This window comes from Rhagoletis pomonella, unplaced genomic scaffold (genome assembly GCF_013731165.1).
Source record: "Rhagoletis pomonella isolate Grant_MI unplaced genomic scaffold, Rhpom_1.0 Rhpom_scaffold_00004, whole genome shotgun sequence".
NCBI lineage: Eukaryota > Metazoa > Arthropoda > Insecta > Diptera > Tephritidae > Rhagoletis > Rhagoletis pomonella.
This window is the reverse complement of record NW_023458558.1, coordinates 67,285,850-67,357,938: the sequence shown is the minus strand read 5'-3', so window position 1 is coordinate 67,357,938 and position 72,089 is coordinate 67,285,850. Positions and strand designations below refer to the sequence as shown.

General features: G+C 35.2%; 5 protein-coding genes across 6 annotated transcripts; 3 read left to right on the top strand and 2 right to left on the bottom strand.

The window, feature by feature from the left end:
* Positions 1–1,690: 1,690 nt before the first annotated feature.
* Positions 1,691–11,467, bottom strand: LOC118738020 (putative glucosylceramidase 4). The gene is made up of 10 exons (XM_036468892.1): positions 11,235–11,467; positions 11,031–11,164; positions 10,761–10,923; positions 10,514–10,670; positions 10,115–10,435; positions 7,794–7,923; positions 6,676–6,789; positions 5,064–5,406; positions 4,828–4,993; positions 1,691–2,343 (listed from the first exon to the last, which is right to left on the bottom strand). The coding sequence occupies exons 1-10, from the start codon at positions 11,290–11,292 to the stop codon at positions 2,244–2,246; spliced, it is 1,686 nt and encodes a 561-aa protein (XP_036324785.1). The 5' UTR covers positions 11,293–11,467; the 3' UTR covers positions 1,691–2,243.
* Positions 11,468–13,883: 2,416 nt separating this feature from the next.
* On the top strand, positions 13,884–21,675 carry LOC118738555. Of its 2 annotated transcripts, none has more exons than XM_036469497.1 (2): positions 13,884–14,132; positions 20,921–21,675. In XM_036469497.1, the coding sequence occupies exon 2, from the start codon at positions 20,941–20,943 to the stop codon at positions 21,598–21,600; it is 660 nt and encodes a 219-aa protein (XP_036325390.1). In that variant the 5' UTR covers positions 13,884–14,132; positions 20,921–20,940; the 3' UTR covers positions 21,601–21,675. The 2 variants fall into 2 exon arrangements, with proteins under 2 accessions (XP_036325390.1, XP_036325389.1); XM_036469496.1 differs by having other exon boundaries at positions 20,849–21,675.
* Positions 21,676–27,070: 5,395 nt separating this feature from the next.
* LOC118738018 (lysosomal acid glucosylceramidase-like) lies at positions 27,071–56,377 on the bottom strand. Its single transcript, XM_036468889.1, has 9 exons — positions 56,298–56,377; positions 37,265–37,410; positions 33,448–33,574; positions 29,516–29,654; positions 28,993–29,443; positions 28,811–28,921; positions 28,366–28,708; positions 27,620–27,785; positions 27,071–27,556 (listed from the first exon to the last, which is right to left on the bottom strand). Exons 1-9 carry the CDS (start codon positions 56,308–56,310, stop codon positions 27,457–27,459), a joined length of 1,596 nt encoding a protein of 531 aa, XP_036324782.1. The 5' UTR covers positions 56,311–56,377; the 3' UTR covers positions 27,071–27,456.
* Positions 51,507–65,551, top strand: LOC118738017 (synaptic vesicular amine transporter). The gene is made up of 9 exons (XM_036468888.1): positions 51,507–52,181; positions 56,042–56,713; positions 56,803–56,906; positions 59,448–59,610; positions 61,135–61,175; positions 62,891–63,193; positions 64,399–64,630; positions 65,082–65,206; positions 65,275–65,551. The coding sequence occupies exons 1-9, from the start codon at positions 51,986–51,988 to the stop codon at positions 65,365–65,367; spliced, it is 1,929 nt and encodes a 642-aa protein (XP_036324781.1). The 5' UTR covers positions 51,507–51,985; the 3' UTR covers positions 65,368–65,551.
* A 1,334-nt stretch (positions 65,552–66,885) lies between these two features.
* LOC118738019 (outer dense fiber protein 3-like protein 2) lies at positions 66,886–67,811 on the top strand. The gene is made up of 4 exons (XM_036468891.1): positions 66,886–66,904; positions 66,968–67,186; positions 67,255–67,441; positions 67,533–67,811. Exons 1-4 carry the CDS (start codon positions 66,886–66,888, stop codon positions 67,795–67,797), a joined length of 690 nt encoding a protein of 229 aa, XP_036324784.1. The 3' UTR covers positions 67,798–67,811.
* The last annotated feature ends 4,278 nt before the right edge of the window (positions 67,812–72,089 follow it).

Genomic DNA, 72,089 nt, shown 5'->3' with positions numbered 1-72,089 from the left:
AGTGAGGAGAACATCTATGGGGAACTGTCCGCTGCAAAAACAGAAAATGTTTTTATATAAGTGTGTTGTACATATACATACATACATATGCCAAAAATTTATACCGACCCCTGTGGGATAGTTTCGATAGTCGATAGTCACAACCATCGATACTATCGAAAATGTCGAAACTATAGATAGTACTGTCGATAGTACTATCGATAGTTTTGATTTAAAAAGTCTAAAAATTAAACATAACCACTTTTATTGAAAATGACATCAAATTATGTCCCTAATTTTGCTAAGAAACAAAAGTTTATCCGCGATTTTTGGTTTCAAGCAGCATCTGCGCTCTGAAATTATTTGCTGTGCGTTACTAAATGTCCCTTCCGACTCATAAGATGAAACAGGTACCGCCGGCTTTTACTCTTACTGAATAATGTATGCATAAGTGAAAACTATCGATAGTTTTCCTGCTCTATTCTACACCCAACAACGCCCCACCTGGTAAAATATTGCAGCTGAAATCCCAATAGGTCGCTAAAAATTGACTGTATATTTTACCGTATGCTACGATGCTTACGATCTTGTGAGCGAAAATTTTGGAATTCCCAACCAAAGGAGTTGGAAAGTAGTAAAAAATTAATGTTTTTAACTGTTATTTTATGGTCTCATAAAAATTGTGTATATGAGTATTTCCAAACTGGTGTTACGTGGCACTGTTACAAAAAAAAATATATATATTGAAAAAGTCAAAATTTGAAAAGGGTTTATCTAGATTTGCATATCAATTAAATTACCTCTTATTCCGAAAACAAAAATATTGATGATAGTATCGATTTGAGGATATTAGTAAACATATGCGCTGGAGTGACGTTACAAAAAACAGAAGTGGATTTTGACTTCGGTTACAAAATTGCAAAACTCTGCGAATAGGGCAGGACTGTTTGTATAAAATTTTCTGTAGTATATTGGTAATGTTCAAGGTTAATTTTCCAAGTTTTTAATATAGAACTATTTTCTGCTTTATGTTTAATCAGCTGAATTACCTGAGGTGACGGTACTTGGCGTTACGTTGCTAAAATTTCCATTGAAAAAGTTGTGTTAATATTGTTCTTCAAAGAATTTTTAACAGGAAGAAAATATGCATTTTATGTCGAACGTACTTTTTATTTTGACATCAGCACGACCAGCGGCTCCTTTTTTTTGCAAATCTATATCTTATCACGTTTCAACTAAACATGCCAAATGTGAAAGAAATCAGAGCATAAATACCGAGGCATATTCAACAAGGTAGAAGTGGCAATTCAGTCGAGCACTCTCATAGCTGACTGTGATGTCAAAAAATGTAAACAAAGAAATTAACACTTTGTTATGCATTTACCATATTTGATAATACCCTATTTGTAAATATGAAAATATTTAAAATCGCATTAGAATCAGATTCATTTTAGTTATTGGATTTTCGTTTTAATTTAAATGCGGAAATGCATACTTACACAAAATTACACACTAAATGAAACACACTCATTTACAAAACCGTTTTGACAATTTTCTCGCTTTTACTATTCCAATGTTTTTGAGCATTTATTTTTTTATTCAAATACTTAATTCTAAAGTACATATATCTGACATTAAAAAATGTTGATTCTACTAAATTTACATCAGAACTTAACTTCAATAATATAGCAATTAAATTTTTGCAATTCGAAATTTCCATTCCTTTAGATTTATTAAAAATTACTAGCAGTTTTTTATGTCAACAAGGAATTCTGGGTTAGGTTTTATCAGACCACCATTTGAAATTTGGTCTATCCATGTATATGAGTGGGAGATTTTCTTTTCATATTCGGTATGATAAATCCTGCACCTGGGAGCAAAGGGTGCGTTCCCATAAAAGCCTCGTAAACTTACGAGTTTTACACAGTTTAAGACTTTACGAGTTTAAGGGAATCCCTTAAATATTATATCAAAGAAATACCGCAAGCAAAATAAAACAAAACCTCTTACAATAATAAAAACAGCTTGGTGGTTTATTATTTGGATCGTATAATGCTGTTTCTGATTTTTTCGTTTTTATCACAATAAAAAAAAAAAATAATTAAAAAGGGGGGACAGAAAAATAGCACTTTGTTTGGAATTGACCCTTATACGCATACATATGTACATACGATTTGTACTATATTTGAATATTTTGTATGCCAAAATCTAAGCTGGCCGATCACCCTACCATGCACATCCAACTTAATACAAAATGTGCAAATTTAATTATAGACAATAGTGTGCCACGATTGTGCTGGTATATTGATGACTATCTCGCCGCGTACACTGTCAATGAGGAGCACATCCATGGGGATCCGTCCGCTGCAAAACACAAATGTTTTATTAAAGGTATTTATATACATAGATACATATGTATGTATGTTAAAAACATAAAATACATATCGTCGATGTTTTTGCAAAGCGGCCTGAATCAATGTTGTGGCAAAAATAAGATTTGGTAACCCTGAACTCCAGGCATCGATATTTATGCATAAAAATCATAAAATCATTATTAAAACAACAGAGTTGTAAAATAATACATAGATAAAGAAAATACCGCCTACCATGGCAATGCCTTCAAAGTAAAAACGTTTTTTCGGTCTGTAAAATTTGAGTGTCGTAAGATAGGCGGTTTTGCAAACAAAACATCGACGATATGTACATATGTGTGTATCGAAGTGACCAAAGTTTTAAGAGTAATGATCTGATTATGGTAACATAACGTAACTTGCAGGCTCTCACTTATAATTGAACAGCCGAAATTTAACGTAACTTAATGCCACGTCGAATCTGTTTAATTTTGATTTTCTAAGTTACGTTAAGCTAAGTTGGCATAATCAGGCTTTAAGTAGGTAAAAGTGAGTAGGTCATCATACATATGTACATTTTTATTATGCTAAGTACGAATGTATGTACAAATCTATGTACATAGAAATGTGTACTCGCGTGTAGCCAGAAAATATTCTGTGCACATTACCTACTTTTACATTTTCGGAGCAGATGTTTGTGAAGTGGCACAAAGTGCAAACGAAGAATGGAAATATCCGACTCGCTGGCAATGTGTCTTATAAAGCAATTAAGACACGTCTAGCCTACAAGAAGTATCAATTAAACACTTTCACCGCCGCATAACTAAACAAAAAAAAAGACATATGTATGTACATTAAAGTGGTCCAATTTTTATGTGCGGTAAAAAATTTCATCCTAGAAAACGAGGCCCCTTTTAATTTTTTGCTTTTAGTATTTGTAATATCTATGCCTACTTTCAGTTTTCTACAGCTACCAATACAGGGTGCTCAATGACTTTGAAATTCGCTACTGGATCGCTGGGAAACTGGCTAAAATATTTCTGAATTTTATAAAAAGTTATCTACTGTTGCCATGACAACTGAAGCTTGTGATATAATTTTTTTTTTATGATTTAAATTTGAATTTTTTTTTTTTTAATTTAGGTTACTTAACCAATTGCTTGATTAATACATATATGTACGCAATACTCCTAGAGTAAAATATGAGCATCATGAGCATTATCTAAATTTATACTTAGAAACGTAAGGTTTGGTACCAGCACCTCTTTCGGCAAGAGGAAAAATTTTGGAAGGTGCCCCAAACACTATCTTGAAAAATTTTTTTTTGTACCACTCTAATGTGCATATGTACATACATACATTTTATTAAACAAAGTTTTAAGGGAATATCGGGCAATGAAAATAAATAGATGGTACTTATAATTGAAAGCAGTAAGTGAACACCTGAAAAGCCTTAAAGTACATTAATTTGCAACTATATGTATCTACATTAGGGTGGTCCAAATGTACACCGAAGGAACTAAATTTTGGAATTTTCTTGAATTATAGAAAATGGAAAAGAAAAATCCATATACACATGTATTTAATGGTGCCGCCGGACAGTAGTCTGAAATCAAATTCTTCACCGATTTTATTTTTTTAGTGAAAGCTGAAGAAATTTGCCGAGTTTTCTTTTTACATTTTTATTTGTTTATATACAAATTTTAAGTGAAAAATGCAGAGAAAGTAGGAATTTCGATTTCCCTGTTTCTGCTAATGAATGCAAAAATAATTTCGCCAAAATTATTTTATTTTTTTTTTTTAATTTGGGGAAAATTGAAGTAAGCAACATTTTTATGACAAGTCTAAATCCCGTCAGTTCGGTCAGGCTCTACGCTATTTTGCACCCTACATTTTGAATCTACATCACTGTGCACCAGGGTTTCGATGTTTTCCATGTATTTCACGTCAGATTGGAAATGCCTATATCGAGAATTTTTCCCAAATTAAAAAAAAAAATATTTTGGAGAATACCTTTTCTCATAAAGCTGTTATTAAATCGTTAAAAGTTAATATTTTTTCATTGAGTAAGAACATTTTCTTTCAGAAACTAACCCAAAATAAAATTATGATGCATTATTTTTGAACCACCCTAATTTTCATACATATGTATGACGATTTTCCTACAAACAAGCGGTATCTATTATGCCCTTATGAACCATTCATGAAGCGTGTTATACATATGTATATATGTATGTATGTAGGTATGTAGTTGCAAGAAAATGTAAATTTTGGGTGCGTTAAATGCACTTTAATGAAGTTATCATAAAAATGTCTTAATGACAGCGCAAAGGCGCTAAGTTAGCACTCAATATGCAAAGCGCACGCGCAAGCAAGATCTCAAGGCGCGTGGCAAACACGCATCCGCTTTTAAATTCATTCTGGCAAACACACACCCACAAACATATGCAAATCTATGTATCATTTACATACATATATACATATGGTTCATACATACCTATTAAGCAGCACCACAGCAATACGCTCATCGGGTCTCTTGAACGCCACAGCCTCCACTGAAGCACTCAGTATTTTTGCATCAATACGCACCGAACCTTCAGGTACGAATTTTGAAAAGTGTCCCATGGCATAGAATATTGGTTGCTTGTAGATCTCAGCGCGGTCTGAAAAAATAAAGGTTCGATTAAAAAAAAAGTTGTTTCAATAAAATACCTTAATGACAATCAAACTCACTTGTGGCATTCACAATAACTGGTGCATCCACATAGTTATTAGCATAGTTTGGTCCACCTTGTTCATCCAAAATAATATTCCAATCGATCCAGCCATTGTAGGAATGTTGAAAATTATGTAAAAAACTACTCGCATACATTTCACCACGCTCCCACGAGCCAAGCTCGGGACCATGTGTTTGCCATGGTTTGTCTCCTATACAGGATTCGGTATTTAACACAATTTTACCAGGCAAAATCTGAGCCGTCAAATCGATTAGAGTCGGCGCAAACATTTCATCCCAATACCAATGTACTGCCAAGCCGTCAAGATAATCAAGCACACCGAGGCGGGTTCGATTCATCTGAAAATTGGGGTCTTCATAATGAATAGAGAAAATAGTAGCTTACATCAAGCTGGGATAAATAGTTTAACCAATTCGAATAAAGGTTTCGAAAAGATTCAAGCATTTTTTATGCTATCAAATGCTCCAGCGATCTTCGTTTTCTAATTCTTGGGTCTTTTACTACTTAGAGCTTAAAATCTGAATTTTAGTCGGATCGATTTTATTTTAGGTGACCTATGGTGAGTTGAAAAACTGATTTATGCTTGTTATTAAAACACCTAAAAGTTGTTTTTATTGCTTGTAATGCTGTGTGCAAAAGGTATTTGTAAATAAATCCCCTGTCCGACACTACAAACAATTCCCTGGTGGGCAAGAAGGCTCAGATAATAATAGGATCATCTCTAAGGATCTGGAAAACCATCCGCAATTCTTTTAGATCTGGCAAGGAATGTAATTAGAGGCTGAGGGTTGTTGCTGCGGATTTATGGGGCATCCAATTGAACGAGGCCACCCTGAAAAAAGTACAATGACGCCGGGGGCAATCGCAAAGGGATATGCTACTCATATAACTCTTGATCCCTTTATATGGAGTGAAGTATTACCTTTTACTCTAGGTTGTCGTATGAAGAGACTAATTGTTCCCCTTTATACCTGAATGAGTAAGAAAAACGAGGAGTAGATAAAAAAAAAATAAATAAAAAAATTTGCGCCAGCTGAGGTTCGAACCGGGGATCTCAGATTTTCTAAGCGAGTGCTATGTATACTACTATGTCTACATGCCAACGCCGCATATGAAATTTCAGTGATTAAAAGTACACATATTATTGAATCGTTAATTGCACCCGTTTGAGATCAGTCGGGGGCTAATTGATCTGCAATTATTACCGGAAAGGATGATTCAAGACTAATTGATCTTCAATAGTACCCAGATGTGACTAATAACGACTAATTAATGCCCAATTATACCCCATTAAGATTAATCTCGCATTAGTCGCACAATATTTTGCCGGGAAATTAAAGAGCCAATTAAATCTCCCAGGAGTAAGCGTAATAGAATGAATAAGGATCCTGAGAACCGTTGAAACTTTGCCCAGATGTAATGATTCCTCCCGTCCACCTATTCCTGTATCTTTTCATTTCTTTCTTTCTCCATCAAATACAATCCAATCGAGCCAATGCCTAAGCTGGGCAGCAAAAAAAAAAGAAGATTGTTCATATATCACAGTTTAATATAGGAACTTTTTGACTATTTTAGGGAGTACTTAATCTTTAAGCCCTTTAACTTACGTCTTTAAACCAAGCTGGGAAAGAATAACGTTGATCGTCATTTCCAAATATTAAAATGTCTTTGAATTTCGATTTCCGAATAGTAGGTCCAAGGAAATCATTCAACCAAACCGCCTGGAAATATATTTTTCAGCACATTTTGTTTTTAATATTTGTGTGTAAAAGTGCAAGTATATAGAAACCCAATAAAAATTGTGGCGAACGTTCGAAAATTACCTTCGATATCCAATATGCACATCGAACTGAAAACTAACTCATAACCGACCTTAATTTTCTAATGCTCATATTATATTGGAAATACACTCGATATAGGTTCAAAAAAAATGGAACAATAGAGAAAGTGAAATCCAGCTCATTCTCGAAGGGAAATATGAGACAATCACTCTCTCTCATTAAAATTTCAACTCGATAATGGGCTGGATTTCAAATTCATAGCGAAGGTAAAATACCTTGGATAACGACATACGTTATCGAAGGTGAGACTCGAAAAAAATACTCGTTTTCCAATCATTTTCGAACTGTTAACCAAGCCCAATGTTTATTGGATATATATAAATACGTACATACATATGCATTAGGGTTGTCCTTAAAAGTAGGAAGCAAATTTTTACATCAGATTTCCTAAGCCTCAACACCTACATCGATGCTACTTAAGTCGAAGATATCAAATATAAATTTTGATCCCGAGGAGGCGTGTTGCACAAGGGGTAAAGTTCAGATTCCTCTATGAAGACGTCTTAACCGACTCCAAACGGGACCAAAATTTACATCTGATATCTTCGACTTTAGTAGTATCGATTTTGGGCATTAAATGAAAAAAATATTTCATTGAATTGAGTCTCCATAGAGCATGTGGTCTTGAATCCCTTTGCGCCACGCCTTAAAAGACTACAATCAGGCACAAAATTTATATGTGATATCTTCGACTATAGGAGTATCGATTTTGGGTATTAGATGAAAAAAACTTAATTTAATGTGATATATTGACCGTGGTATTACCGATTGAGGGGTTAAGACTGCAAAAAATTGTTCATTTGATTTTTAAAAACCACCCTAATATACATGCATAAATCACCAACTACTAAAAATACTTGAGAGAGTACGCAGTAAATACATACCTGATTCCTTGGTACCCATCCAAGACTCATAAAGTGAACGAAGAAGAAAAACGCAATACCGTTAAGTGGCTCATTGCCAGTTGATATTGCCCAGATCGGCATATTTTTAGCATCCATTAGTTCGATGAATCTGTAAATGAAAAGAGAAACATGAATCAATTTTTAGGTAAATTTATAAATAGATTAATCTATATTCTATCGTTTTGGTCTATATAGATGACATAAGTAAGTACGTATTTATACCTGTATGAGGTATTATTTTTGTATTGAAAACTTGGCTAGGAAGTTTTACTGAAATAATACCCCACGTCCAATCGGATTAAAACGGCAGCGCCTCAATTATTTTGCCGTGCTTGAGAAGACAGTTAAGACGCAAGATACAATTGCTGCTTAAGTGTCTGTCACTTCTGAGATTTCGAAAAAGGATACATCACTTAAGAAACTACAATAGGGGTATTCATACTAGAGCTCTCGATTTTGTTCGAACATTTTCAAACAGCCCGGGTATATGAGCAGCGAGTACTCGCACACTTGTTCAATGTTCATTACTCGAAAATTTTCGAGCATGAGCTCGAGCAATTCGAGTTTTTTCGAGTAATTTGAGCAATGTTTTTTTTTATTGTATGACATTTTTGGTAGCAACTTTTTAAATTTTTCAAATTATTGATATATAATGCAAGGATTGTTTCACTGCTATTTAATAATATAATTTATTTAACATGAATTAGAAAGCAGCTGCTGACAAATACAATTTATTCAATTTTCTTTTGTTTATGAAATTGTTCAAAAACTCGAAAATTTGTAACAAACATTTGAGCAGTTGAGCAATGAACGAGCTTCGAGCGAGTATCGAGCTACTCGCATTGCTCGATACCCGAGTATCTAGAGCTCTAATTCATACCCATTTCTTCATTTTCGCAGATTGGTAGTTGGCAGTTCGGCAAGAGTATTTCTCTATGAACAAGCTTTTTAACTTGTTTCTCTTGGTCTGCCAAAAAGTATTTTGCCACCACTACATATGGTTTTGAAGTAAAACCTCTTTGCGCTAGGTTGGCCATAAAACGAAAAACAGAAACGATTGATAAAGCTTCTTTTACCGCCTAAGCCTTAAAAATATTCAATAATCGCAAACAATAAAAATGTCCTTACATATAAACAGTTGTGGTCAAGAATACACAACGCCCACAATTTTCAATATTCACATTGTTTTACTCACACATTTTTCCGTACATTTTTTATAAAAATTTAACATAAACTACATATGTTTAAACCTTTATGCGAAATTCTACAAATTTCCATTGTCATCAAAATTTTAATATTTCTCAGAATTTTTGAAAAAAGTATTTTGGGCATGCAATTTTTAGCCTACTCAATACATATAAAGAGGATTCTTTACATTAGCCTGGTCAAGTTAGACATTGAAGGTAGCAATATCTCGCTTAAAGCTTGGTACGTACGTTGGGAATACGTTAGAAATGAAATGTGAAAAGATCCATCGATTCCCCATCTGCAAAAGAAAGCAATATTCAAGTTGAAAGGTCACATTCATTTTTTTTTGTATTTCTCAGCGAAAAGCTAGGGTTTATCATAAAAAAACATTAGACAAAAGAAAATCTAGACCAAAGATGGGCGTTTTTGAATGAATTATTATTCAAGTAAAAAATTAAATTTTATCCATAAATTTTCTAATTTTGAATGACGAATAAATTTTTATTATTCATTCAAGCACTTTCGGATGATGAATAAATTTTTATTAACGATAATCTGCAATTTTTATATGAGAATTGAAGTCGGTTTTGTTTTTTGCTTAAAAATTATTTGTTGCAATCTTAACTTGTTTTTTAAAGGTAGCATTTTCTTTTTTGTAATTCAATAAGTTCTGGCGCGAAATGTTGCGTTTAAATTGTGCAGAGTTGCTTTTTGTATATGATACATATATATACATATACGCCATATTAAAACACACCCCGTGGGTCCGCCACTGACTGACACGTAGTTTAACCCCCGAAACACTCCTCGCTCACGCTACAAATCGGAGGAAAAGCTCGGCCAAACACTAACTTATGTGTAAGATCAATTCGCATTATTTAAATTGTATCGTTGGTTCTGTTTTTGTAAAGGTGTGGTTATCAATGGGAATAGGCTGGTGACAATGGGATAGTGGTCGCTACTATATAAAGAGATTTCTATTTCCCATTTTGCTTCAATTGCTATTGAGGGGGAACAGAACGTTAAATCAAAGTAGGACAAAACTGTGATTGTTCAATAAACTTGGATGAAATATTCCCTCTTTTTTATTATTTTTTTGAGTATTTATTTACCTTAAATGGTAGTCAGCCCAGGCTTGATAGTATTCGGTCTTCAGTAATCCTAAGCCAGTCCATTTTCCATTTGATTTCATCCAAGTGGGTGAACTCCATGTCGCAGCCATAATTTTTAAACTCTCTAAGCTAGAAACTTGTTTCAATCGCTGTAATTGTTTTACTTTGACTTCATCGCGAGGATCTAATTTCGTAAAATTCGATAGTGCTGGATCATTCTGAGGTTCTTCGTTATAAGCCCAAGGTGCAAGATCAAAATCACAACCACCAATGGGAGTACGTAGTAGATTGAAACCAATACCGTCCTGATGGTAATAAGATCTGTGCACAGGTGGAGCACACATGTACATATGTACGTTACAAAATAATATTCTTTAATTTCACGAAACTTATTCATACTTATAAATGTGATCCTGCAAATTCGGTTCCAATAATCCCAGTAAATGGGATACAGTTCCCGTGAAAGCGCCACCAAAACCCGTAATTTTTTGGTATTCCACTGACCTATTCACTCGCAACTTTAGGGGACGATTTGAGGGAAATCTGGATGAGAAACCTACACATAATGAATATTTGTGGCAATATGTATGCATTTAGTAGCTAGTAGAGTAAAATTAAAAATATCACGAGAAAATGGTTTACTAACGCTCGCCTGCATCAATCAAAAGCTGGGCAAACGTTTGACGACTGTCGACAACCACTGCAGAACTTTTAAGATCTTCACTACTGATGTTTAAGGAAGTTTTTGTATTGATGTTAGTGTCGTTTGTGTTGAATCGTAAATTACTAACGGCGAAACGGCGGCCTTCCTGCGAGCAGAGTAAAAAGTAAAAAAAAAAATTGGTATGGCGTAAGAGAAAGGGAAGAGAAAATTTAAGCTCGCAATTCCGGTTCGGTTTTAATTTCGTAAACTTACCTTGCTTGTGGAGACGACTACAACATTATTAGCGGTCGGCTGTGGATTCTCCAAATAATCGCAATATGTTGCTGTGCAAACACATACCAAGCCATACTTAGTCCGCCGGGGCTTACATTCACTGCTTGCATTGGCTTGGATTTGCAAAGTAGATTTTAATATTTAATCGAAATTACTTTCTGTTAATTCTGATTTTTTTCTTACCATCGAATATATAGCAAATTAAGCTTACAAGAAAAATACAGTTATTTTTGAGAATCATTTCGGCATTTAAATCACGGATTTTAACTTTCGATCTGTTTTATTTTCAGCTTTGCTTTGTACTTTTCTTTTTCTTTTGGCGAATTAAATCTTACGAAAACGTTGTGTTTGCATTGTTAAACAATGCAAAATACTCGAATTGATAAGCGAGCTGACCGACCCACACTTGTTTGCCATTCAAAGTATACTGGTCAAACGTGGCTCTCGCTCGGCTATATGTATTATGGCTTATCATTCAATGACTTACTTTCCCTCATTTTTATTTACTAATTATTTTTCGACTACCTAATATTATTATATTTTATTGGCCTTTGTTTTGATTGCCTTTTTGTATTCGACGCTGTTTGCTTCATTCATTAGCTTGATGACCAATTTAAATTAACGAATAAAATTTTAACAAAGAGTCATAATTTACTTATTAATAGAAACGAAATATCACTGCTTTTATTTCTAAGAGTAAGGTGGGAGTGCAGCTTATACAATTAGAGCGAAAGAGAGTCTTACTGACCAGTGTTGCCACTTTAAAATATTTTTTAATACCAAAAAATTACACACAAATTTTTTTCATCATTATAACTAGATTTATTGAATTTGCTTGGTTTTTAGCTACTCAAATTAGCAGTAAAAATTAAAACTACACAAAATCTTGTTTACAGTATTTTAATAAGAATTCACACCAATCTTTAAGGTTAAACAAAACAAATTCGGACTTTTAAATAAAATAATTACCGTATTGTATAAAAAAATGTTGTAAAAAATTAAAATACTTTTGAGATTAATTCAATAAAAAAAATTCCAAATTTGTTTCAATTTGCTGACACTCACCCTGTTTTACCAATACACTCACAATTCGCAAATTGCCTATCACAAATTTTTCTTTCAAGACGATAAGTAATTTCTCGTTCTATTTCAACAGCTAATCGGTCATGGCTTTGGGACGTGAGTTTTTGTGTTGCAGAAAATTGTCTGCTTAACAAAATATAGAAAAAACAAAGAAATCTTATACGTGTGAGCAAAGTGAAAGTAGTGTTTTTTACGTGTAAACGCAAATTAAGTGAAAAAAATTGCAATGCTCAATTCGGTTGTTTTTTTGAAAACATTTTTGTCTACCAAAAGTTTCGTCAAACCAACCAAGCTACCAAAGGAGAATGAAGCTACCTATTTTGGTCCAATTATACCAACGCTGCAACGCTGCTACTAACAAAACCTTTCATTATTGAATCATGGTAACGAGTGCAGTGTACCTGGGTGTTCGATTAGTCGCCTGTTTTTTCAAAAACCAGCTTTCGAGTTATTCAAAAATGACAACTTCAAAGAAACTGGTTCTCAACCGGTTTTATTTTACATATTATTAGCACTTACACAGAGAAAATGATTCAGGTAAAACCCATGTATTCAAAACAAATTTTAAAACAAACATTTTTTAAACAATTTTACTTCATACAAAATTAAAAATACACTACTTGTATAACAGACTTTAAAACGTAAGCTTCGCAAAATAAGAACGAACATTATATCATATTTTGTCTTTTGACTGAGGAGAACATTTGAAATGAAAAAAATACACCAAAAATGTGCCTTTTTAAAACTAAAATGAAACGTTTTAGAATATTGTTCCTACAAATTGTAGTGCGACAAAGTTTCCCACCAGAAAAGTAAAACGAAACACTAGTAAAATAAGAATTAAAATTTCGTTTCAGTCAATTAAACATGAGAATGGTTTAAAACGAAAACGTTTAGTATTAGAATTTTCAAAGCAACTTATAAAACTGAAATACTTTTCACCTGTTTGCATTAGTTGCGTTTTTTTACTCATTTCCAGCAAAATCCAGTAAAAGGTTTTACGAATTTTCATGTTTTGGCGTTTTTGTACGCAAAAACTTGCAAAGTAGGGGAAATTGAGAGAGCGAAAAATTACAGTTGAAGTTGTAAGTTTTTACTGGATTTTACTGGATAAATTTTTTACTTGTAAGAATTTGCCAGTACGAAAAACAGCTGATCGCATGTTGCTGGATGAAATTTAAACTAATAAGGAAACTGTTTGTGGGTTTTTATTGTAGAATTTCACAAAATAAACCTAATTAAATACAAAATATATTGTTTTATTAGGAATTTGCTGCGAATAAACAACCAATTTATCAGCTGTTCATGCAACTTGCAAATTATTACTGGAAAACGTTCAAGTACTTTTTTTGCAAATTTTTTCTATGAGAGAGAATTCTTAGAAATAAAGTTACTGGAGAGTTGCTAGCAAGTTACTGGACAATTTGTAAAAAAAAACACAACTATTATTTGTCAGAAAAATTTTGTGCAGATGATTCAAGCTACATTCATACATACATAGCAAAAGATGCGGAAATATGATATCGTTACGCCACTTAATGAAAGGAACGTTTCTGATACGGTACCCTTTTTTGATTGCCAGTGCCCTTAGTCAGCGCTTCTGTGTTCTCACGCTTGCTGTTACAAGACACCACAACTGCTATTCAACGGCTGCGTCGGCAGCGACAGCGTTTTGATAGCTTGAGGGTAGCTTAGTAATAATAACTTTTTGTATTTAGTAGTTAGTATTGTCATTGGTACTCACTGGCGCAGACCTGGGTCGGTCATAATAAACTATTAAAATGTAAACGGATTTATTTTATTTAACAAAGGAACAAATATCCTATCTGGCGCCCAAACGAAGGGCTAGTGCAACTACAGTAAATCACGAGAAGACGAAGTGACGTTTAGAAAATAACCACATCAACAATCAACTGAGAGCAGAAGGAGAATAGCTAATTAAATATTGCAGACCGGAAATTGCAGCTACCAGAAAAAACGAAAAACCATGAGATTAATGTAAGTTGGGAGACTCATTGTTCTGTTCAAATTAAAACAAATTGAGTTTCTGAGTGAATATTTAAAGTAAGACAAATGCTTATTAAGTGAATATTTAAATCAGATCATGTAAAATTCTTGAGTGAATATTTAAGTTAGAACAAAATTTTCGAAGACAAATTTTTTAATAAAAACGAGCAAATTTTTGAGTGGATATTTAAATTGATAAAAATTATTTATTTGTTGCCCGGTATATGAACGGACCGACGGTAGACCTAACTGACCTAATTTCCAACTTCGAAAGTATTGACCTAACAGAACAAACGGAAATTAAAATGAACGAAGCACAGCTAACACATGTAGTAAACGCGGCCGTCTCCGCCGCTTTATGAATGCAGAGACGAGAGTTTGAGGATAAACTTAAGGTCATGCAAGACCAAATTGTGAATTTATCTCAAAAGCCAATAGTTGCGAAATATGAAAAATTAGGATTATATCAGGCCGAACCTGCGAAGAATCGCTGGACGTGGTAAAAACATTACCCGAATTTTCAGGACAACCCGACTGTTATGTGTCCTGGCGTGAGGCGGCACATAACGCATACGAAATTTTCAAAGGCTTCGATGGTAGCTCACGACACTATCAAGCCGTTACCATTATACGCAATGAAATCCGCGGTACTGCCGATGCGCTCTTGACATCGTTTAGCACAGTCCTCAATTTTGACGCCATTATAGCGCGTCTGGACTTCCCGTATTCCGACTAGCGACCGACATATTTAGTGGAGCAAGAGCTATCCACATTAAGGCAGGGCTCTTCTAGTGTCCTGGAATTTTACGACGAGGTCGACAAAAAACTGTCGTCACTCGCCAATAAAACAAAAATGTCCCACGAAGCGAACATTGCAGATGCAATTAATGAAAAATATCGGGAAAATGCTCTTAGGGTGTTTATTTCTGAGCTCAGAAAGCCCTTATGTGATATCCTTTTTGCATCGAAACCTAGTGATCTGCCGTCCGCGTTGGCACTCGCTCAGGTGGTCGATGCAAATCCTGAACGTTACATTTTCGCGGCCAGTTTCGCAAATAGGTCAACCGACGTCACAAAAAAATCAGAAAACAGCCAAAGGGGTAACAGGGACAACAATAGTCAGAACACGTACAATAGGGCAAACCCTGATAACCAAAAAAATCCTCATTTCGTGAGGCAATATAGGAATAATCGCCAAGCAAATTCTAGCCAGCATCGGCAGGGGAAAAATCGGGCCTCACAACCTCTGCAGGAACCGATGGATGTAGCCCCCTCGTCATCTCGCCTACGACAAATTACAAATTCTACAGGAAACCAAAATGAACAATTTAGGAAGCGCCAGGCGTCCTCCGACCGGCGTACGGGACCCAAACTCCAAAGAGTGAATCATCTGAGCCAAACTCACGATAAAGAGTCTTGCTCAGAGTCATATGAAGATTTGTCTGAGACAGTTGTTGAGGACCTAGAAGCAGAGGAAGTGAATTTTTTAGGGGAAGATCTCTCCTGCCCTGGATTTCTAAGACACTAGGGGGGCGGGAAATAAAGTTTCTTGTCGACACGGGATTTTGTACAGTGAAATCCATACATGGATTCACAAATATTACAAACAAATGCAAAGTGCACTTATTTCTAGTTGTAACAGAGTTCTTCATTTTGCCGGATCTAACTATGTTTGATGGGATCGTAGGCCTAGACCTGCTTAATAAGGTTCATGCGAATATCAATTTAAAAAATGACATTATAGAATGCGACTCTGGAGAAGAAAAAATTCAATTTCTCAAGGGTCAAGATGTTAGTCATCTCCAGCTCCAGACCGAGTCAGTCCCGGTGAGCATAAAAGAAAATTTTTACACTATGATCCAGCGCGTATCTGGGGTTTTTGCAGACCCCAACGAAAAATTACCATACAATACCAATATTGTGGCCACAAACCGCACTAGGGATATTGAGCCTACTTATGCAAAGTTCTACCCATATCCGCTGGGTGTTGCAGATTTTGTAAAAAACGAAATAAGAGACCTCCTACAAAATGGCATTATACGACGTTCACGATCACCCTATAACAATCCCATTTGGGTAGTGGATAAAAAAGGCCTCGATGAAAACGGGGTAAAAAAGAAAAGATTAGTAATTGACTTCCGTAAACTGAACGGAAAAACAATAGAGGACTCATACCCCATCCCAAATGTAGTGGTAATACTATAAAACTTGGGTAAGGCCCAACTCTTTACAACCCTGGACCTGAAGTCCGGGTTTCACCAAATCGAACTCGCCGAGCGAGATCGCGAAAAAACCGCGTTTTCAGTGTGTAATGGCAAATACGAATTCTGCCGTCTTCCCTTTTGTCTGAAGAATGCTCCAAGCATTTTTCAGAGGGCGATTGACGACCTCCTTAGGGAACATATTGGCAGATACTGTTTTGTTTATATTGACGATGTGATAATTTTCTCAATTTTCTCACAAGACAAGGAAGACCATTTGAAACATGTAGAGGCTGTTCTGAAAAGCTTGCTTGAAGCAAACATGAGGGTCTCAGTAGAAAAATCTAAATTTTTCAAGACAGAACTCGAGTACCTTGGCTTTCAAATATCGAAAGGAGGAATAAAAACCTGCCCACAAAAAATCGAAGCAATTCAAAATTTCCCGCAACCAACAACATTAAGAGGCGTTCGGTCTTTTTTAGGAATGACAGGTTACTATAGATGCTTCATCCGCGACTATGCAAAAATTGCAAAACCTCTAACCAATATCCTAAGAGGCGAATTTGGTAAGGTATCTGCCTCTCAATCAAAGAAAATTAAAATTTTATTTGACCAAGACCAAACTAACGCATTTATTAAACTAAAGAATATACTTGCGTCAGAAGATGTCATGCTTGCCTATCCAGACTTCAAGAAAGCTTTCGACCTAACTACTGACGCTTCTTCACACGCCCTTGGCGCGGTTCTCTCTCAGGGAGGGAGACCTATTACGATGATTTCAAGGAAACTCGATAAAAAAAAGAGGAGCATTTTGCCACGAATGAGCGGGAGCTCTTGGCCATTGTATGGGCTCTTAAAACCCTTACACATTATTTGTATGGTGTTAGGGAGTTGAACATTTATACTGATCATCAACCCCTAACCTTTGCGGTATCTGATCGCAACCCAACCCCGAAATTAAAAAGGTGGAAGGCTTTTATCGAAGGATATAATGCAAAACTTCACTATAAGCCAGGGAAAGACAATTTAGTAGCCGATGCTTTATCACGCCAATTTATAAATTCCTTAGACCCTGAACCCGAATCGGATGCCGCCACTATTCACAGCGAGCAATCGCTCACCTATACGGTGGAAACAGTCTCTAAACCAGTAAACGTCTATAGGAATCAATTTATTCTGGAATCAGGCCAACACCCGTCCAAGAGAACATTTTTCATTTTCGGAAACAAATTACATCACTTTCTTACATTTCCTGATAGCGAAACTTTGTTCAAAATGCTGCTAGAAGTAGTGAAATCTGACGTAGTCAATGGTATTCATTGCGAGCTACCTTTGCTAGCACAGACTCAGCATTGGCTGGTAAACACGTTCCCAAACACCACATTCCGCCACACAAATAAATTTGTTACAGACATTTTTGATCCTAACGAACAAATGGAAATAATCGCACAGGAGCACAACAGAGCTCAACGTGCTTCCCAGGAAAATGTCAAGCAAATACTTAATGACTATTTTTTTCCAAGAATGGAGAAAAAAGCTAGGGAAGTAGCAGCAAATTGTAAAATCTGTGTAAAGGCTAAATACGTTAGGCACCCAGTGAAGCATCCCATAGGCAAAACACCTGTTCCCACATTTCCCGGGGAAATCCTACATGTCGACATTTTTTCGACCAATGCCACTTACTTCCTTACTTGCGTGGACAAGCTGTCAAAATTTGCGGTAGTGCAACCCATTCCCTCACGAACCATAATCGATATTAAACCACGCATTTTGCAATTGGTCAACGTGTTCACAGGAACTAGAACTATTTCCTGCGATAATGAAAAATCGCTTAATTCAAATACAATAAAATCTTGCCTCAGAGATCTCTTTAACATCGAAATCGTAAATTCTCCACCCCTGCATAGTACTTCTAATGGGCAGGTTGAGAGATTTCACAGCACCATAGGAGAAATTGCTAGGTGCCTAAAACTGGAAAAAGGAATTGAGAACACTACGGACCTAATTTTACTTGCCACAATTGAATATAATAAGAGCATTCATTCTGTAACAGGCGAGAAACCTAAAGATACCTTCCATTCGTGGGTATGTGGGACCGGAGCCAAGAATAGGGTAGAACAAGTATGAGCAGCGCTGTCTTCGGCTATGCCGAAGGCTTCATACCTTTCATGAACATCTGCAAATTTTACTTTGACAGATTACTGCTTTTGAATACATCTGGATACATCGATAGAGGAGTTACATACTTATATAAAAAATCGCATCTAAACAATCAGAGGTATGGAAGATATACTTTATATGGCACCAATCTAAGTGATTTTCACTGCTATGTGATCGGTATGTAAACCGGTAACACAATTTATTGGGTTTAGTTTCCTACATAAAGGAGATATATCGCAAAAACTGGTATCTGAACAATCAGTGCTATAGGAGATAAAGCTTATACAGCATAGATTTTGACGATTTTCTCAGTAGACTTTGTATTATTATTTATACAATAGCTTACGAAATTTATCGGTTTTAGCTGTCCAAATAAATTAGTTTTACATTAAGACCCCATATCTGAACAATCAGTTATATGGAGGCAATATATAAGTTACAGTGACCCAATATTTGTTAGTTTTACTGTAAACTATCTGTTGATAATGAGTGAAAATAGTGCGAAATATCATGTTTCTAGCTGCATATATTTAGAAGTTATAACAAAGAATCTCATATCTGAACAATCAGTTGTATGGGAGCTATATGTAAAAGTGACCCGATCTTTGTTATTTTCACTGTAAGTCTTCTGTTGATAATGAGTGAAAACAGCGCGCAATTTCATGGTCCTAGCTACATAAATGGATGAATTATAACGAAAAATCTCATATCTGAACAATCAGTTGTATGGGAGCTATAGGTTATAGTGACCCGATCTTTGTTATTTTCACTGTAAGTCTTCTGTTGATAATGAGTGAAAACAGCGCGAAATTTCATATTCCTAGCTATATAAATGGAGGAGTTATAACGAAAAATTTTATATCTGAACAATCAGTTGTATGGGAGCAATAGGTTATAGTGACCCGATCTTTGTAATTTTCACTGTAAGTATTCTGTTGATAATGGGTGCAAGTACTGCAAAATTTCATGTTCGTAGCCCCATAAATGGAGAAGTTATAACGAAAAATCTCATATCTGAACAATCAGTTGTATGGGAGCTATATGTTATAGTGGTCCGATTCTTTCGGTTCCGACAAATGATTAATAGATTATAAAAATACCCCCACCTACCAAATTTGATCCGGATATCTCGAAAACTGAGAGACTAGATTGCATACAAACAGACGGACAGACAGACAGACGGACATGGCTAAATCAACTCAGCTCGACGTTCTGATCATATAAGTATACAATTTAATGGGTCTATCTCTTTTTGTTCTGGTACTTACAAACATCGGACCAAAGTTATAATACCATTTCATGCTCATGAAAGGTATAAAAAGCCCAGGAGGCAACGCTAAAACCCATAACAAAAACAGAGTAGCAAGAACATTTGCGGTGGGAGAAATGGTGCATATTAAGTCAAATAAACGTCTAGGAAATAAATTCACCCCCTTGTATGTAGAAGGCACACTTCAGGAGGACCTGGGTTCCACGGTCAGGATTAACGGTAGGATAGTTCACAAGGATAATCTTCGTTAGCTAAAGCAAGAGAACAATTTTTGACTGTAAGTCTTATATTCTCCTTTACATCTGTCTTTCTTTCTTTTTTTCCGTTTGCTTCCTTTTTATTTTTCTTTCTTTAGCGCTTTGACCCTTACGCTTTTCATGACCTCGGTTTCGACAAAATTGTGGACTACTCACACTCAGACTACTTACCGATTGCAGTCGGCGATGTAGTTTTATGGGACTCATATGGTTACATTAGACATACGACAAACCTGTCGGCCTACGCAGAATTGACCATTGACACCCGCGCTGCACTACGACTGTACCCACGTAGTCACATGACGAAACTGATGATGGCGGACTTGGAACGAATCGAAAAGCTTCTTCGAACAGTAATTGGGCCAGCAAGACACCAACGTAGCCTGAACATCTTGGGGACTGCTCTCAAGGTTGTAGCAGGCACGCTGGACTTCGACGACTTTCAAAAGGTGACGATAGAACTTGATAAACTTAGGGACAATAACAATCAGCAGGTAGAAATAAACTCAAAATTTCAGGAACAAGTTACCGATTTAACTAATACGGTAAATGAAATTTTAAAGGCAGAAAAACGGGAACAAATAGATACCGGGCACCTTTATGAGATTCTTTTGGCCAGAAATAGGGCTGTGATTACAGACCTTGATAATATTATCCTATCAATTGCTCTAGCAAAACTAGGGTTACTAAATCCAATCATTTTTGATAACGCTGAAATTGATTCAATCCTGAAGACCGAGTCTCTCAACAATTTAACTGTAACTTCTTAGTTAAGTATCCTAGACCTAAGATTATTTGTAAAAATTATTTTACCTATAGCGCACAACAACAAAATGCTATCACTACAAAATAACGCTGTAGCAGTTTGTGGTAAAGATATATATTCCTTAGACGACTGTGCAGGACCAGCTATGAAATTTTGCAGAAAATCGAACATCTCTACTTGCGCTCAACAATTAATAGCCAGCACCACAGCAAATTGCAGAACCACATTTGGCGAACTAGATCCTGTGCAAGAGGTTGATGACGACATGGTCATTATAAACGATCGCACCGCCACAGTAATATCTAATAATGAAACTATATCGCTGAAAAGGGGTACTTACCTGGTGACGTTTTCAGACAAGGCCAGCGTGAATGAAACAACCTTTGTCAATCGAAATGCCCTTCAGATAAAGGTAGCAGAGATCCCGTGGGCCACTCAGATAAACATAACTGGACCCGATGACAAAATGAGCCTACCTTACTTGCGACATCGGGCACTAGAAAACCGCCAGCTGATGGAGCAACTAAATGATGGTTATAAGACAGGATTGACAGCAACATCAATAATCCTTATCATACTGGCCATCATCGGCGTGCTGCTTCTCATGATTACTTTCTTTAGAAAGCAAAATAAACAAGCTGCAATAGTAAGAGTAGTAGAAAACATCACGCAAGCGTCAACTAGAAGGTCCGAGGACGTCCCTCGCTTAGGAGGGAAAGAGTTATCACGGGAAGCACAGTCAGGTTTGCCATTACCTAAAATTGTTGCGCGTGGCCTGACTCAGCAGGATCGGCACAACAAGTAGCGCAGACAGTCGAAAGAATGCAAGCAAGTTTAAAGTTACATTCAAAAGTTGCCAGTGCCCTTAGTCAGCGCTTCTGTGTAGTAGTTAGTATTGTCTTTGGTACTCACTGGCGCAGACCTGGGTCGGTCATAATAAACTATTAAAATGTAAACGGATTTATTTTATTTAACAAAGGAACAAATATCCTATCTTGTACATTAAGGTGGTTTGTATGGATAAACAATTTTCATCCTAGATTACGGGACATCCCCTTAGTTTTTTCCTTTTAATATTTGTTATATTTATGCCAGCTTGCAGTTTTCTACTGCAACCAATACAGGGTGCTCAATGTCCTTGAAATGCGCTACTGGATCGCTGTGAAACTGGCAAAAATATTGGTGATTTTTATATAAAGGTACTGTTGCCATGACAACTAAATATTGTGATAAATATTTTTTTGATAACTTAAATTTGAAATGTACTTATGTTACTTAACCGCTTGTTTAATTAATATATGTATACAATACTTCTAGAGTAAAATAAGAACATCATGAGCATCCTCTAAATATATACTTAGAAACGTAGGGTTCGGTAGAAACACCTCTTTGGGCAAGAGGAAAAACTTTGGAAGATGCCCCAAACCCTATCTTGGAAACATCTTTTTGGACCACTCTAATGTACATAAGTATAGCCACGATACAAAAAATAAGGTAGTTTCCATGATGCAATGACTTTTAGAAGATCGTCTCACTCCTTCTTATCGGCCATGTTCGTTATCTGACAGAAATCGTGTCTCGTATTTTTTGTTAAAATCTATTTGCATATGAAACCTTTTTCCATACAAAACAAGCGATTGAATAGCAGCTTTTGGAACGTTCGCCCAACTCAGTAGCACAAATGCTGATTACTCGTCCTTGCAAAGGATGGATCAATGCTTCGAGAAGCAAACAAATTTTCTGAGGCACTCCGCATATTATGCGCCGATTCATAGTAGTGTTCTCGTTTCGGCATATAGAGAATGAAGCTTTTATGCCGAACACATGTATTCAGTGAAGCACTGTACATTATCTATGATTCATAACCATGTTTTCGCCTAATCATAAAAGCTTCATGAATCGGAGCGCCAACCAATGTAAGGGTGGGCTCACACAGAAAGCCGAGTGGCGCCGAGCGAAGCAAAGCGGAACGAAACGAAGCTGGTGTTCACACTGAACGAAGCGAAGCCGAGATTTTCTCATGGACTCTGCTGCAAAGACGCCATAAAACTTATCGTCAATGAAAAGCGGCAAAAATATTTGCTAAATTTTATTCAAAAGATTCGTTGTAAATTTAATTTTTATTTGAATATTTTGATATCTTGTTTGCAGCAGCGTCATGAAATATGTATAAAAATTAAATAGAAAATTCAAAATCAAAAACTGCTTTGTTTTCATCTCCAAAACGCGTATGAAAAAGCGCTTGCTGTATGAACACTTTCATATAGCCACAGCAATTTAAAAGCTTCAATCAGCTCGGAACGGCTTCCCTCGGCTCGGCAGTTATGTGTACTTAGAGTTGTCACATAAGAATGGGTGCATTCCAAAACGTCAAAATACAAAGCATACGTGTCTTTTATTTCTAAACCGCATCAGAAGAAAAAGTCTAACTTGCACAACCTAGTATAAAACTAGCATCTAACCGTGGTTGCGCACTTTTAGAATTACAATCTACTAAGGTTTAGAAATAAAAGAGACTGATGCATTGTATTTTGACGTTTTGGAATGCATCCAATAATCTGTTAAACGTGCTTTGCGTGTAAGCGGTTACCCAACGCATAGCACTTAACATGTAGAATTCTGCTGGGTTTTGATTTTTACGTAAAAATGGTATAGCAGTGCAAGTATGCTTAACTGGACTATAATGCGCTTGCCGTTTTGAAATCGTCCTTTGTTTACTTTTTTGTGTTGGAAATAAGAATTGTTAGTCGCTTCTATATTAAATAATTGAAAATAACCGAATGAATGAAGTCGACACTAAAGTTAGTTGCTGCTTTTTGTCATAATTTTCAATGGAATGGCGACAACTAGCTTTGTAATCGACTTTGTTTCGACTATAAATATGCGCCAGTGTATGTACGAGAACGACTTCTCAGTAATTCCTGTAAATCTGATGGGTACTAGAACAGACTAATGAGAGCAATGAGATTGGCATCTCTCTCTGAAAATGTCACATAGCGAAAAATGAAAATACACCAGACTTCGGGATTAGTCCTGGGACTTAGATATTCATTACTTTTCAACAACTTAAATCGAAAAAAATTGTTTCTATATTGTGTAAGAAGCTCTCCTACCCTAAAAAAAAACTATTCTATATATATAAATGTGATTGTCTGTTTGTTTATTACCTTATAACTTTTGAACCACGGCATGGAATCGCACGAAACTTTGCAGGCTGATTTGTTTTTACCCCGGGGAGGTTATAGGTATGGTTTTATTTGTAAATATGTCGTAAATTTTCGCAAGGAGGCGTGGCACCTCCAATGGGTCTGCAAATGTTTAATCAGCTATAACTGCGGAACCGTAAGTCAAAAGAACTTGAAATTTGGTACGAAGACATGTCTATGGGAGAAGCTGATAGTAAGGTGTATACAAATAAGTTTATAGAAGGGCTCATGGCACATCGCTTTGGCGTGGAATTTTGTTTCAACTGGGGGCGTGGCACATAATATCGGCGTGGAATTCTTAGTCAGTCATAACTTGGGGACAATAAGTCACATGAACTTGAAATCTAGTATGTAGACAAACCTATGGTAGGTTCTTATGGTAAGATATACATAAATAAATGAGTTTGTAGAAGGGGGCGTGGCTCATCTCATAGTCATGGCATTTTTAATAAGTCACATAAAATTGAAATTTGGTATGAGGACGTATCCATGGTAGGTGCTTATAGTAAGGTACATGTATATAAATGAGTCTCTAAAGGTGGGCGTGTGGAAAGGTGTGGAATTTTTTATCATCTACAACTTCGGAACCACAAGTCAAATGACCCCTTTAATTCCTTCTGATACACCTTTCGAATTTAAAACACTTCGGTTTTTAGTTGGCTTAGCTTTTGTAATGACAATAAACAAGAATGCCTTATAATAAAACCCAACTCTTTATCGAAAATAAAATATATGATAATTGCATTGGAAAATGCATATATGTTAATAGATGCTCTGAAGTACGAAAAACATGCTTTGGAATAATATTAGAGTTATTATTCGTAAAAAATTAGATAGTAAAAATTTAGTTATTACAATACAACGTTGGTATTTCTACTATTATATAATTTATTGGAGATATTTTAATATAAATAAAAACACCTGGTGTGCCAAAAAAACTATTATTGCTTTTCATTGCATACCGCGGGAAAAGCTAATAATAAATAAATGGGCTTGAAATCTACTTTTTTATTTAAAGTGGCGTTTTTATTTTTTCTGACGTTAGGATTTATTCTAGAGGACTTTGTAATTTCAAAGATATGATTGATACCAAAAATTATTTAAAAAATTCAATGCAATGTAGAAAAAAGTATGGGAAATTCATTTAGGGTTTAAAAAATTTAAATTTTTCGGATTCACAGGGACGAATAGGTAATTTTTTAAGCTGATAAAGTTAGAAAGACGAAATTCGAGGAGGTTATCGAATTTATATAAGTCCTTAACATATAGTTTTTTTTTCAAAAACAAATATTGCGAAACTTCACGGATAAAATTTGAAAATGACATTTTCAAAACTTACCAGTACCTCTTCTTCTCTACTTACATACTTCTTCTCTAAGCACATTTCCCTGAATTTTTTTAATCTTTTTTATATTACTGACGTCAGAGTGAAAAACTAAAAATGCAATTTTACTATATTTGGCCCGTGGTTTCGCGAATATATTGATATTTGTGTTTAAAACTTACTATCGCGCGGTGGTATATGTATAATGAGCTAGACATTTATAAAAAAATATTAATTATTAAATAAGAAAAGAAATATAGCCAATAATGGTCAAGAAAATGAGTTTCTATTATTGCCATCAGCGCAAATTAAAAATCTCGAAAATCCCGGAATTATGCCGCGATCCCGAGATCCTGAGATTAACATTCCTAGTCCCGATATCTCCAAAAATAGTTTTTTTCTCAAATAAAATATTGCTTATAAAAATTCACCTCGGATGATAGAATAGTTTACGCCTAAAAGGTCTCAAAAGAATGTTTAAAAATTCTATGAACGGAATCAAAATAAACAGATTTAATGAGGTATTTTCAAATCAGCGCAGGTCACGAACTAGTTCCGAACTAGTTTAGCAGATGTCTTAAAATATAATTCCGAACAGTCGCGTTATTCTTGTCTTGAGAGTGATGTAAAAAACGTATTTTTGCAAGAATTTAAATTTTATTGCGGATTCCGATAGAATACCCAGTATAAATGTTTCTTTGGGTGATAAACCCATAGAAATGGGCGTGGCAGTTAAAGTTAACAAAATGATGATTTTATTGTCGATTTCGGTAGAATATCGTAATTTTGTCTTCAAATCGAAGAATTTTCTAGAAATGGGCGTAGAAATTTTTTGCCCAAAGTTAAAAAATTTAGATTTCATTGTGGATCTCGATTTCGACAGAATATCTATGCACCAACAACGTTTAATCCGCAACTTTTTTATTTTTGTAAGATAAGTCTTTTTTTGAAGTTGTTTCAAATGTGTATACAACAGGTTTTTTTACAAGCCTCAGTATGTGAAGAAGGGAATAAATCAAAAATGGTAACTTTCGCAATTCATAACATCAATAATATTGTCTTATCTTAAGTAATGCCGAAGATATGTACTTTAAAGTAAAGGTATATTTTTGAAAATGGGTTATATACTTGTGTAGCATTGCCGGACGCTCAACTGATGGAGTTTTCGTTTAGAATAAGGGCAAACGGTGAGAAAATTTTCTGTTCGTTTCTTAAAATGTCACATTCTTCTAAGGCAAAAAATGTACATTTTCTACCCTTTTAAGATTTGTCAGGGGAGATGGTTGCCCAAAACGATAATATTGTGAAGTGCGTGAGCTGGACAATGTCAAGAAGGTAAAACCATGCCCTTTTACAGGGTTGAGTGTAACATCAAACACATTTTGCACCGTGCCAGGAAAACATTTTTTGGTAGAAACGAAAACAACATTACTAAGTTTTCTGGGCCATGTTGACTTATTTGATGTTTAAAGGATTTTATACTGAAAGTGCCAAATACCAAAATTTTTCAAATTCTTAAAATGCTCCATATTACCCAGAGTGTTTGTTATCTTTGCTTGTGCCATGTGGCTTCTAAAACCTAGTTATAGTATGTTTTTAGAAGGAACAGCTAATCTAAAATCGGCTGCGTTTATAGATTTCGGCATCGTGCATATGTTTAAATTGCATATATATCTTTAACAGAATCAAGATTTACATTAAAAAAGTATATATAAATGTGTTTATTTATTTACAAGAGGTATCTAAATTTAGGAAACTTTCTCGAGGCCCTTCCATATAAATCTTTATATCTCGTATAAGAACGTTATATCAAATAAATAAAAATACCCGTATTATAGCAGAAGAATCGCTCTTTGAAATGAACTCAGTATTGAGTGTATACAACAATTTAAAAGCAACAAATGACACCTTGCTACTTATACATACATACATACCGGTAGCACCTATGTTTTTTTAATACTCGTTTCTGGTCAACTACATACAAATATGGCCAGATTTCCATTTCCACTAGGCGTTAAATGACAAGCTTTCAATGGAATATTTGGACTTAAAAAATTGCCCAAAATAGTGCAGTTCTGCATAAGTTACAATTCAATAACGATACTTTTCTAAGCCGTTAATTCCTTGGATTTCATTTATAAAGAATCGTATGTATAGATTTTGCAGGTATCTGGAACTTGATGGAGCCCCGTACTGTATCTGTGATGCCTACATCAACGCTTGCATAACCACTAAAAAATTTAATAAACAAATCGTAAAAAAATATTGTAACATTTGAAAATCTATACGCAAACCTATTGAAAACAACAACAGCTATGCCGCCATCTGGCCGCAAGAAGGCAATCGTGTCCACATTGATATTCGTGCGCTCAGCAGCAATGCGAATAGAACCTTCCGGAGAAAATTTCGAAAAATGACCCATTGTATAGAATATCGGTTGCTTGTAAACCTCGACGCGATCTGTTAAAAATACATACATATTTGCATAGCATAAGCTCACAAAAATTGCACACTTTCTTCAAAACTCGATGAACTCAAAATGTCACATTTATCAAATCGCACGTTTAATAATTTGGAAAAGTATGTAAATCAAAATTTTCGATTTTGCAGATTTTATCATACAATTAATATGCTTGATAAACAGAATAAGTTTCAATCTAGCAGACTTTCCATAAATGGAGAAGATATGTGTCTTTTCATCTGTCTTTTTGTACACTAATTGAAATTTTGCAATTATTCTCTATATTATTTAAATGTTCATATGTGTATTAGGGTGTATCGCAAACAAAATCGGTACTGTTTTTTCTATCGAAATTATAAAATTTATTATATTATAGAACAGCCGCCAGCCGTGAGCTGGTCCTATTTGAAAATATATATGAATATATGTATCTCAGAAAATCTACTTTTTATAGACAAAACTAGTTTAAATTTTTTTTTCCAAAAATCATTCTTTTGAAGCACTTCATATCAAAAAACCTGAATCTTTGAGTTAGTTGAGTTTTGAAAATATTTCATACCGCTAAGAAGATTTACGTACTTGTCATATTGGCAATGACTGGCGCATCGACAAAGTTTTCCACATAATTCGGTCCACCCTTTTCATCCAAAACTATATTCCAATCAAGCCATCCATTGAATTCTTGTTGTAGATTTTGTAGGAAAGAACGTGCATATTTCTCAGCACGCTTCCAGGATCCTAAAATAGGTGCGGACTTTTGCCAAGGCTTATCGCCAATGCACGATTCCGAAATAAGCATTATTTTATCAGGCATTGCTTTATGCACGATATCAATAAGTACAGGCTTGAAAATCTCATCCCAATACCAATGTACTGTCAATCCTCCAAGGTAATGAAGTGAATCGGCGCGCGATGCATTCATCTAAAAAATAGCCATATATGTATGAATGTAAGTAAGCATGTATGTATATAAATTAAGTATTTTGTATATGTATGCACACAAGTATATGAAAAGTGCACTCACAAATTTCATCCAAAACGCTAAGGTATGACGCTGATCATCAACGCCAAATATAAGCAAATCCTTGTATTTAGAGCGAATTGTTGGACCAAAGTTCTCAGACAACCAAATTGCCTATGATAAATAAAACAAAACACGACCAATCGTACTAACTCTACACTTTTCCAAATCCAATGCACACTTACCTGCTTCCTGGGTGTCCAACCTAAACTCATAAATCTAAGGAAGTACATTAGATAGACGCCATTCGTTGGTTCATTGCCGGTAGATATAGCCCAAAGTGGTAAGCCATTCTCTTCCCATAATTCTAGCCAACGCAAATGATAATCGGCCCATGTCTGATAGTACTCCTTTTTCAAGCGACTCGATCCGGTCCATGCGTTGTTGGTTTTCATCCAACGTGGTGGACTCCAAGCGGCAGCCTTAATTCGCAAATTTTCCACATTCGAAACCAGCTTCAAGTGTTTAATTTGCTCAATCCGTTTCTCTTCGCGTGGATCTAATTTGGTAAAATTGCTAAGCGTGGTCTCGTTTTCAGGCTGCTCATTATACGCCCAGGGCTCTAAGTCAAAATCACAACCACCGATTGGTGTGCGCATCAAATTGAAACCAATGCCGCTTTGCGAATAGAAGGACCTAATGTTAAAAGTTTTCATAATTTAGTAAATGTAAATAAATTAATATATTTTTTTTCATTTATTTCAATACTTGTATAAGTGATCTTGCAGTTCTTGTGGTAAGTTCTCCAGAAGATAGCTTACAGAACCCGTAAATGAGCCGCCAAAGCCGGTGATATTTTGAAAACGTTTCTCACGGTCAACTTTTATTTTTACGCTTCTGGTTGCTGCTGTAGAAAGAAAGGAGAAATAAAGATATTCTTTAAGTAGACATAGTGCTTATCTTAGCTTTAATCTCACTCACATATTGAAAAGATTTGACTATAGATTTTATTATTTCTTAATTTCAATCTTTCGTCCATAAAAATATAATTTACTCTTTAACAATTACCGCAACGCTGCCATAGATGGTCCCAAGCCCGGTTTAAGAGAAGAGAAGGCGCGACACAACGGGCATCATGAAGGTGACGAGAAGAACTCCCTCGGCGAAACCCGTTGTAGCCTTCCCAAAACTAAGGTAGTTGAAAGTATGCCGATGGTTGAATGAAATGAATGAAAGCGGGGCAACCAAAAAACACATCTACATACACTCGGACAGCAGAGCGGCGCTCATCGCTCTTAAAGCGCACGAGGTCACCTCAAAGCTGGTCTGGGACTGTCCTCAAATTTTAATACTGATCGCCTCCAGGAACCGGGTATACCTCATATGGGTACCGGGACACAGTGGAATCATGGATAAGTGGCAGATATTCTCAGCAAAAAAGGGGTTGCACAGAGTTTCATAGACCCAGAACGCTTTACCGGTCTTCCATGCAGCTCCGTTACGCGAAACTACTATATCTGGATCAAGAACGAAACACAACATTACTGGACAAATACGGAAGGTAACAGATAGGCCAAGCCCTTCATTCTAGATATATCAACAAGGAGAACCGTAGAACTCCTTCGCCTCTGTAGGCATGAATTAAGAATTGTTACAAACACTTTTACTGGCCACTGTAGGGTAATAAAATACTTGTCAAATATAGGAGTTGTTAATTCTGGCCAGTGTAAGTTGTGTAACGAACAACAGGAAACAGCAGAGCACATTATGAGCCACTGTGAAACCCTTACCAGGACCAGACTTCACTCCCTAGGATCACCATACCTAGAAGCACACGACTTAAATGGCATTCAGCTAGAGGACATCGTGAGGTTTATTAGCAGTACTTGGATCAAAGATGACCTGTAGTTGAATAGAAGTTTGTTACAATAGACCGTTTCGATTGCGGTAACTAGGTGACCTGCTCTCTCCTCTAAATCTAATTTAGTCTATTCTAACAAATACCATATAAATCCAAGTTTTAATTTTCGTCCAACATAAAAAAAATCGACAAACTTTTATAAAAATGTTGAGCTTTTTAGTTAAAAACTGTTGCTCATTTTTCCCCTTTTAAAAAAATCAAAGTATATACTTCGTATGGAACAAAACGACTAACATCGTAAACAAAAAATAATTGCCCAAAATCGACGGAGTTTTTTAAATATTCAAGAAACCTTGAAGCTTGGATTTTTACGGTCTTTGTTAAAGAATAAACCAGGGCCGAGAATGCGTTCCATTTTTGGTTTAGTTCCTACAAAAGACCCAAAACGGGAACAAAAGTATTGAGAGCAGTTTGAACGTGAACAAAATGAGAACAAAAGGTTGGGGAACGTTTCCGTAAAGATCAAAATGCGAACAAAACTCTAGGGAACGTTCTCAAGAAAAACAGAATGACAGCGAATCTTTCGGGAACGTTTCCAATGAGAACAAAATAAAACGGAAGTATCGATAACGTTTTAAAGGAGGATCAAATAAGAACAAAAGTCTAAGGAACGTTCTGCTAGAGCACCCTCTCTAGGAGGTTGCGAGCTGAATTAAATACCCTGCATTCTTTTTTTGTTTGTTTAAAAATATTTCTTTATTTTTATTTGCGAACTCATCTCAGCTACTTATGAATGGTTTTAATATATATTAATGGCCGTTATCCTCCTGTAGCTCTTTTGGAACGAAGAGATATAGTTCTTTTTTAATTTCGCAGACCTTCCATCATGCTAGGAATATAATCGCTCACCAATTTATTGGATAAATGAAACAGCAGTTGTTGCAGAGATGTTGGCCACATTTCAATTTTTGAAATAAATGCTTTTTATTTATCTTTGGCTTATATAATGTTTTCGCCTCTCCCGTGCAAACTCTCTTTTGAGACGTTCGAGCGAAGAAAAATGTACAATTAATAAAAAAATTCGATTCGCCTTTTGAAAAACATGTTAAATTCCGAGCTCAATTCAATTACTCTTGCCAACACATTTCGTTTGAATAAAGAAGATTTTAATGGAGGGCACCCATGTATTCACACCCCATACGAAACAACCTTGGTTGTATAGCTAAGAGGTCACCAAAATGTTTGGAAGTCATTTTGAGGTCGTGTGCTTCAAAAAGTTTGAAGACCACTGCTCAAGAGAACAAGACGAGAACAAAAGTTTTGACAACTTTGCGTTAAGAGTGAGAGGGTCATCTGCGTTTTGGGATGAAAAATCGTTTCATCCAGAACCATAATTTTTAATTCTAAGTCACAAGCAAGCTGAATCATTTCAATTTCCAGATCGTTTATCATTCGGGTGAACTTCCTATTTAAGGTACAATTTTTCATTTTCTGCGTAAGAAAAGTTCGTGTCTTAAGTCTTTCGTTTACTTTATTTGCATAATTATGTTTTAGTTTTTTTTGATTAATTTTAATATTCAAATATTTCAAACTATTGTAGCGTCATTTCGTTCTCTGTCAAAAAGCTCCTGAAACCTGGTTCCCAATTTGTTCTTTCAGAGAAAATTCCTTAGACTTTTGTTTCTGTTTTGGTCTTTGCCAAAACGTTTCGACGGCTTTTGTTGCCATTTTGTTCTCTTAGAAAATGTTCCCGAAAGTATTGTTCACATTTTGTTCTCTTTGTGAACGTTCCAAAGGTTTTTGTTCTTATATAATTCCCATTGAGAATGTTCTCGACAGTTGTGTTCTCATTTCAGTTTTACTTTTGAAGCGTTCTTGAAAACCAAAATACGAGAACGACATTTAGTTTCAATCATCGCTTTTGCTCTCAGTCCCTGGAATAAACTACACCTTTTTTAAAAAAGAAAAATAATTATAAAAAAAAATTGCCAAACCTTGTCAATATGTGAGTGTCGTATAAATATATATGATAAGTACTATATATTTAATTAGCATGTATACTCGTATTCGTAAGAGCTTACTTGAAAATACAACACATTCCGGCATCACTCCCGTTAACTTAGATGCAAAATGTCAATTCAAAAATGCTAATCGAATCTGAGTTTGCATGCTATACTTTACCTTATGATAATGCTCTCACTGCCTTAAGTACATGTTATTACTTAGTCAAAATTTTAAAATATTTTAAATTACAAAATAAAAAGACTAACTAGCCAACAAAATTCCCGGAAACTTATCCGAAACAATTCCTTATAAAAAAAATGATATTTCATCCGGTTTCCAGTTACATTTTCGGTCGTTTTTCGGATACCTTGTTCCTGTAGAGAGTGAGAGATAACTTTCGTATCATAAAAACGTGACGCATTGTTAGAACAGTTTTTCCCGACAAGGTATAAGAGGTAAAAAATAGACATATAATCGGCGATAACTTTCATAGAAATTCCATTTCGAATTAGTGATTTCCGAGATCCGATATAGTTAAACTCGTATAATTTTTTTTTTTTGTTGAACGAAATTAACTTTTGCATATTCAACTATACAATTGTAAATATAAATTGGTAGTTAAATTCTTGTTAGTGGCTAAGTTGCCTATTGATTTGAATTATGCTCTGTGAATTCGGCCCTAAAATTTTTATTATATGCTTGAAACATGAGAAATGATTGTCGTAATACAATTTCTAACTCGAATAACACCAATAAATAAAAAATATATACATACTATGTACATACATATTTGGTGACAATTAATAGACGAGAATATGTAATCTTTATTACTTACCTTTTTCAAATGCCACTGTGTCCCAGAACGCGTGTTTAGCGGTATCATTGCGCTCGTCATAATCTGCAATGCGTAAACTTTCGGAAGCATTAATCAGACCACTCGTAGTTTCAAAGCGTAGGCCAGCCTATAAATATAAAGAGATATTTATGTATATATGGACATATGTACTAGTAATTATCTAACACTTTAATTCGCTATTATGTTTACATATCAGTTCGTAATACCAACATATTGTATGCGATCTTTAAAAGCTTAAACAGACGACAGCGTTGATCCGGACTAACTCGAACTTAGTCCGGATCAACTACAGTTAATTCCCGAGTTGATCCGGATCAACGCTGCCGTCCGTTTACGCTTTAAGAGTGTATTAGGTGCCTTTCATCGCTGGTATGGGACATATCGTAAGATTTTTTTTTTTTAAGTAAAGACAAAGTAAAAAGTTGAAAAACAAACTATCTTCTTGTATTAGATTACGTTTTATTGGAGAGATACTAACCAAAAAAGTTAATTGTAAAAACAAATATTTTTAAAGCAAACTTTCTAAATATGAACGAAATCGAACCATAAAATCTGGTTTACCAAATATATCGGCTCGTGCGCCACCTATCGGCAAAAGTTTTAGTGGAGTTATTCCTTTTCATGCAGTTAATATACTTTCTAAATATGATAATCGGACTATAAATAGGGATTTTTCAAATATCTCGACTCCGGCGTCATTTATCGGAATAATGCATATTTTATATTGCATTGTTATCGGATTCTGAGTCAACTGTGAAGTCTTAAGTCTGTAGGTCATCGGGAAGTTGGTCAAAAATTTATTGCAAGATATGCCCCTAAAACATCATACATACATACATACATACATATGTACATTAGACTGCATCACCAAAAAAAAAATGCAATTTTTCCGCGGGATTACAAAATTTATTATATTTTAAGACGTGCACCAAAATATTTCGGAAAAATATCAAGCGTGAGCTGCACCGATTTAAAAATACATCCAAAAATTAAGTTTTTTAAGAATAAGAATAGTTTCTCAAAGAACTTTTTGAAAAAAGTTCCCTCAGATGACAAAACAGATAAGAATTAAAAAATCTGCATAAAAAAATTTAAAAATCTTTTCAACGGAATCGTAATAATGAGATTTTTGATGCTGTTTTTTTTACTTGTTTCTATTCTGATTTAGACTTATGGTACCTCAGTAGAAAGGTATTTTCAAACTATTTTTTTCTTCTGTTCAAAAAAACTCATTCGTATCCCATTTTTAATTTTTTTTATTCCAACACATCTTAATTCAACTTTGAATGACGTTCGTTCATCCTACCTTTTTATTTCTTTGTTAGCAGTGATATAAAAAGGATAAGAAAATACCTTTCTAATGATACCTCACAAGTCTCAATCGAAAGAGTAAATATTCAGTTATTCAAGTTTTTCTTATACCAATCTTTTAAATTTTTTTAAAATATTTTTATGCAAAATTTTTAAGCTTAAACCGTTTTGTCATTTGAGGGTTATTTTCTCAAAAAAAAATCTTGAAGAAACATTTTTTATTCATAAAAAACTCTTTTTTTGAAGGTATTTTTAAATCGGTCCACCTCACGTAAATCTTAATATTTTTCCGAAATGTTTCGATGGACATCTTAAAATATAACAGATTTTATAATTCCAATGAAAACACAATAGCGATTTTTTTTTTTGTATGGAGAGTGAGGCAGTCTAATGTACGTACATACATACAGAACAAGTCCTGTGTGTACGGAAGGTGAATCTTAGTTACAGTGTGTTATGTAAAATTTCAGCAAAATTAATGATAATTATGAAAAAAGCTTATAAAAAATAACGTTTACGAACATCAATATTAGTTAAAACAACAAAAGTTACAAACACATTTATTTCACAAAAGTTTAAAGAATTATAATGAAATTGTTTTACGGGACTAAATAGTACGAAGCATCTGTTTCATAAATTTAGAATTTGACCGCTTTACGCCCATTCACTGATATTTCTTGAAAGTCAAATATGTACTCTGGGTATGGGCTTCGTTGATGTCCAGAGATGAAAATGATTGATGAAGCTTAATTAATCTATTTTGTTATAAAAAAAGTTTTGTCATTAGGTTTATATTAACCCAACCAGCAAAAAATCCGAAAACCAATCCGAAAAAGGAAAAAAATGGAAGAAATGCGGATTCAATACGCCTTCCTTTTGCACTTCACAGATACTCTTTCATAGTTCAAAAATAAAAAATTAGTAAGCGCCTGACGGAATTCAAACCCGACACCTTCTGGAAGCTAACAAATAGCGTCACGCTCTGCACGCTCAGCCACTGCCAACTACGTAAGCATGCTTTCCAATGTTTAGCTTGAACAACTAAAATCAATTTTTGCTTTCAAATAACATCATCCTTTTCGAACGTTTCAAACGTTTTCCAGATGCATCCGGATGCGGAAATGTTAAATAACTGTAGTTACACCTAGAAAAAAAATCAGGTAAATATATCTCTCTCAACACATGACTTGGTTATAGTCACATTATTTGGTTGTAACTACATATGTTAAGAGAAATATTTTTAGCTGACCTTTTTCTGTGTGTACGGAAAATTGTACTAGACAGCACTGTCGACAAAATTGGCGTTTCATTGCTGGCTGGGAATTGAAAGATCAAAGTTATATGCTAACTTATGTACCTACATATCTATGTATATATTTAAAAAACATTTCCGCAGAAAAACGCGAATTTGGTGCTGTGGTTGTTGTTGTAAAGTAAAATCTATAAAAATTCGATTTTGTCAAGAACGATAGAATACAAGAGTGCTTAGTCTGACAGCGATGACGTATGGTAAGTATTTGAAAACAAACAAGAATAGGAGGAAAACGGAATCTGCGAAACTGTGCATTTTCGTAACCTTCAACTATTCGATAAGTTAAGGGGTTTAATTTTCTTAAAGTGTAAAAATATATGAATTTTAGGAAAAATAATTAAAAACAAATATTAAATATCGATGCATTCAGTGAAAATATTACTTCAGTGATTTCCGGGGAAATAAGGTTGGTGCGGAAGCACTTCCTATCGTAAATCGTTCAAAACATCCTTCGTTTTTTTGCGGTGTGTGGTCCCGCATTGTCCTGTCGCAATAACGGACACTTACGCAATTTTCCAGACCGCCTGTCACAGTCGTCCATTGAATAATATCTTATGTTTTCACACCCTGTTTCCACAAAAAGAAAATGATTGTGATTGAGATTTTGCTGCGTCCTTCGTGCTTACAGAAACAGTGCTATGAAAACGCGTCTATATTAGTCGAACACCTAAATCAGACTGAACAATATTGCACTAGGTAGTTGCATAAACATGTCAAGACTTGTATGGCACTAATAACATTGCCTATAAGTTCTGCGTAATTCCCAGAACTTTGGAAACATCCCTCGTACATATATGTATATCCTCACCTGAATAAATTAATATCGTATGTTACATTTGACAACTTTTGGGACATCGCAATTGAAGTTAGGAACTAAATTTTTAAAGACCGCAACGGTAAATTTTCTCCACAACAATAAATTTTTTGTCGTTTATTGTAATAATATTGGCAACAATTTTATAGTAATGTTGTATAGCATACGTCAAAATGTGATAACATTTTTTACTAAATTGACGATAAAGTTTAACTTAAGGAGATATCTAAAACATATGACATCATTTGCAAGATCTTGATTAGTTTAGTATAACTGCATTATTAACTAATTTTGGCCCAATTTTCACATACGACATTCATTTATCTGGGCGACGATGTAATCATTTTGCCATAGTTTACCTTCGACGTGGATACTACAACGAATTCGCTCTCATTATTTGGTGTTGGATCGTCCAAGTAGTCACAATATGTGGCATTGCAAATGCAAACAAAACCTTTTTTGTACATTCTCAGTTGGCATGGCGTAGTTTCTTGCGTTGAGATCACTGAAATATTAAAATTTAAATTCCATCAGCAAATTAAGTAGATAATTGTTTTAACACCGATAGTCCTCTGCAATAACGGCACAACTCACGATTCAAAAAAATACCTTACTACTGTTAAGTTTCGAATTTCTCCTAATCCTTCCTACTTACTTTAGTAAGGATTAGACATGGATTATACAACAATTAGAAACATGAGACATTTAACAATAATAAGGGATCGTTTTTTTGTGCCGTTATTTATGCTTACATATATATATCACAGTGACGAAAGCAGCAACAGTAGCATGCTGAAATGCTGAAATGACTCGCTTATATATACACGAGATTTGGAGGTTTTTATTCAGACGTCCAATCGACATGTTTGAGGTATAGTTGGAAAGGTCTTGCAGAGTGTGTCCAGAAAATGTATTCAAGCTTCATAAACGATTAACCGGATTCTTAAAAATTAGGCTAAAGTGTTGCAAAACAAAAAACGTTTTTTTGCTTTTGCCGGTTTAAGGGGCCGTGTGGGTACACCCAACATATTTAGTGTTATTCTATAGGCCAATACCTCTCAAACGATACCTTATATACTAAGTGCTGGCTACAAGTTGGAAAGATATAGAGGTAAATGTGTTTTGGTATGTGGCGTCTGTACGTACCTTCATTTAATTTTCTTCAAACTTTCAGGAATTAAAGTACAAAAAAAAACTAAGAAGGTTTTGTTCCAGGATATCTTGATTCGTATGCCTTTGTGGGCGTGGCTGCTGCCTGAAATTCGAAAAAGGCAATTTTTAAACTACCACTGAGGCGGCACTACTCAGTCCATGCCATTGTTGTGGATATCAGTAGAAGGGTCTTCAAACAAGCTATCTAACGCTATCTTTTGTGTTTATAAAATATAAACATGTCATAACTTTACCGCCTGAACACTAAAGATCGGGCTGCTGAAAATATACATTTCGGGCATTTTCTCAAAAACTGGTCAGTCGATTTTATCCTAAATTTCCACAAACCCAAAACCTTAGCTTTCATCTGGTATATAGCTTATCTCTGGGAAAACTCTTGTTGTGGAGATATTGCTATTCAAATTGAAAAAATGTCGCTCCAAAAAGGGTCAAACGGTTAAAAATTAACATATCCGTCTAATTGGGTTACTTTAAAAATAACATACCCAATTCCCCGAAAACAATTGCTCATTCCCGGATTGCCACTTAAACCGAAATTCCCTGCAAATCGGGGGATTTCCCGCGAGTTGACAAGTTGAAGGATGCAGCTGAGCTTAATCACTTCGTGCATGTCTTGGAAACCACAATTTGTGTGTATTTTAAAGTTTTTTCAGTCATATGCCGAAATTGTAACATTTTTCCCCATTTTAATTGCAAGTATGCACTTAACCTTCCTGGGAAGACGCGTACAATATTACCTACAGTTGTACATAAATATGTATGTACATTTAGTTCACCCAATGTGCCGCTACTACTTATGTACATACGTATGTATAAATTGCCACTGAGCAAAACTACTTGAGAAAAAAGCATTAGTTTAATATCACGAGTGCAATACCGTAAACGTGATTGAAGTAAAACTAAACTACGAGACAATCAGACGAATACAATTGTTTACTGTATCCAAAGGATATGATCATTCTTTTTCGCTTTATTCCGTATTTGAAAAATTATGTGTTTCAATATACACATCGATTTGAATACATAAGTGAGATTTACAAAAAAAAAATGTTTTTAGCAATTTATTTGTTTGTATTTTCGTCGATTTTAAAATAATTGATATCAAATAAAACACCTCTTTGAGGTAAAATTTTCGAGTGACGAAAGCTGAACTAGAAACCAGGGTATGAAAATAAACTATATTGTACGTTACTATTTCGTTTCGTTTATTACTTCAACAGTTCGGTACAATACGAAAACAAAACGGCTGAGTTCACTTTGGCGATAGTACACTACAGTAGTTTAGTAGTTACAGACGAAACAACAAACAAAATGAATCGTGCAGAGAAAAATATATATATGTATGTACACATATCCAATAACTAAACACAAAACAAATAGCTGCAATGAATAAAAAAATAAAAATGTGTTTAATTGAATTGGATATGAAAATTTACAGAAAAAAATATTTTTCACGTAATTGAAACATTTGTGATATCACCCTATGGCACAATTGTCACAAACGAAAAGCAAACGTTTCTAGTTGGGGAAAATGACAGTGAATCTTACAAATTGTTTCTGACTATGTACAAAACTGTACAAAACCACAAATGATATGATGATCGATGAGCAAATGGGAATTGTTTCGTACAGTTTATTTTCGTACTCTGCTAGAAACGCAAAATTTATGATATCAATTTCGCGACGAAAATTATACGCATTTTTTAACTGCCTTTGAAACGTACGGAAAATCTTTTATTATTTATTTGGAACGTTGCGAAATTCCGTCTACTGCTAGAAACACAAAATAAAAAACAGAAGTTTTGCAACGATTCGTATGAATAAAAAAGATTTTCCCTACGTTTCCAAGGCAGTTAAAAAATGCATATAATTTTCATCACGAAATTGATATCATAAATTTTGTGTTTCTAGTTTAGCTTTCGTCGTTCGAAAATTTTACCTCAAAGAGGTGTTTTATTTGATATGCTTTAGAATGATATAGAAATGGTGCTGTTAATTGAAATTCAGAGGCTCCGCTGGCTTGGCCATGTCGTTCGAATGGACAGAAACGCTCTTGCTCTGAAAGTATTCAACGCGGGCTTCGATGCTGGTAATAGAGGAAGAGGAAGGCCTCCTTTGCGTTGAAAAGTCCAGGTGGAGAAAGACTCGGCTTCACGTGGCATTTCCAATTGGCGTCAGTTAGCACAGAAGGGAAATGACTGGCGTGCTGTTTTGGAATCGGCCAAAATCGCTTAGGCGGTTACAGCGCCAATAAAGAAGAAGAAGGTAGAACCTTCCACTTAGGCTTAAATTAAAGCCAGAACTCTCGACTACTGTTCCTGTAAATATTGAACAATAAAAAAAAAATACTGGAAAATTCCGCTAAATGACTATACGTAACCTTAGGGTTAAGGTCAGGAATGGTATTTTAAGGGATTGTAGTCGAAAGTTCAAGCCTAAAATTAAGCCTAAATGGAAGGTTCTATCACCTATTGTTTAACTGCTGTAGGTACTCAAACTTTTAAACAAGTAATTTTAAGTGGCCGTCAAGTCAAGGTGCAGGAATGGTATTTTCAGGAGTCAGTAGTCAACAGCTTTAATTTAGGCCTAAGTAAAAGGTTCTTCACCTTTTTTCTTTGCCAAAGCTTCTAAAATATTGCAAAAAACGCATTTTTGTAACACTTTGACATCGTTTTTCTCAAAATCTGGAGCTGATGGAAAGTTTATAGTTGCGGATTCGTAATCAGCACAAACGAGTCTATCAAAAACTGTTTTAACACTTACCGCACCAAAATTGTTTTCCATTTTTGTTGGCCTGTGTAATTTTATGAAAGAGATATGCGGAAGAAGGAGTTCGATGTCCGTTAACCCAACCAAAACTAGTGTGGTGCTATTTATTAGAAGGAGAAGGTTGGATCGACTTGTTTCCCCTGACCGTAAAGTCATTATTGAAATTTCTTTTGAAGTAAAGTATTTAGGTGTAATCTTAGATAGTAAACTTTTATCGAAGACTCACGTCGAGCAAAAGCCCTCCAAAGCCTTAAAAGCGTTCTGGCAATGTAAACGGGTCTTCGGTAAAACGTGAAATCTGGCCCTTAGTGGAATCCTTTGGAAGTGGCCTGGCACTCTGGCAAAAGAGAGATTAGCTCAGGCAACGGCTGTCGAAACGACTGTTGCTTAAGCTAATCAGCTCTTTTGCCAGAGTGCCAGGCCACTTGCTCAAATTGGTGAATACCCACATATCGTCGTTTAAAGTACAAAACCGCGAATCGTAATTCGGCAAAACCGCGTAACTTATATTTGCTACCAAAAATTGGATTTGCTCACACAAGCTCTTGGCTCAATCCTTATCCATTCGTCCTGAAATATACTAGGCAGAAATGCGATTGCTTCATAAAAAAGAGAACCGTTTTGAATTATGATTGTTTTTACTATATAGAAAATAACTTATGCAACCTCACATACGCGATTTTGCATTTTGTTGATACGCGGTTTTGTACTTTAAACGACGATATATCGTTACAAATCATATACATGCGTATGTAGCGTTTACCACTTTGTGCCTTCGGTATGCTTAAAGTTTTTGGATTCTCGTACATACTGATTTGAAGCCAATTTCTCGAATATAAGATACTGTCTTTTCAAACAGGTGGCAACCCTTTTCAAAATATATTCGAATTACAGCTTTTTTAAGCCTCTTGACATCCATTTTTTATACCCGAGCGTACTGGTGCACAAGGGTATATTAATTTTGTTCACATAACGGTTGTTTGTAACAGCCAAAACGAATCGAGATAGATATAGACAAATGTATACATAAATGCTCAGAATGAATAGAGAAGTCGATTAAGCCATGTCTGTCTATCCGTCCGTCTGTCCGTCTGTCCGTGTACACGATAACTCGAGCAAAAATTGAGATATCTCAACGAAATTTGGTATGTAGTTTAACGTTAATCCAAGGTAGGTTGGTATTGAAAACGGGCGAAATCGAACAGTAACTACGCCCACTTCCCATATAACAGTAATTTCCAGAAATACGAAAACTGCGATATTTTAGTAGCTACTGACGATAATTCACTCAAAATTGATATATACAATACATTTCAGACGAAAAATAAGAATGTTATAAATTTTTAGTATATGGGCGTTGCCACGCCCACTTATGGTTACATGTGCATCTCTTGGTAACCGCTGCACCAATTTCTTCCAAACTTGGCACAGTTGATGGCCTTGGTACAGCATACTAAAGGCCGAAAATATAAAAAATCGGACAATAACCACGCCCGCATCCCATATAACGGTAATTTAAAGAAATACAAAATCTTCGATAAATTAGATAATATCAAAGCTAATTTATTCAAAATTGATGCTTGCAACAATTCTTTATCAGGAAATACGTTTATGGTAAAATTTTGGAAAATGGGGGTGGCACCGTCCACTGATGATAACATATTTAGGTATCGGTAACCGTTCAGCCAATTTGTACCAAACTCGGTATTCTTATTTTGTTTGCCACATAATAGCAAATCGTTTAAAATTGTCGAAATCAGACTAAAATTACGGCCGTTTTTCATATAACGGTAAATTTCAGATATGCTTGAAATTTCAATACTTCGAAATTTAAGGACGCTAATTTACTTAAAATTTATACACCCCGGCTTATCATGTAGCGGTAGCTTTCGGAAAGGTGGAAAACATATTTAATACTTGCGCCGGGTATTTAATGTTCGGCTGCGCCCGAACTTAGACTTTCTTACTTGTTAATATAATTTTCAAACAAATAACTCCCTAAATTACAGTTGTATTTGATTTTTTTAAAAGGTGGCGGCTCTCATCCATGGGTAGAGAATGGTTATATATATCTCCATACCAAGTTCCAGTAATCTACAAAAATATTTCCTGAGAAATGCAGTATGAAATATTCCGTTTGTATGGGAGGTGCCACGCCCCCTTAACTAATCGAGATTAAATTTATTCTATATTTTAAGTTGGGCTAAATGACAGCAGTGTACAAAATTTCATGATGATCGGTTGAGTAGTTAAAGCGTAGCAAACAAACAAACTCACTTTCGGATTTATAATATTAGTAAGGATACGAAAATTAAAGATACATATTTTACATACCCACAAAACCTGCTATTATACAAATCGCAACGAAGCACTTTATAAAGTTTAAATGTTTTTCCATTGTGTTACCAGCTATGCTTACTGCAATATCATACTTCGACGCCACTTGTACTTCTACTAACCAGGTAAATAAGTCTTAAGCAGTTTTTACTGTTATAACGACTAGTATTATCGGAAATTGAAATCAATAACACTCAGAAATTTTGTTAGTGAATCATGAGAATTTTGGTTTTTTATTCGTTTATAACTTTGAGAACAGGTGCGCGAAAAGTATGTAGTTCATTGTTAATCTTAATCTAGCAGAGATAACGTTTATATGAGTATTTTAATCTACCCACTCAGTTTAAAGATCTTTTTTTTTGGTGGCGGATTTTTGCACTCATTCCATATAAGCAAGAATTTCTTATGAACAAGTTTTTGTAAATTGCACTTTTATAAAAAAATCTCAAAAGCAGTCTCAGAAAAATGTTCTTAACAAGTAAGAAAGTCTAAGTTCGGGTGGAGCTGAACATTAAATACCCGGCGCAAGTATTAAATATATGTTTTTTCACCTTTCCGAAAGCTACCGCTAGATGGTAAGCGGGGTGGATCAATTTTGAGTAAATTAGCGTCCTTAAATTTCGAAATATTGCAGTTTCAAACATTTCTGAAATTTACCGTTATATGAAAAGCGGCCGTAATTTTAGTCCGATTTCAATAATTTTCAACGTTTTGCTTTTATGTGGCAAGCACAATAAAAATACCGAGTTTGGTACAAATTGGTAGAACGGTTACTGAGATACATATACGTGATCACAGGTGGATTACCATAAACGTATTTCATGATAAAGAGTTGTTGCAAGCATCAATTTTGAATAAATTAGCTTTAATATTATCTGATTTATCGAAGATTTTGTATTTCCCTAAATTACCGTTATATGGGATGTGGGCGTGGTTATTGCCCGATTAAAATTTTCGGCCATTTTGTATGCAGTACCAAGGCCAACAACTGTGCCAAGTTTGGAAGAAATTGGTGCAGGGGTTACCAAGATATACACATGTAACCATAAGAGGGCGTGGCTACGCCCATTTTCCAGAAATTTATAATATTCTTATTTTCCGTCTGAAAATTATTGTAAATATCAATTTTGAGTGAATTATCTTCAGAAGTTACTAAAATATCGCAGTTTTCGTATTTCTGGAAATTACCATTATATGGGAAGTGGGCGTGGTTACAGTCCGATTTCACCCATTTCCAATACCAACCTACCTTGGATTAACGGAAACCTACATACCAAATTTCGTTGAGATATCTCAATTTTTGCTCGAGTTATCGTGTACACGGACAGACGGACAGACGACCAGACAGACATACATGGCTTAATCGATTTCTCTATTCATTGTGAGCATTTATGTATACATTTGTCTATATCTATCTCGATTCGTTTTGCCTGTTACAAACAACCGTTATGTGAACCAAGTTATAATACCCTTGTGCACATGTGCGCTCGGGTATAAAAATCAAAGCGATTTTTTACCCGGTTGAAACTTGCACTTCATACCCCAACTTTAGCATAAAACATTGCATATTTAAAAAAAAAAAACAGCACGTGGTCATTTGCTTCAGTGAGTATAGTACTGTATCGGCGCAAATAGAAAAATAAATAATTGAATAAAAAAAAAAATAAGAATAAATTTTCATTCATCATTGCAACAATTTTGAATGACGAATAAATTTTTATTCCTCATTCAAGCACTTGCGAATGATGAATAAATTTTTATTCATCATTCAAGTAATTTCAGATAACGATTAAATTTGTATTCTCCTTCAAGCACTTTCGAATGAAGAATAAATTTTCATTCCTGATTCAAGTAATACTGAATAACTCATAATTTTTCATTTATTCATTCCTTCTTGATCACAGTACCAGGTATACGATCATGGTAAATGTTACATATTTATTGTGTGTAAAATATTAGAAAATATAATATCAAAATCGTATACCTGGTACTGTGATCAAGAAAGAATGAATAAATGAAAAATTATGAGTTATTCAGTATTACTTGAATCAGGAATGAAAACTTGTTCTTCATTCGAAATTACTTGAATGATGAATAAAAATGTATTCGTTATTTGAAATTATTTGAATGATGAATAAAAATTTATTCATGTGTTCATCATTCGAAATTACTTGAAAGAAGAATTAAAATTTATTCGTTCAAAATTCATCGTTCAAAATTAGAAAAATTATGAATAAAATTTAATTTTTTATTTGAATAATAATTCATTCAAAAACGCCCATCCCTGCTGGCATGATATCGAGTGTTCCCGAGCGCAATTGTGCACAAGGGTATTATAACTTTGCTGTAATTATTTTTTTTATTGATTTTTCTTTTAATTTTTAGACTTTCTCGTTTTAAATTTTATATAATTTATACAAATTTATTTTATGTATATTTTTCCTTTTTATACCCAAGCACACTTGTTCACAGGCGTATTATAACTTTGTTCACCCAGCGGTTGTTTGTAACAGCCAAAAAGAATCGAAATAGATATAGACAAATGTCCGTCAGTCCGTCTGTGCACACGATTACGAGAGTAAAAATTGTGATATGTTAACGAGGGTTGGTATGTGTACTTTTATCAGTGTAGGACGGTTCGCATTGAAAATGGTCAAAATCGGACAATAACCACGCCCACCTCCCATATAATGGCAGATTTCAGAAATGCGAAAACTGCGATATTTAGTAACTATGAAGATTATTCACTCAAAATTGTCAACAACAAATTCGTCAACAAAGTTAGCTAGCACGGATAGACTATAGCGAGTTTGTTTCATTGAGTTCGTTCGCTACGCCACTCGCTAACTGTAAGCAGCTCTCAAGAAAACAGTCAAGAAGAAATTGCCATTATTTGGTGTGTGGGTCCAAGGAATTTTGACATTTTTGATACTTCACAGCCTATTGCCTCACTCTTTCCTCAAGAAATAATGGAACGGGCATATATTTCTGTTGCAAACCTGTAGCTCGTTTCTGTAACTCTTCTCTACCGATTATTTCTCTACTGGTAGAGAATATATGTCATTCTCTACTACTCATTAGCAGTAGAGAACAGGGCGGCGAATTTATATCTCAATTCGCCTTGGTAGAGAATTGTTACAGAAACGAGCTACTGGATTGCCTTGTGCTCTTTTTCATAAAAAAAAAACTTTAGAAAACCGTAGTACAAGGTGTAGCAAATTTCTTAAGAGCTGCGTACTGCCTCAAGAAAGTTTTATACAAGAAAAATTCTTAGCGATTTCTCGTACGTCATTTTATATGGAGTTTTTGCTTTTCTTGAGAGCTGCATACAAGCCTTAAGGCGTGGAATTAAACGTGTTAGATGACTTCGTATGGTGCTACGGGGCGTATGCGTTACATACGCAGCTATGAGTATATGAGCATGAGTGGCAATTTTTTTTTTTTTACTTTTTTTTCTAGTATAACTGTTTTAAGTCTTAATTTAAATTCAGTTTTGCGATGAAATCTTGTTCTTTATACAAAACTGAAGATAATGTATTTTCTAAGATAGGTGTACAACGTTTTTCGTGAGATTTGCTAATACACGAAAATGTTCAAAATGAAAAGAGAAATCGATTAAACCATGTCTCGAGCAAAAATTACGATATCTCAACCAAATTTGGTACATACATAGGTTGCGCTTTACCTAAGGTAGGTTGGTATTGGAAATGGGCTAAATTAGACAATAACGACGGCCACCCTCCATATAACGGTATTTTTGAAAAATGCTAAGCTATGATATTTCCGTAAATACTGGATCCAAATTGCTAAAAATTGGAGAGTGAAATTTTTTGAAAATGGGCGTTACATCGCCTCCTTTTGAGGAAATGTTGTATAGTAGTAGACGCTTTACCAATTCCCACCAAACTCGGTACGAACATTCCGTTGAAATTTTCCCACTTCTCATTTAACGGTAATTTACATAAATACAAAAAAATCTGTCATGTCCGATATGTCACATCCAGTATCACATTATAATTCAAAATAAAACCAGAACGAATTGCTTCTGATTAAATATGAATTTGGTGTAATGGCTCGTAATTTGACTGTATATAAAAAATGTTTAAGAAAGGAAAACCTCACTCTTTTCCGAACAACAGTGTTCTAAGCACACCTACTTTTTTTGTGAAATCAAATTCTAAAGTCATACGAATGTCATGTCCGACATCGTGGAAACACCCATATGTACGTATGTGTGTGTGTCTCGGTAACTGAATTATCAATTTTTACCACATTTAGAGCAGTTATTGCCTTAGTGCAATAAAAACAATGTGTTGAAAAGTATTGAAATACGAAAACTCTGATGTTTCAATAACTAAAGACGAGAATTTTTATCAAATCAAATTTTTTTTTCAAATTCTCAAAGAAATACTCATATAAATACATACATATGTATATATTTTCGCGCACACTTTATTTTTCAATGACGGTAAAGAATTTAAAATTAAATGAACTGAAAAATTGCCAGTAAGAAAATAAAAGGAAAAGCACACAGCCAGCTGTGGTTCCATGTGCGCAAGAAGAAAAAAATATTTGTATACATACACAATAGGGATGTTAATCCCGAGATTCCGGGAACCCAGACTTTTTTAAGTCCGGAAAATCGCGGGCTTATTTGGCCGGCATTTTCGGGATTTGTAATTTGCAATGGATTTGTAATTTGCAATGGTGACAATAATACAATACCTTATGTTGACCAGTTTTCGCCATATTTCTATTATTTATTTAATATTTCTTTTATATATGTCTAGCTAATTATACATAAACATAACAACGTGCGACAGGCAATTTTACACACAAAAAATCTGGGCCAAATATATGCAGTAGCTTTTCTCGCTGACAATAGGATTTTTTAAAAGGACTTTGATAAAATTGAATAATATCAGATAATGGTTTAAAAAATTTAGTGCAATGTACTTAGAAAAACAGTATGGGTATTAAATAAAGGAGAAAAGTCTGTAATGAAAGAACAGATTTAATTGTTTGGTGAATAAGGTATTGAAAATGTCCTTAAAAATTGTATCCTTGATTATCCTTGAAACTTTGCAATATTTATTTAAAAAAATATATATGTTAAGGACAAATATAAACTCGACAACGCTCTCAAATATAGTCCTTCTAACTTTATTAAAAATAAAATTGATTAAAAGGGTGATTTCATTGCCTTCCGTCCTTTTGAACCCAAAAATTTTTAATTTTTTAAATCCTGCACAATTTTCTCTTTCATTTGGTACCCATTTTTATTCTACATTGCACTGAATTTTTTGAATAATCTTTAGAATTTATCATCTCTTTGAAATCATAAAGTTCTAATAAAAAAAATTCTAAAACTAAAAACGCAGTTTGACTATATTTGGCCCATGGTGTCGTGAGTATATTGATTGCTTGGTGTGTTTTGAAATTTTTTTGTTTCAAACTGTTTCAATCAAGTATATTACAGGAGAATAAAGTGCAAGCTTCAAGTGTCTAAAAGTAACGTTGACTTTTTTGTAATTTTTTTTTCTGGCGGTGCCACGCATTTTCATCCACTCAAATTATGTTCGACAATTTGTTTATATGAAAGAAAATGCCCAGCATCGTTTAAAAAGTTTCCAAAAATCAACGGTATTTGTACTTTAAATTAATGGGATATGAAACTGCGTACCTCAAATTTTTCTAAAAATGCTGAGAAAAAAGTTTGAAATTTGAGCAAATTTGTTGTTGCATTTATAGGTAGACTTTTATAAAAATTTTAAATATTAAATAAAGAAAATAAATATAGGCAAAACTGGTTGAAATAAGGCGTTTCTTTTATTTCTGCCACAAGTATTATGAACTTCTTTCAGCCACACAATACATATCGCACACCGTCTTCAAAAGAGTCACAACTCAAAATTTGGCATTTTTGAGATTATGCGCTAAAAATGTACGCAGAACTTTTATTTACCTTTCAGCAAAATCTGGAAAAATATTTTCGCATATGTGGACTTGAGGTTTTTTTGTATCGATCGATTTTATTAACGATGTCCCGAAAATCCCGTGATCGCAAAAATCGAAAAAATTAACATCCCTAATACACACATATGTATGTATGTACATATGTACAAAGTTATGCACATATGTATGTATATCCTGCAGGAAAATCCAATAGAACTGTGGCGCTTGCAATGAGTTGTAATCATCAACAATTTTTTATCCACCATAAGAAGCAGAAGAAAAATTTTGCACCACTTTGATGCTCTGAGGCGTATTTTGAAATGAATTTTCGTCAAACCAAATTTAACAAGGGATACCGAAAATCTGTACAAAATACATCATGCGTTTATCCTATCGGCACAAACAACAAATACAAAGTAGAGCCGTTTAAGGCATTTTCCAAACGTTGCAGTTGAATTGTATTACATACTCCAGTTTTCTCCTAAGGGCTGTTTTGCACGCAATACATAGTTGTTGCGAAAGTAATCCTTATTATCTCTCATATTCTAAAATTCAAACACAAGGCTGAAGAAGTATCCTTTAATCGTGAGCAGTTTACAAAATATAGTGTTGTCCCAGCGCTTGAAACAATACAATAAAGGGGATTTGAGGTGAAGTGGGTTTAGGGGAGTTGAGTTAAGTAAAGTTGAGGTGAGTTAAAGTGAGGTGAGTTGAGTTGAGATGAGGTGAGGTGAGGTAAGTTAAGGTGAATCGAAGTGAGGTGAGTTGAGTTGGGAGCACATTTTACCCTACATATTTACATACATATAAGATGCATCTTCTGCGGTGTAAGCCCCAAACTAAAGGCTGAAGGTTGTATGCTGCAGTACCAGCATAAATAAGAAAAAGTCACATTTTATGAAAGAATGACTTTCTCAACAGGGTTTATATGGTGCTATTTAACTATACATGCATACACTTGCATATGTACATACATCCAGGCGCTATGAAACTTATCTGTCGCTTAGACAACACAGAGTTACCAAAAAATAAATAAATAAAGCAACACTCTTTTTCAAACTGAAATCAAGACAAAGGTAGTAAAAATTGGATTTGAGAATACAAACAAAAACCGCAGTGCTGCCATCGGCAGTGAATTTGGTCAATATGGCAGCCTAGAGCAAGGTTGTGGCAGACCGCAGTGACGCGATTATTGTTGTCAGCTTGGCAGGCAACATTGCGGAGGTAATAAGTACATTAGGATGCCTCCGCAAAAGAATAAGCGGTTTCTCCAAGCGAATCATAAATGTATGATTAGAATACTGTTTTGACTAAACACCAAGTTTTGAAGATTCCTCTAAAAAGGGCGTCATTCGTAAATGAATGATTTGCAAAAATTTTCAAGTTTCTAACTACACTGAGATGAGTCAAGGTTGAGATCTCAAAAATTGGCAACGCGCTCTAGCTCGGAAAGTAAATATTCACCTCGGAACCTCGGAGGCTGCAACTGCAATAATTTTTAATGAAACATTGGGTTTTTTCTTTTAAAGATACATATTTTCAAAAGGGCTTCGGAGGGGAGCAAAGGAGCAAGGAGCAGCGGAGCTGGAGCAAAGAGCTAAGAAATTAATTTGCTAATTAAAGAAACATTTTCAATATTTTGTTTTTGTTACTTTCTGGCCTTAGCAACGATTTATTTTAATTGTTGTTTTTCCAAAAAAAAATTTCAATTAAACCGGCCTCAAGCTCAATAAAAAAATCTTCAGTTAATAAACTTGCTTAAATTATTATTTCTTTAGCACTAAAAACCACCGTAAGTTTTTATTGGGGCGGAAGTGGAGCTGGGAGCGAAATAAAATACCGTTGATCTGAAGCCGAGATCAACAAAGCACGCCAGTCGTTTCTTTTCTCTGCGAACTGACGCCAATTGGGAATGCCAAGTGAAGCCACGTCCTTCTCCACCTGGTCTTTCCATCGCAGTGGGGGCCTCCCTTATCCTCTACTACCACCAGCGGGTTCCGAGTTGAATACTTTCAGAGCTGGAGCGCCGATGTCCATCCGAAGCCCTACTTTATATATGTATTTATGTATGTGCCCCAGAGGTGTGAGGCAGTCTAATGTTCAGATGTATATATATATATATATATATATATATATATGGATGTATGTACATACATACATATGTACACGCATAATTGTATTGATTGATACAGTGCCTGTATTTCTATAGCTCCCTGCAATTTTGTATCCTTTCCTCCCTCCGCTCACTTATTGTTGCCACCAGGACATGACTTGTCAATGGGTAAAGCCATAAAAAGCACACCCGAGTGAGCACAAAATGAACGGCAGCCTGCAGCAGCAGTAAGTAGCAGTAAACAACAAGAAACAAGCAACAAGCAACATGTTTGTGACTATAAATTGACTTGGCAAAGTGTCGAAGCTTTTCAATTGTTCGTCATCAGCTGAAAGAGTGACACCTGTTGAGTGCCATAAACAGAAGGATATACATGCATACTTACTTAGTGGCATACCATCAGTAATACTTCCGAATGTATAATTTGCTAAACTAAATTCTGTGTTTCTCATTTAATTAGTGATTTGCGGTTTTGTCCTGAGGGTCACTAATCGGTGGATCTTTCGTCAAGCATATGGCAGCTCCTGCCACACGTAATACTGAAAATTCAATTAAAATGCTCGTTGGCAATTAGTGCATGTGTAAATACATAATATATACGCACACACATATATTATTCGGTACGCGTTGTGTGTGTGTATGTGTAGGCATTTAGAGCAAATCAAGTTATCCGTATCCTTATTAAACGGGGATTAAAAGTTCATCCAACCGTTGCGTACATAAAATAATAGGTATGTCTGAACAAAAACCTGGCGATATTACGGACGCTCGGATGCATTCAAGTGTTGTGCGCACAGCATCCGAGCTAAATGCAGCTAGTGGCAAAAGACGCTCTTCTACACCGAATTTCGGAAATACAAATCGTTGTATTATTGCTGTAATCGTCTACTTCGCGTTGCTGTTGGATAATGTTTTGTTAACTGTAATTGGTATGCTATCAAAGTGTATTGTTTTAATTGAGAATGGAAAGAGAATATTGAGTTGATTCTACTTTTATCAAATTAATGTATTCATATCAAATGAAACAGGAGAAAACTTGGTACAATTATATATATAAAAATATATACCCCCGTCAAGTTAGACATTCAAGGTTACAATAATTCGCATATTCGCGTTGCAAATACCATCGATCTTACGTCTGAAAAAAAAATGTATTCAAGGTCAAAGGTCACATAAATTAATTTTTTGCATTTTTCAGCAAAAGGTTTATCACAAAATCTACACTTTTGAGATTATGCAATTACCTGTGAAAACTGTTATAAAATTTTTCCTTCTAAAAATTACCATTTCTAAGATAGTACGATTCAAAAAATTGTGGTCTCCATAATATACACAATTTACACTGTACTTGTGGGGTAGTATTTTTGGTATCTTTTTTAACGTGTTCTTCCCGGTAGGCCTACTCCACGACTTATTGTAGTCGAGTATATAATATTACATGCAATAAAAATAGTGCCATTGGAAGTGATCAAATCGTAGTGAATTAAAAATAGTTAGAGAAAACTATAGATCAATTTCAGAGGTCACCAAACTTATTTTTCTCGTATACACCTTTCAAAACTTTACTGAGAGATGTGAAAAGTGCACTCACTTAATTTCAATAGCTGGCAAATTTTAAATTTATTTTTACAATAGTGGAGCTTTTTAAATTTACTTTCTTCTACACACACGATATTTTCCAACCGGATTGGTAGTTTAGGAGCTAATCATTGATTCAACAATTCTACTTAATTAAAAAAAAATTAAAATAAGAGTTACTTGCGTTAAAAATATCAATGTGGAAGAACCTGTTAACTTTTGGATTCTTGCACGTCAAAGCATGATCTTTCATAAATAGAATAAGGCCCTGCTCATATAAATTGAATACTTAATGTAGAAGTTGTGAGTACTTAAGTAGAGATACATACAAAAAAGTTTCTATACAAATTTATCATTTGCATATTATGGAGTACACACCTTCTACTACAATTCAGAATCGCTATACATACATATATCAGTAATGGTAATCCTTATTAAGAAAAATGTTATAACAGTTTTTATAGACAATTGTACCTATTTTTTATGATAAACCGTACAATTTGGATGAAAAATGCGAAAAAGCAATTTATGTAACCTTTGAACTTGAATATTTTTTTTTTGCAGACGTTGGATCGATGGGGGACTTTCGATATTTCATTCGTAATGGTCTTTGCAACACCCGCACCAATTTTCAGCTTTATACGAATTATTGTAAGCTTACCCCTATTTATTGAGCTAACTTGACTGGGCTAATATATGTTTCCATTAACGCATGATTTGGTTACAGTTACATAATCGGGTCATAGCTACATCCAATTTCAATCAAGTAAAAAACTTTGAAATAAGTTCCATGAAAATTTATTTACCAAAAGGAAGGAAGAAAAAGGTTTAGGTTTGCCTTGAAATAATCCCGTAACGGATAAATGATCTGGATGGAAAAGGTGTGTTGATTAAAATAACGAATGTATCAGTTGTCCAGAAAATATTTTGAGTTATTTAAGAAATATTGGCAGTTACCGCATCGCTCCAAATGCAACTGCCAGACAGAGCTTCCCTTCCGTATAAAATGTGGTCAAAAATAGAATTGTTCGCGGATGTAAAATAAAATTTGTTTCTTACTTAATTTGACGCTGAATTCAAAAATGCAATTTGTTTCTTGATAACTTTCATATTTTTACTGGAAATGCAGTTTTCCAGGATTTGTCCTGATTTAAACAAATTGTCCTGGTGTCCTAGTCTATACATAAATTGGCCTGGTTTTTTAATAAAGTCAATACGGACACCCTTTTGGTTTTTAGCAAACATTTTAACGGTTGAGTTTTCTGTCATAAGTAGTCGAAAAATCGGTTAATTTTTTTTATGTATGTTACCGCATAACTTTGGACCAAGTTAACCCATTTCGATAATTCTTTTTGCATCGGAAAGGTAGTATCTCAGAGGTGGTCCCATGCTAATATGGTTAAGATCCGATCAGTGGATCATGAGATATATGTATATATATATATTTTTTTTATATGAGAGTTGAAGTCGGTTTTTTTGCTAAAAATTACTTGTTAGTTTATTTGGTTAAAGTCTAATTTTGTATCTTCAAGCAAATGCCAAAAAAGTGGAAGTTCCTGAACAGGTACACGGCTGAGGGGCCTCACAAACTACGCAGCTGATAATTTCAGGCATTAAAATCTCTTCCGAAAGGCCTTTCTGAAAGTCATTCCTTTCTTCTTCCTGTTTTGTATGGAATGGCACAATTGAAGGAATTTATGTAAATATTTAAGGTTCAGAACAAATATGTGTGCATGTTTTATTGAGACTTAAAATGCTTATTGAATGTTATTTATAGATTGAGCTCTATTTGTAATGCTAAATAATATAAACATATACCTAGCCCCTTTCTAGGAAGCATGCAGGGAAGCACTTTTTTCAGTCCTTATTGGGTAAGTCTTTCACTTCAGACAGCCTACTTAAATTATCTTTAGGTTATGCATATACAGAGCGAGAAAAATTAGAATGAAGCGCATATGTGAAAATGTGCTAATAGTGGTAAGGCAAGTATTCAAGACCACGTTAAAAGCGCCGAACATTTTTATGAACAAGTAATTTTTAGCAAAAAAAAAACCGACTTCAACTTTCATATAAAAAAAAATATTAAAATAGATATATATATATACATATATATATCTCATGATCCACTGATCGGATCTTAACCAGATTAGTATGGGACACTACCTTTCGGATGCAAAAAGAATTATCGAAATCGGTTGACGTGGTCCAAAGTTATGCGATAACATACATACAAAAAAAAAATATTCCGACGAACTGATAACCTCCTCCTCTTTTGGAATTCGGTTAAAAAAATTCAAAATTTGAGCATTTCATTCATTGAAATTTGGGTGAACATTTTTTGCACTCTTTTTTAGTTTTCTACAAAGTTTTAAACTTGGGCTTAAATGGGTTTTGTAAGAGAATTCTTAAAAATAAATAAATTAACATAAGTGGCAAACAATATCATTTTGAAAAGAGGTTCTATATATATGACCAATACTGTATGTACCTAGGAGGTATGCAATACATCATCTCTCGTCGGCATGAGTAAACCGGAAATCTGTTTTAAAATGGCATTACTTACGGAGCACTGTTTCATTATCTTGTTTACATGTAGCCAGACAGGGAGTTTCTTGGAACGAATTCTTTAGAAGCCATCGTGATATGAAGGAGGAAGAAACTATAGCGCTTCCGTCACTGCTCGCTTCTGATCCTTTTCTGAGGAATTAGATTATTTCCGACCCATTAGACGAAATTCATTCTTACCTCCAACTGTTTTTAGAGGATTTTACCCACCTCAAACCCCTAAGCGATATCACAAAGTACATAAAGCCGACTTGTGCCCTTGATGAACGACCCAATTTTAGGATAATGTGCATTTAATTTTGCTATCAGTTCAGTACATATGTATACTGATTTAATGGTTTAGGGTGTGTTCATAAATGCATCAGACGCATTTATTTCTAAACTATAATTGATGGAAATATGTAATATGCGCAACCACGGTTAAATGCCTAATTGGAACTTAGTTGCGTAAATAAGGCATTTCCATCAGTTATAGTTTAGAAGTAAAAGAGGCTGATGCTTTGGCATCAATTAATGTACATATTTAAAACTTGTAAACTTGTGTGCAGTACATTCTTTGATATTAATTTTTTCTACATACACTTTCACTTTACTTTTCTCACTCTACAAAAAACATCCCTCATATGCACGCACATTCTTTACTTAGTGCCCATATTGCCCGATTACCTAGCGACTATAAATAACAGGACACAACACACTCCGTTGGAGACATTCAACAGTTACAATGTCACAACCGCTGCTCTCAGTGTCGGTATAGCCAATCCCCTCACATCACCGCACAATTTGGCCTATCGGTATATTGATGGCGCACACCAACCCATACAAACAATCATGACGAAGCATCCGATACCCAGCAAGTCAAACTTTACGCTGCTGCATGTCGATGATAAAGTAATACTTACGCCCGCTGAGCATAAGCAATTGCGCTACATTAACGCAGGTACTGGTGGTGGCAGCGGAGGTGGTGGGATAATGACGAAAAGCGCAATCACCGGAAATTCCACAGGCACTGCCGCCATACAAAAAGAGTTCGTTAAAGCGAATGCCAATGATGATAGTATTGCCGCCAAATCCGTCACTTCCACTACTACTGGAGCAGGCTCTGTCACTGACATCAATCATGACGGCAAAGCTACGGGCAGACGCGCAGATTCCTATGATAGCTTGACCAGTGAAAACAGTTCCATTGGGATATTGTTGTCGATGAAGGCATTGGTGCAGTTAATATTCAACCCAATCGTCGGCAACATGACTACTAAATTTGGTTATCGATTGCCGATTGTAGCAGGCACATTTCTGCTGCTCTTATCTTCAGTAGGTATGTGTAAATGTTGGAAAAGTTAATTTTGGCTCTTGAACAAATTTATTCGTTTTATATATGTAACGGTATCTCATCTTCATCTATAGTTTTTTCTGTGGGCGAGACATACATGGAGCTGTTACTTGCGCGCGCTATACAGGGTGTCGGCTCGGCTTGTATTGGCGTGTGTGGTATGAGTCTGGTGGCGCAGGTACGTATGTAGGCATATGTATATGCACCTATGTACTTTAAAGTGACATAGACTTTTTTCAAAATTTGATATGCATACTTTTTAATTAGTCATTATAATTAGTTCATTCTACACTGCTAAAGTAATGTTTTTTTTTGTTTTAATCTAAGCAACGTTGTTCCCTCTTGCCAAAAATCCCTTCCTAGATCAAGGTATAATGTGACGCGTACTAAGAATCCGTGGCCCTTTATAAGCCCGGTGGCGTGCGGAGTGCTCCGGATACCGAAGCTAATCAGCCCTACCCGATTACAGCTGATCTCCGTATGGGCACACGCCTCTATTTTTCCGCCATATTAAAAAAAAACCGCTTAACACAACCAACTCTACTTCACATAGAGCTACACCGAGCTGTTCTACGACAGAGAAGACCCACAGCGGAATGCAACTGTGTCTAAAAATACTAATTGGTTCAGGATTGGGACTCCCTTACACAAACTTAGAACGAATCGGTAGTCCTGCTGAGCAAACACGGGACGTCCAGTTTCCTTAACTAGAAAGCTTACGACACACACTATTTCGACTATTTGGAGGCAGGTTAAAAGAATAGTTAACAAGCGCGGATTTCGCTGAAATTTTACTAAAGCTCGAATTTTTCTTAGGAATAGGATATTCTGAAATATAGTATAGATGAGATAATTGCCTCCACTCTTGTGACCGGAAACACTAAATGTCATTCGATTTCGATGAAATTTAGTTTGTACTCTCTCTTTCAACAGAAAACGTTAAGTGCAAATTATGGGGAAGATTAGTGTCGTATAGCGTCTATAACTCGCAGTTTTTAACAACTGTCACGATGACCTTTTTTCACCTGCCTCCATATAGTCGAATCACAGTGTGTCCAAGAGAACAGCGTCTATTTCGGTCACTGCGGATAGACACAAGACTAGCCTTACGAGCTTCTATAAGGCCAAAGAGACCTGCTAGATTTAAAGGCACACCATATTTAAGACAACCAATAGCCCAAACTTACCGATCGTCGTCTTGCCACCTAAATGCTTATGCAGGATCAGAAGGCCTGCATGTAGGTTCTATGGTCGAAGCTAGGTCTTTAAGCGACAACGAGCAGTAGATGAAGCTTAAGTCCCGGCCCCGAAAAGAGCCAAAACATCAGTAGTCTGCACTTAATCTTTTTGTGCGTTAGCAAAAGCCCTGAATATTATAAGTTAAAATAATAGTAATAAAATGCTACGAGTTAAGCAGGAAAAATTTCAGGACATTTTGAACAAATTTCAGTCATCTCTTGTAAAATTTGATTTTGTAAAACTCGGTCTCAGCATTGAGCCACCTTCGGTGTCAAAACTAAAAGTGACACTGACACTGGTTTATCTCAAATCCCAATTTGACAAAACATAATCCCAAAATCAGGAGCTACAACAAGATTAACTACGGTTTCAGGAATGTCATGGGACTAGCGCCCATGGGATGGATTTACAATAAGTTTTTCCAAATCATGTAAAAATGTCCTCAAAAAAGAAATTTGAAATTGATATCCTTCAATATCTTTGATAAACTAAGAAAGTATGTATATTTACGAATTTCGAGTTTTACATGTGTGAGAAGTACATTTTGTCCTACGGAGGGGTGATCTCTGTACCGTCTCTTAACCAAAGTTGAAATCGGCACGATTTATTACCATCCAACAGCAATAATAGTTTAATTGTATAAATTGTTATACTCAAGGGATATGCATATAAAATTTCCAAAAAAAAAAAATGTTCCTAGACACACTAATATACATTTGAACAGTATGTTCAGCAAGAAAGGATGTGACGTTTTTGATAGTAGAATAGAAGATATTACTAGTTATAGTTATACTCTACTTTCATCATATTAAAATAGCTGACATCTTCTGCTATTCAGTTTTGCTTTGGAATTCGTTTCTGTCTCAACATTAAAAAGTGCAAACTTAAGGAAGATTTTCTAAATATTTGGAAGTTTTGGTTTTTATCAGGAGTGTCGAGAAATGGGATTTCCCTTGAATACTCCCGGCCATTTTAAAATTCGTACCGTGTCTATTGAAACATATTTAAGATAGATTATCGTTAATTTTTTAGTGATCCGAAGATCGAATTTAAACCAAATTAATATGGGACCACCTGTGAGGTAACACCCTTCGTTTAAAAGAAGAATTATAGAAATCGGTTATCGTGGTCTAAAGTTATGCGGTAACATATGTACATAAAAAAAAATATAAATTAAAATATTCCGACGAATTGATAGCCTTTCTCCTTCAAACAAGCAGCTTTTTAGCAAAAAATAACCTATTTCCATGATCCAATGATTGGATTTAAACCAAATTAGTATGGGAACATCCTTGCGTTACCACCCTTCCGATAAAAAAAAAAGAAATCGATTCAAGTGGTCCAAAGTTATGAAGTTTTTTGAAGTCGGTTAAAAAAGGTCTCCCCTTTCTTATTTTTCCGACTGAGTTGTGCTTATATGAACATCTGTGCAATGCCTTTATTTTGCATACGAATTTTCTAATTTTATTTTATATTACAGCTCTATCCGGAAGAGGACCGTCGCTCCAAAGTGATGGGCATAATTTTAGGTAGCATAGCTTTGGGAGTATTGCTTGGTTATCCATTTGGTAGCATACTTTACGATTTAATCGGAAAGTCAGCGCCGTTCATAATACTCTCTACGGTGATATTTTTAAATTTGGGTAAGTATGCAACATAAATTGCCACCAAACTTTATGTAAAGTTGAAGAAACTAACATCTTGTTAAACGGCATCTTGTCGAAATTTTTCGAAATCTCGTAACGTTTAACTATCAGTAGTAGCTAAAAAAATTAAAGCTATATTTTTTCGAAGACGAAATTAGATATCTATAGAATGAGAAGAGTTGGCTAAATAAGTGTAATGGTATTTTAAAACCTTTGAAATGGAGAATGCAGGAAAAAAAATTAACTTGACCTTTAAAATTACCTACAAAAATTGTTTTTTTTTATTAGAGCAGGCAATGGAAAATCTCATTACAACCATTTGCCGTTCGGAGGCGGCCATAAAACTGTAGATACCTCCCCATTGTGTGACAATATCACCTAAGCGATTTTCACTGAGTTCAATAAAGCATGCCACGTATTTCTCTTCTGAGCCAACTGATGCCTATTGGAGGAGCAATGTCCTTTTCCAACTGGTTTTTAATCCGACTAGTATTTCTTTAATGGAAGTGTGGTTCCACTACCCGCATATATATGTACATATATGTATATGTATGTCGATTTGTTCCCTGCAAAAAATTGTGCGACTAATCTCTAAAGAGAGTATTCCGAGATTACTCTCAATCGGGTACAATTGGGCATTAATTAGTCCCAACTAGTCTCATACGGGTACTAATGGAGATCAATTAGTCTCCACTAATCACTTATGGGTATAATTGGAGATCAATTAGTCCCCAACTCATCTCTAACGGGTACTCTTAACGATTTCATGATATGTACGCACTTAGTCAATGAAATTTCATGTGCGGCGTTGGCACACAGAGAGGTTCGAATCTCAGCTGGCGCAAATTTTAATTTTTATTTTTTAAAAGTTAATAGTCGCTTTTTATACCCATTCGGGTATAAAGGTGAACAATTAGTCTCTTCATAGGACATACACGAACAAAAGCGATCAGTTCATTCCATATAAAGAGATCAAAAGTGGTATTAGTCGCATGCTCCTTTGCGATTGCTTCCGGAGTCATCCCGGATTAGTCCCATTTTTTGCAGGGTTGTTTATATCTATACCGAGACAATCACGTAGTATTCGAGTTCACTGAAATATCCGAGTTTTCCCGAACGAACGTATTTTACGGAATGCTCTCATTGGTTTTCCATCAAATTTATGAAATTATGACTGTAAATATTAAAGTACTGCAAAATTCAACATTTTCTGTAAAAGAGTCATTTTCAAAAACTTCATGCATTGCTATGTAATGTCACCTCAAACGAGGTATTATGCCATGCCATTCCAATATACATATATCGTCGGTGATACTGCAAAACGCTTTATGTCACTTATTACCTATGTCGCTTAATTGATCTGTTATCTGTATGTAATCGCTTCTGGCAGTGAACTGGAACTTGCATGATGTGAAACATGTCGCTATTCTTTATAGTTCAACATTTTCAGGCCCTTAATAAATATTTTCTTAAGTTTTTCCTGTATACATCCTTTTTTCTTTTTAACGTTTGACACATAAGGAATGCAGCTTTTGACAATGGATCTGTCCATACAGCCTGAGGTAAGTCGTGAACATTTCAAGGGAAAACTTCAAAACTATATGTACTTGATTCTTGCTATTTATGCCTTAGCATAATTTCGCCCTTAACACATAGAACAGCATTGTTCACACTTGAAAGAATTAAGGCTATAAAAAAGTTGCGACTAGGTATAGTGAACAATAAAAGATTACCATGTATTCAATCTGCAAGGCTACAATAAATTTTAGAGTTAGAGTTATGAAGAGTTTTACATACATATATATGTACATACATACTTACATGGGTAATTTCCGAACAAAGTGTAAATGGCTGGTATTTTTCTATACTTTTTTTTGTAAGAATACGAAACTGCTTTCAGACTCTTCAAACATTATTTTTTTGCATTTTTTGTAAAATATATTCCAGAATGTGACTCTTTTAAAAGTAATCTAAAGGATTAAATAAGTTTAGAAACTGTTAGGAAAGCATACTAACCGTATAAGCATTGTACTGACTTGTAACATTAAATGCATGCTTTTTAAACATGTGCATATCACTTTGAATCTCATTTATCACATAAGCTAATGTTGAACTTTTTCTAACCTTCTTAATGACATTTTTCGTGTTTCATGTCATGTTTCTTTTTGGCAGGCAGGCTTTTTATTTAATCTTTCTTCGGCAACAATTTCCCATATATGCCATTTGAACACTTTTGAAGAGATAAGCTATTTAAATAAAAAAATCTTTTTTTTACCTAAAAGAGACATTCTGGAAATATTTAACATTTTTTGTTTTTGTTTTCTAAGAGTATTATTTCAACAATATGTAAAAACAAGGATATCACTGAAACTCCATAAGCAATAAACAGACATTGGTAATTATCTTAGTTTTAGTGTTTTTGTATAAAAAACTGTGTGACATTCAGGAAATATTTAGCCGTACTATGATAGGTTCACTTAAAAACACAAAATTATTACTTTTATTAAGTTATTTCTTATGTCATTCGATCAACAACTTCTTGTACTTCTTAACTGCAATGCACTTAGACTAGCAAAACAACTAATGTTAATATCACGGCAAAATTAAAGAAGTGGCATTCTGGAAAATTCGGAGGAACAATATTATAATAGCAAGCCACGCTTATGTTGATAAAAATTTTCAGGTAAAATTAGAATAAAACAATAAAAGTTAAGGTAGTCATTCACAAACATTGCTCCAACTTTTTTTATTATCGAATAACCTGAGCGGGGACAAATATTTTTATATGGAGTAGGTGTAATATATCAAAGAAATACCGTTCGCAAAATAAATCAAAAAGGCTTATAATAATAAAAAAAACTGCTTTGTTGGTGGTTTATTATTTGGATCGTATAATGCTGTTTTTGATATTTCGTTTTTACCACCATTCAAAAATTTAACAAGTAATTTTTAGCAAAAAAAAAACCGACTTCAAGTCTCATATAAAAAAAAAATATATATATATATATCTCATGATCCGCTGATCGTATCTTAACCAGATTAGTATGGGACCACCTCTGAGACACTACCTTTCCGATGCAAAAAGAATTATCGAAATCGGTTGACGTGGTCCAAAGTTATGCGGTAACATACATAAAAAAAAAAAAAATAAAAATATTCCGATGAACTGATTACCTCCTCCTTTTTTGGAAGTCGGTTAAAAACTAGCACTTCGTTTGGAAATTACACACATACATACATACTTAGTTCTGCTTACACACTCTTACACATACCTTAGGTTACAACAGGCGCAGATGAGGAGCAACCCAAATGGCGTCCGTTACTCGAAAGCAAAATGATACTCGCAATTGTTGTTGCTATATGGTTTTCAACCTCCACCATGGCTATATTGGAACCGTGTTTACCCATTTGGCTAATACAGAACCTTCATCCCACTAAATGGCAATTGGGTACAGTTTTCATACCAGATTCTGTTGGATATTTTATTGGCACCAATTTCTTTGGCACATTTGCATACAAATATGGGCAAGTGAAAATTTCCTGCATTGCATTATTACTTGTCGGAGTTTCAGCGTTTTTGGTGAGTAGTAAATAACACAAGCTTATAGAAATGAAAAAAAACTCGACCTGCGACAGTTTTGCTTGAATTGCAATGTACAATGTTGCGTTGAATTCGAGTACGAAATCGGAATATAAGAAAGTAGAACAGTTTTTGAAAAATACATACCCGTATAGGCAGGTTCTGCAATTCACTTCTGAGTGAATTACAATTAAAGTCGCTTTGAATTCAAATTGAATGGGGTTGAAATTAGCTCGGAAGTGGGTTGCAGAACCTGCCTGTTAGGCAAATTTCTGTTTTTGAGCTAATTAAATTTGATAATACATATGTATGTCATTTTCAAACCGGATTAGTAGTTTAGGAGCTATACATTGATTTATCAACAAGTTTGCATAATTTTTAACACAATTTCTAAAAAAAATTTACCTTCGGTACAAACATCAACATGAAGAAATCCTATTTCCTCAAGTTTCTTTCTTGGAGGTCAACTTATAATCTTCTATTAATAGAATAAAAGCCCGTATGGTCTAAATTGAATAATAAATCTAGAAGTTATGAGCCCGTAAGACAAAATACATGCAAAACGTTTTCTTAAATAATTAAAAAAAAATTAAATCATAAATTTTAATGAAACCCTTTTGTATGTAGTTCTATTTGGATAAATTTTTTATGTACCCACTAAACGAATTTTCAGGCAGCCGATAAAAACCGCTATATCGCGTTTTTTCTATAATTTTCTTATTTTAGATCCGATTTTTTGAATCTTTGTGTCGCTGAAAAGGCCTCGCTCAGTACTATAATTGGCCATCAAACAGTTTTAGCCTTCAACTTTTTTTATTTATACCTTCACTAATTTTGGAATTACTATCCCTAGATGTTTATACTATATATACTTATTTTTATACTATAAAGCTAAAGCTCTAAAAAAAAACGATTAAGTCCTTGCTAAAAAGGGCTAGGCTTTATTCAATTATAGTCCATAGCGAGGCCTTTTCGGTGACATAAAAATTCAAAAAAAAAAAACGGGTAGCAATTATGAAAGTTATAGCAAAATGCGCGATTTAGCAGTTTTTAGCGAGTGCATAAAAAAACATTTTGACACCCAAAGTTTTTTCTCGACATAAGTATTCAAATAAAACTCACACACGCTAAACTTTTTTTTTCGTGATACGCCTTAATGTACATATGTATACATGCTTTCAAAATCTTCCAACTTAATTCTGTAGATTCCAAGCGCCACCACAGTCAGCCAATTGCTCTTGCCCCATTTCGGTTTGGGTTTGAGTATTGGAGTTATTGATGCAGCGTTGGTGCCGCTACTGGCTAGTTTTGTTGATGCCACCTTAGCGCAGGAGGAACAATGCGAAAGCGATGGCATTGGCGGCGGTAACTCCATGTCCAGCTATGGCACAGTTTATGCCATACAACAGACATCTGTTAGTTTAGCCTATTGCTTAGGTAAGTAATTTGATCATATGTACGTACATTCCCTGCAAACCATTTTTCCAGAGTATTCTGAATTGTAGTGAGATTTTAAATAATTCGTAAAGATCTCAAAAGATTTTTTTTAGAATTTACTTTATTTTTCGTACAGAAATTTTTTAACGAGTTCGTGTCAACCACTTCTTACAAATTTCGTTGAAGATTCGTTAAAAAATCGTTCGAGATCTTTTGTTTGCAGGGTTGTTTTATACGTACAAATACATATCGAGCCCTAACCGCCAAAATAACGTAAGCGCCATTTTTTTCAAAATTTTCTTTTCGATGCAGAAATACATCTAGATGCCCGAGGAATATTTCTGCATCAAAAATAAACTTTTGAAAAAAATGTCGCTTACGTTATTGTGGCGGTTAGGGCTCGATATCTATACAAGTATTCTTTGGCTATTCCCACCTAATATTTCCTTAGCTCCTTTACTGGGTGGCGAGTTGGCGCAAACATTTGGTTTCTCTTGGCTAATGCGCATTGTTGGTTTCTTAAACATATGTTACGGGCCCGTATTAGTATTACTGCATCAAAAGTATAATCCCAAGGTAAATTGATAATTTTTTTTATCTAAAACTTTAGTCCAAAAATAAATAAATTTTAATTAAATTAATAGACCATACGCGAAAAGCACAATGAGTTATTGCTCAGAAACAGTGGCCATAGCACCCAGTATAAGCAACTCTACAACTCTATTGACATAGAGTAAAAATTTGCAATTGTTCGATTAACAGAAGATCGTTTGCAACGGTGGAAATTCCGGCAAACTTTGCCATCAACTTAAAACTAGGAACTAAGAAATATTGTAAATAGTTTTACGTCAGTTAAGTTGTTGTAATATGCATACACTCTTATTGTATTTATCGACTGTCCCCAAATAATTATAAATAACATTTTTGGTCTAGTTTAAACAAATCGGAGATATGTTTCTATTACAATCAAGAGTACACAACACACATTTCACATTGTTGTCTTATATGTAATAACGCGGTTGATACCGAGCTCTTTGAGCTTTATATTTAATTACATGGACATAGTTAAGCGAATAACAATACAAAGATAGCGCTGACTTGTAAATGCCGTACGGATGGATGAAGGTGCTCCAGAGAAAAGATCCTTTGACTCGGCTTCCATGGGTGGACAATAACACAATGGAAGAACAAATGCAGGAGGACCTGTTTACATTTTATGTGAAAATCCTGCGTAACTTCGTAAACGAAAGAAGAAATTTTCAAAGTTTTCAGTTCTACCAGTGCCAAATATGAGGAAGAACCAAACCACTAACGTCCATAGTAGCAGGACTCGCTCTCAATATTGTCACTAAGGTTCTTTCCGGGGTGTCAGTATACATGAATTTTAGATTCTCAAAAGGATCGATCGAACCTAAGTTTTAAAAGAATCGATCCTGCGTACTCCAAAGTAGCATTCAATCGACGTTATTTGGAATTAATGTATTAACTTGAATAAAGTCCTGCCAGCTAGTGAGATTTCTACACTAAGCACTGAAATATTACCAACATACATACATATCGTTGATGTTTTAGCGACAAGTTGCTAAACCGCCTAAATCGCCATTGTGACAAAAATGAGATTTGGTAACCTTGAACTCCAGGCATCGAGATTTATGCATAAGAATCGTAAAATCGTTTTTAAAACAACAAGTTTCCAAAATAATAGCTAGAGAATATACCGCCTATCAAGGCAATGCCTTGAAAGAAAAGGCGATTCTTCGCTCTCCTGTAAATTTTGAGAGTCGTAAGATAGGCGGTTTTGCAAAAACATCGACGATATGTACATTTAAAGAAAGTACTCGATTCTCAAAAGTACTTGATACTCCCAACACTATTGCATTTGTCGGTCCCCCAGTGTGGCTAGTGCGACTATCTAGAACTTGGAGTTGAAGCAATTTAGATTTATCTAGCATACAATAACAATGAGAACCAACGGAGGATAATTCTTGCCAAATGGTATTTCTTTGAGCTAGGTAGCCAGAGGAAAAGTGGAACCTTACTGGCAATTTCAACCTGTGATCTATACTAATTTCACCTTGCACTATTTCTATTTATGTCCTATATGCCAGCGTCGGCTATTGAAAACATGTCATATCAAAATATTTAATACCAAATTTCGACACCTCAAATAAACAACAAAATTTTCGCTCATTTCCTGACTTCAAAATTCCAAATTTTTACCTGCGATTTCCTTTTGATATTGCAAAAATAGCAATATGAGTAAAAGACCTTTAGGTAAGTTTTGAGGAATTCCAAATACAATCCCGTATCAGTAATAAACCACTTGGATGTTCTTAGGTCCCGGACCCGGCGCTTACATGCTGCCACCCACTGTCGGCTACGAAAATCACGATAACCGTAAACAGCGTCTGCCGCAGTTCTCAATGGGCACACGCGCATATAGGCACCAGAAACTAATCGGGCCAGGGCCGGGAGCCTATAATGTGGACACATTGACGCGTTACGGCGTAAGCCGTGGCAATGAATTTACGATCCAGGGTAGAACATATGTGAAAGGTAAATATCATATTCGATTCGATTTCTGAAGAGACACACCTGCTCACACATAATTTTATTTATTGCAGAAAAGAAAATTGGTCCAGGACCGGGAGCACACGATGTACATCGAAAACCATTTTTCAAGGGCACCAATGCGCCAGCCTACTCAATGTCTTGGCGAAATGCTTACAGCTTTAAGAGCTCCACTCCCGGGCCCAATGCATACGGCGTGGATGTGTCACCAATTAAACCAGGATTTCCTGCATACAGCATGTAAGTAGCATATATATATTTTTTTTAATCTCGCAAGATTTTTGCTTTCGTCTCTTTATTCATCATTCGTTGGTTATCTTTGCAAAAACAGGGGCGTGCGGCATCGTTTATCTGGCAAACCAGCTTCGCCAGGACCTGCAGCTTATGGTGCAGGAAATCTTTCCATAAAACTACCACGTAGCCCCGAGTACTCAATTTCCGGGCGTAGTCCGTACGCCTTTAAACGAATTGGTCCTGGTCCAAACTATTATGATCTAATGTATTACCGTCCTGGCAAATCGGGACAAGCATACTCATTCGGCATACGTCACAATGAATTTGCGCCACCAATGATTGTTAAGTGTGACAACATGTAATTGCAATATTGAAATGAAATCTTTTTGGTCTTTATTTTTTTACAAAACAAAATTCTGCAAATTTTCTCGTGAATATAAAACTAAATAAAAAAATGGAATCATAAAATAGCTTTCAACAAATAACATATTTCTATTTCAATTAGTCTTAAGAGGATATGGCAGTTCAAGTGCAGCGATTCATGTGAACATCCGCTGTGTCTAGAGTTCAAGTTAGATGGCTATGGGCTAAGCCACTAAACGCTATTACATTCTGCATTGGTAACATTAACGCCAGGCTAAATGGAAATACATCCACGACAACCACAACGGAAAAATTCTGTTAGTTCTAGATGCAAAAATTGCTATGCATGAACCTATTTAAAGACTTAATACGACCGCACGGCTCGTGGCAAGAAGTAGCTTTTAGGACTTCAAGGAATCTACCACGTGAGTACACAATGGGAGTCTGCTGATATTGGGCCGTATATATAAAACCTAAGCAAATGCTTTTTCGATAAATTTGCGACCTTTTATTCGATTTGTTCAAATAAATTTAAGTGAGAGGTATGGAATTTTTAGGAAATGCAATTGCTTAATTTTTATGCATACGGCTCATTGAGTCCGCGTTTGAAAACCCAACATTTGACTATATGTGCTCTGCGAATTGAAGACGTGGAGTAGGAAAAACTATCATAAGGTGGATTCCGTTAATGTTATCTAGAAGGATGCTGACTGTGCGGGGTGAGGCTAGCAGCTTAACCATGGCAGAGGTTGAGAGAGGATGCCCTCAGCTCGGGATGATCTTATCTCTCTTGTGGTGTTTGCTAGTGGACTCCCTACTAACGGAAATCCAAGACTTCGTCCATATCCATGCTTACGCAGATGATCTTCGTGCACTGTCATCAGGTAAATCTCTCAGAGAGGTTTGTGTTAAGGCACAGATAATCATGAATAAGATTGATCAATGAATGGTGCACTTTGCAGAGTCTTGTTGTGAATCCTAGCAAGACAACCCTAGTCTTGTTTACGCGGAAAAGAAAATTGGAATTTCTCAACCTTTCACTGCTTAGAGGCGAAATCCAATGTCTTTCCGTCTCTAGATACCAGAGAGCTGCATGGATACACTCAAAATGGCACCCTGAAATTGTGCATATGGAAACTGTGCATACGAAATAATGCATATGAAAAAAACCGAAATAATGCATACGAAAAAAACCGAAATAATGCATATATGCACAGTTTCGGTTGAAAACCGAAATAATGCATATTAGAAAAACCGAAATAATGCATACATGCACACTTTCGTTTGAAAACCGAAATAACGCATATGACAAAAACCGAAGTAATGCATACATGCACAGTTTCGACTCAAAACCGAAGTAATGCATATGACAAAAACCGAAATAGTGCATACATGACAACGAAATTCTTTCTGAGTAGGCGGCCTTCGGCCGCGCTTAGGGATTATAACCCTTACTAAGTAGAATTCTCCTTTCTGTGTTGCCGGAAAAGAAGGGCGGAACTATTTTTGCGCAGAACTTCTCTCTGCGTAGGCGGCCTTCGGCCGCGCTTAGGGATTATAACCCTTTCTAAGTAGAATTCTCCTTTCTGTGTTGCCGGAAAAGGGAGCCGGAAGTACTTTTGCGCAGAACTTCTTTCTGCGTAGGCGGCCTTCGGCCGCACTTAGGGATTATAACCCTTACTAAGTAGAATTATCCTTTCTGTGTTGCCGGAAAAGGGGACCGGAAGTATTTTTGCGCAGAACTTCTTTCTGCGTAGGCGGCCTTCGGCCGCGCTTAGGTATTATAACCCTCACTAAGTAGAATTCTCCTTTCTGTGTTGCCGCAATAGGGGACCGGAAGTATTTTTGCGCAGAACTTCTTTCTGCGTAGGAGGCCTTCGGCCGCACTTAGGGATTATAACCCTTACTAAGTAGAATTCTCCTTTCTGTGTTGCCGGAAAAGGGTGCCGGAAGAATTTTTGCGCAGAACTTCTCTCTGCGTAGGCGGCCTTCGGCCGCGCTTAGGGATTATAACCCTTACTAAGTAGAATTCTCCTTTCTGTGTTGCCGGAAAAGGGGGCCGGAAGTACTTTTGTGCAGAACTTCTTTCTGCGTAGGCGGCCTTCGGCCGCGCTTAGGGATTAAAACCCTTACTAAGTAGAAGTAAATAATTCATATTAGAAAAAACGAAATTATCCATATGCACACTTTCGTTAGAAAACCGAAATAATGCATATAACAAAAACCGAAATAATGCGTGCATGCACAATTTCAGTTCAAAACCGAAATAATGCATATGGCAAAAACCGAAATAAAGCATACATGCACAGTTTCGGATGAAAACCGAAATAATGCATATGTGAAAGACGAAGGTATGCATACATGCACAGTTTCGGTTGAAAACCGAAATAATGCATATAACAAAAACCGAAATAATGCATGCATGCACAGTTTCGGTTGAAAACCGAAATAATGCATATGAGAAAATACCGAAATTATGCATATGCATACTTTCGTTTTAAAAGCGAAATAATGCATATGAAAAAAACGAAGTAATGCATACATGCACAGTTTCGGTTGAAACCGAAATAATGTCTAAATGCACAGTTTCCATATGCGCAATTTCGGTGCCCCACTCAAAATACATTTTAAGTCACTCGCTTTTCACATCTGCACACACTCGCACTCATTTATTTCGAAACATAACGTGCGATAGCATTGATAAAACATTGTCAATTGAGTGAGTAATTCACACTATCAAGCATGATAAAAATATAAGCCGTCATCGATTCGCCACTTCTCGCTCGCTATGTTTGAGTTCTGGTCGCTTAAAGAAGAATTTTGCATGTGAAAGCAACAACAAAGTTAGCTAGCACGGATAGACGATAGCGAGTTTGGTTGTACTTCATTGAGTTCGTTCGTTTCGCCACTCGCTAACTGTTGGCGAATCGATGACGGCTATAGTAAGGTAGAACCGCTGAGAGTCACTTTTAAAATTCTTGACGTTTCCAAACAATTTAATTTTTAAATTTCCCAGCCAGCAAAATCATCGTAAACAAGCTCGTAATTGGATATTTTCTCGAAGAAAAACCGGATTAAAAATCGTTTATGATAGCCGTTTACGACTCTTTTTCGAACACTTTTTCGCTTTAAATTGTGCATCGCCTACGAACAGTCGTAAACGGATCGAAAAAGCATTCGTATGCGAATCTTTTTACGTCCGTTTTTTAATTGTAAACGAGTCTCGTAAACGATTAATTTACGTTAAAAAAGCGTTTTTTACACTGCTTTATCTACTGTTTTTGAATGCTAAAAATAAAGGCAATTAATAAATTCAAATTATTGTAGTTATTTTATTGAATGGTATTATAATTAATAAATATTTATAGTACCGGATCGAAGTATTGGCACAGAGAATTTTTCGCAATGCGTGCAAAGTTTTTTACTTGAATTTCTTTTCGCACATTTTTTTTTTTAATAAACCTCCTGTTTTTGAATTGACTTTTCTTGAAATAGATTTTACCCAATCTGGCACGCAAAAATTTCATACACGCAGCGAAGCGGGTGAGGGCGATCTAGTATTCCATAAAAGTGGAAGCATTCAAACGTAAATTTTTTTTTTCTTTCATCTTTCAACATAGATAAATAAAAAACTAGAGCTTCTTAAAAAAATGGCCTCAAACAGTTCGACGCAGAATTTAATTATCTTTCGTTTTTAAAAAAGAAACTTGAAATCGGTGCATATTTGGGCTCTCAAAATTAATTTGTCCACGACAACCTTCTTTGCCCCACTGTGTGACGTTCGGCTCAGTCCTACCTACCGTGTCATTAATTGGCTGCTGAAAATAAGTAAAAATAATTAAAAAATTTAGTAAAACTAATATATTTAAAAAAATACTTCATCAATATCCATTTTTTTCAAAATTGTCGTATTCTCTACTAATTGTTTGAAGTCAATGAGTGTCATTCGATTGCTCGACTTGCTTTTCATAACAGCGTTTTTCACTCGCTTGACTTGATTTGGAAAGAGTATGTCAATGCGATATTTGAAATCAAATGAGTACACTGCAGCTAAACATTGATTTCAAAACTAACTATGAATCTCACTGTTCGTACGGTGTTTCTCACTACCCGAATACAGTTCACAGCAATGAGTTCATACTATTTAGATGGAAGTGAGTATACTCATGCTGTTGCTAGATACGAAGCTGATATGGGAAACTGACGTCGATCCTAAGGTAAATCGAGCGCTGAAAGTTTTGGACAATGTCGGAGAACCATCGTGAAAACCACGGTTTCCGTATTATGTGTT

Bases quoted from the DNA above. Each gene is read 5' to 3' on its own strand.
- LOC118738017 (XM_036468888.1), top strand. From the start codon at position 51,986: ATGTCTGAACAAAAACCTGGCGATATTACGGACGCTCGGATGCATTCA. The intron at 56,714-56,802 runs GTATGTGTAAAT...CTTCATCTATAG, and splicing joins GCTGCTCTTATCTTCAGTAG to TTTTTTCTGTGGGCGAGACA. The intron at 65,207-65,274 runs GTAAATTGATAA...TTAAATTAATAG, and splicing joins ATCAAAAGTATAATCCCAAG to ACCATACGCGAAAAGCACAA.
- LOC118738018 (XM_036468889.1), bottom strand. The intron at 33,575-37,264 runs GTAAACTATGGC...TTATATTTATAG, and splicing joins TTGTAGTATCCACGTCGAAG to GCTGGCCTACGCTTTGAAAC. The intron at 29,655-33,447 runs GTAAGTAATAAA...TTCTTTCTACAG, and splicing joins CACAGTGGCATTTGAAAAAG to CAGCAACCAGAAGCGTAAAA.
- LOC118738020 (XM_036468892.1), bottom strand. From the start codon at position 11,292: ATGATTCTCAAAAATAACTGTATTTTTCTTGTAAGCTTAATTTGCTAT. The intron at 10,671-10,760 runs GTTAGTAAACCA...CATTATGTGTAG, and splicing joins TTTGATTGATGCAGGCGAGC to GTTTCTCATCCAGATTTCCC. The intron at 4,994-5,063 runs GTGAGTTTGATT...TTATTTTTTCAG, and splicing joins AGTTATTGTGAATGCCACAA to ACCGCGCTGAGATCTACAAG.
- LOC118738555 (XM_036469496.1), top strand. From the start codon at position 20,863: ATGCTATCACTACAAAATAACGCTGTAGCAGTTTGTGGTAAAGATATA.
- LOC118738019 (XM_036468891.1), top strand. The intron at 67,187-67,254 runs GTAAATATCATA...TATTTATTGCAG, and splicing joins GGGTAGAACATATGTGAAAG to AAAAGAAAATTGGTCCAGGA. The intron at 67,442-67,532 runs GTAAGTAGCATA...TTGCAAAAACAG, and splicing joins GGATTTCCTGCATACAGCAT to GGGCGTGCGGCATCGTTTAT.